The following is a 71,421-nucleotide window of genomic DNA, read 5'->3' as shown; positions in this document are numbered from 1 at the left end:
AGTAGTCGACATGGTCCCCATCTTACAGACTGGCGGGTGAGGCGCGTGTCTCAGGACTTGGGGCGCCTGAAGTGCGCTGTTCATTAGTTTGTTTGCGTTTCGAACGAAACAAAAAAACAAACACGATACGATAAACTGAGCAGAGAGTGTTGTGCTAGTTTGACACACATAGGAGAACGTCTAATCGATACTCCGCCGTTCACATCCGTTCGTTCGTGTTTAGGCGAGCATGAAAACCTCTTATGTTTGTGAATTCTTTTCGGAGACGTTAAAAAAAGATTTGAAGTCACAACAAGGTCAGTAGGATCTCGGACTGTCGACGGTTTTGGAGCACCAATTCTTTTATTATCAATTACACTGAATTATTATCTAAAGGCTAGTTTGTTGATTGACTGCGTTAACTTGTTAACCAAACTTTGTTAAGTGTGGTTTACTTCTTTGAGTGCTTAAACCTTTTTGTATGAATAAACTAGTTTTATTTCGACTAGCGCAGGATGTGGAACACTTTTACTTACGTTACCACTTACCACCAATTTTCATCACGGTTGTTTACAATTGGAAATCGTTTATCGTTCTTACCGTTTCTCTCTAGCTCAAAGTTTTTTCGATGTGATTTAACATTTTTATATTGATTTATCTAAAGCCCAACTTTGCCGATTACCACCGTTTACGCAGGAACTCTACGAGCGAGCGAAACAAAAACACCGACATGACGTTCGTCTTCTACGGCTTACGGCGTAAAGGGCCAGCACAGCGCAAATAAGAATTAAATTTTTAAGTCATTAAAACGGCGACGTAGACGAAGGCACACGGACTCGTGCGGTCTTGTGTTTGCTAAAATCATTACGAAGTTGTTTATGACATCCACAAGTCTCTTGGTCGGCCAGCAACTGCCAGCAGCAATCGACGACGAAATACATCGGAGCATTCCGATAAGGACTACGTAATGAAATGTGCTACGGGTTTAATCACTCTCTGATAGTGTTAGCAACGGTTCGCAGCCACGGAACCAAACTTTGCCCCGACGATAGGTGACACGAAAGGTTCCCTGGTACGATAGCAAAAATGCTATCAGCAGAAGGTATTAACAAGATGCTGTTGCATACCTTTAGGCGCAACCTGGTATCCTGTTACATTTTCAGACTTTTACTTCAAACTTAACTAGGCTTTGACTGTGAAGTTGACAAAATCGGTGATTCCAGCTTAATTTTAGCAGAGTTTGCGAATTAGATATCTGTTCAAAACCCGATTAGCTAGTCCAGCGTCTTTGCAGCGCACCCATTGCACTAAATTGGACGGTCATTGCGCCCGCCTTGGGCACACGAGAACGCACCACCCCGCAGCTAGGGCACACAAATTTGCAAAATGCAATTAATGCTGCCCCGTGCACTTTAATCTCGACGATAAGGGCATAATTAAATTAAAACTTGCTCAACGCCCTTCCCCGAATATCTCGCATCCCGGTCTAATGAGCGCCAAACCTTGGCGTCTCAAACACAGCCACGGAGCCGGAGAACACGGAGCCAGAAATCGAAAGTCCTTGCAATAAACTAGGGGCACCAGACGCGCCATTAGAGGCACGCAGCGAGCGAAAGCGAAAGTGTCGATTGGAAACACGAAGCTAAACCGTCCACCGCGCGCGCACTATCGAATGGCGGGAAATTCCTTCCCCCGAAGGTCCAGGAGACGAAGACGGAGCAATGAAAAAAAAAAACGGCCCGGTGGTTCAACAATAATAACGAGCCGCTTCTTCGCCACTGGGTCGCGACTGGCCTTGAAAAGTCGTTTCTTCGAGAAAAAACTTCCCGGCCCAAGACGGCTCATCCCCCTTGGTGGCGAAGAAAGTCGAAAAAAAAAATGAATCCCGTTTTGCATAGTGGACATTTTATAGCACTTTAGCACCCTGTCCGCAAACGGTGGTGGTCCGAAAACGCGGAGACCAACGTAAAAAAATCGGAGGGCGCGCTGCTGACCGACCGACTGACCGAAACCCGACTTTGCACGGCTCCCGAAGCGCGCGAACATCTCTCGCCCGGACGGAAGGTGGCCGGCCCTGCGACCCTGCGAAGCCGGCCACCAAAAAGAGGGACACCAGACGAAAAAAAACAACGGAAAAACACTCGGAAAATCACTAACCTAACCTAAAGTGCGGCAGACGCGCGCGACGCGCCAGCGTAAAAATGCCAGTCGCGACTTTTATAACGCGCGCGGCGCTCGCGAGGGGCCTGCAACACTGTTCTGTTCTTATTGTTTTTTCTCTCTGTTGCTTCCTCTCCCATTTTCTTTCTCCCGCCCGAGGATTTTCCCGAGGTGAGTCCACTGAGTTTTCGTTTCTTTTTTGGATATCGAAATTGGGAGACTTTTTTCACGGCTAATCTGGACTGACCACGGTTTTTGTTTTTTTTCTGTTGGCTGTCCTTTCGGAGATTGTCCGGGCTGCGAAGGGAGTAGGGTCAGTTTGGGGGAATGGGTCAACGACCTCGGTGTGACGGCCGGTGCGACGGCCAGCTCGATATCAATTAAGTGTATTCGGAAGAATTGTTCCAAACCTCCTTCAGTTCCTCAAAGTACTTAAAATAAACCAGTTGCAGGTCCACCTTTTACGGGAGTCGCTGAAAACTAGGTTGCCTGTATCGGGCGCCTGAATTTGGGCAAACCATCAGAGCGCCCCTAAAGGTATGCAACAGATAGCTTATTTTTCTCCAATTATTTTCGCTACATTTTGGAAGACATGCCAAGCCTTTTTGATGTACCGGTCGTTGAACCAGAACGTGCTATCTTCATTCGCGTTAGATGTGGTACGGACACTTGTCTTGTGGTGTGGTGTAATCATCACTCTCGAATAAAGAACGATCAACTGATCAACAGAAAGGTTTGTAAAATTCCTTACCATCCCATGAGTCGCACACTTATGTTGCTGCTAGCAAACTCAAAATGGCGAATCCCAGACCTAGGGAAAAAACTACGCTTCTACGAACGAAAGTCACCACCGGGCGCTCTGACAAGACACGCAGTACATAAGTGGTGGGAAGCCGAGGCCAATTGTTTGTCCAACCCACTCAACACCTCTATGCATGAAAACTATGCGCCGGGGTGGGAAAATATCCTATCGGGCTGGGAAAATAGAGGATGGTCCCATACACACACACACGCAGCATGTGCACATGAGCACTGCGTACCAAAGCACACACACACTGGAGCGAACGAGACGGAGAGCATAGTCGGAGAGAAACTATGCTCATCCGGACCGCAAACAGATTTTTGGACCGTCCTTAGGGTCCTTGCAATTCCGCTACACATCCTCCTTCATCGTGGGTCAAACGCACCCCGAAGGTGTCCTTTCGACTGGAGGTCCTTTCCCGATCCTGTGCGGTGTCCTTGCTCGCCGGATTCCTTTCTCCTTTCCAAAACCTAATCTGCATTAGAAACATCGCTCGATCTCACTTCCTCCCGCGCCGACCCTGGTGCGTGTGTGTGATTTAATTATGCGCATGTGCTTCGCGAAAGCCTTCCGTGACGTCACACAGCGAATAATGGGGTGCAACATCGCTTCATCGTGGCTGTGTGTGAGTGGTCTATGTACCACTTTTTTTATGCCGTCCGCTCTCTCACACTCAAAATATCCGGTGCTCGCTGGAAAGGGTCGCTCACGAGTGTTGTGAGTGACTGGAAGAAACTGCGAAATCGTCCGTTGGGCGATGTTATGTTTTATGTACAAAGCATACGCCACCCACAGTGGCCGTGGAACGATCGGGTTACGGGCCGCGGCACTCCCGGGTGGCCGCGTATATGGTGTATGATGCGGTGATATGTGTGCACGGCCGCCGGGGCACGGGTTCGGCACGGCGCACGTTGCGCTACAACCTTCAGTCGGTTTTCGGTCAACGAAGAAGGAACTTCAAAAAAAACACGGCGATGTGCGGCGATTCGTTGGCTAGATTCGAAATTTGGTCCCGTTCCGTTCCGAGGCAGCAGTAACGATTAACGTAGCAGCGTAGTAGAGGAAAAAGGCAAAATTCTGCAAACTGCAATTTCGGTGCAATAGAGAAGTTAGCAACAGAAAAGAAATTTAATCAAAACAAACCACAAAACCACGTTTTTAAGAAGCAAAATTTAACAAGCGCGTGCAACACAGCCACCATCTAATCAGTTCATCCGTTCACATCCTCACACATCACCTGGAGCCGCAGTTTTATCCCTTACGTTAGACGTGTAACTCGCCTCGCAGAAGAAAAAGGATATTAGTGAGCCGTGTCGAAGAAGAAGGACACCGGCACCGGGTTTCTCGGCACACGATCACGACCCCTGTGGGCAAGTGGTCCGAATCAAACAGAAAAACCAAGACCCCCCAGGGTTTATGGCACCAGGACATCGACGAGGACGGCGAACCGCGCGACCGGTTTGCGATTGATCGGTTGCTACCGAACCGATAGTGATGGCCCTCCTTGAGTGAGTAAGTGTGTGTGTGCGTTCTAGTAGGGTCCCAGAAAGGATCTCGAGGAACCGGAACCGACCGTTGTGCCAAATTTTCCGCCGTGGAAAGTGCAATTGAGTGTGTGGAAAGTGTGCAAGTGAGTGAGTGAGGAGCCACATCTAGTTGGGAAGATCCTTACGGCACGGATGGAGGATGAGGATGTGGTGGCCTTCGGAGCCGGCTCGTGAAAGGTTCTGCATGAGACCACCACCATGCAGGATTCATGCTGCGAACTGAAGCCGGTGAAGATCCTGACCGTGGATGAGAATGTCCTGACTTGACCGCACCGGAGCAGTAGTTCGGCCGGCCGGCAGCAGCATGCGGCAGTAAAAAGGATAGAGGCAAAGCATGATCCACGGTCCGCGGTGGAGATGATGCAGATGGAGCTGGCGATTCAAGCAGCATCGGGAGCATCATGACTTAAGGGCCGATCGGAACGCCCACAGACCTCGCCCCCGTCACTTGCGGCCCATCACTTTTGGACCCCTTTTGAACCCTTTTCGAGCGCCCCGAGTGCGTATCAAAATTGAACATTTCGGACACAACACAAAATTGTTTTGTTCGTCTCGGGCTGGGCCGCACCCCCCGCTTTCCGTTTGGTTTTCCTGTGTTTTTAAGGGGCCGGCCGATTTCGGACACCGCAACACGTTTTCGGGACTCTTTCGGCAACAACAACCAAAGCAACTGTTAGAAGGTGAAACACTTTTCGATCGTTCGCGTACGCTGTGTTCAGTTATCGGTGTAGAGTGCGCCCAAATGCTGTGAGGTGAAAGAAATTGTGCAATTGTGTGGGTGGCTATGTGGGGGTGATCAAGTGTAATGCCCAGCTAGTGGGAGGCTGTTTTTATCGTACGAAAAATACGGGCAAAAAGTTTCGAAAAGATATGCTATGCTCCTTTTGTTTCGATTCCGGCCGTGAAAGCTAAGCGGATGCGATTTTGGAACAATTTTGGATAACAAGTTGCGGAAAAACCGAGCGCGTGTGTGTGTTTCAAATTTTGGTGAATTATAGTTGCTTAAGTTGCGAAAGGGCTGCGGCTGAATCAAGGGAAGAATCCGTAGCACCCGGGAGCCAGTGGAGGAACCGTTTGTTGAGTTAATTTTTCTGCGCCAAAAACAAACCGAAAAAAGAAAGCCTTCCCATTTTGTGTTTCCCGTTCGAGAGTGTTTCCTTGTTTTGGTTCCGCTCGTGTGTGTTTGTGTGGGTGCGTGTGTGTTTGCCGGATGCGAGAAGAAAATTGTGCTGCTAGTTTTGGGTGTTTTCGTGTTTGTGCTGTCAAAAGAGGTAGGTTCTGTTTTGTGGACTTTCGCACTTGACGGATGTTTGAACGATTTCTGTACCTTCTTTCGAACCGAGAGGCTCTAATTTTTTTAAAGTGTCCGTCTCTCTGCCCGTTGAAGTTTACTGAAGTGTCCTTCTGGACAGGAAAATGAAAATACCCATGATCCACGAAAAATCTCAAGAATTGTACCAATTACTGTGGTGAACAACCAAAAGCTTCCTGTTGACAGAAAAGTTGAGTAGAGCAAACAAAAAATGTTGCGAATGTGGTTGCGAACACCTTCAGTGAATAGGACATGGCCAAAACGCGAGGTGAAGAACGTACCGAACGATCGACAACTGATTAGGAACACGTCAGTAAAATCAACGAATTGGTGTCGGTTGGCAATCATAGACCATAGGAGTCTTTTTGTTCCTGTTGGTCATGTCCTTGCCACCATGATTCGTTTGGCTGAGGAGAGCGCTGCTTGGGCAACGCCTTGAATCGATCGACAGGACATACAATCCGGATCGAAAAATGAAGTTGAATGTTCTTCCAAAAATGGAATTTTCTGCAACCATTCGGGAGTGTTAGGTGATAGGTTTACGACGTCCCCTTTAAAGGGATCTTGTCTGTTTCGGTAGAATAAAACCAACGTTTTGAAGGTTGAATCAATTTTCCGCAATTTTTCCGCAACATAGTACATAGTATGGTTAAGAGCATTAACCATACTCCAGAGCTTGGGGTGAAGCAGCACTAACCGTTCGTGTGTTGAACATTTTGCGATTAGAACATTAGACTCGCGTCTTCCTCGCCGTGAAGTGTCTCCGCGATAAGGAATCAACCACTTTACCACTGCCCGGAATTCCACACTCACCTCAGTGGGCATGCCGAGGCATAAATTATGATAATTAATTCGCCAACATCACCCACCATCGGCGCTGCACCACTAAACGGCCCGAAAGTAAGGGAACTATGTGGCAACAACGCAACAACGACGACGCATTGGTTGGTTCGTACGCAATTCCTTTGGAAAAGAAGTCCCCGGGGCGGGAAAAAACCGAACGATTCCCGGTCGAAGCGAGCAACCCTTCAACAACTTTTGGCAAACAACTTTTGGTCCGGGTGTCACTTCGAGCCTCTCTCTCTCTTGCTCGCTCTCTCTCGTCCACCGTGTTTCGCTCCCTTTCCATCACGGGTCGGTGGGCAGTAAATTTAATGTTGAAACATTCTGCAAAACCATTCATAAATCAAATCATATTTCGACTGCAGTTGAGTCGATACCCACGGCTCGGGGTGGGCCACCGCCAGGACATCGGACTCGTCAGGATTCGTGTCTGCAGGTTATTTAAAAACCATGCCATACCAGCTGCCGGGCGTTGCTGGGATGCCCCGGCCAGCCCTTGATATCCTTGTGCGCGAGTGTGTAATAAAATTAACCTACTTCTTTCGCCCGACCCGGAGCCGGAGTGGTCCTTCGTCCTTTCGGTCGGTACCCTTTCGGCAAAGACAGCCGGCCCGGTCGGGTGGGTTAATCCGGCGTAAGAGCGGGGGCGACGTTGTTGGCCACGTGCCCACCGTGTTTTTTGCCGTGTGGACCCCTCGTCTTGTGGGCCGAAAACCCCGAATTGCGTGTCGGCCGAAATCAACGTCGATAATTATATGTGTAACCACTTGTGATGTGTGCGTGCGTGTGTGGCGGGGAACTCGTAACGAGTGGAATCGGAGCAATTGTTTAATTATGTTTCTCACTCGCCCCCCCATCGCGAGTTATGATTTCGTGACCGAGTCCGGCCAATCCGGCCCGGGGTGAGAAAACGGGCCGACGAAGGCCAACGTGGACATCGGACGCTTGGCTGGGGATCACCACCAGGAAACACCTTCATCGCCATGCCCGTCCCGAGGCCCATGCATATGCTTAATGTTGCGGCCACACACAAGCGAACACCTTGCGCTGGGGCGCCACACGTTGCTTTCGTGATTAATAGGATAAAGAACTGTGTGGCATTTGGAATGCTTGAGGTGCTTACGGCTCCAATGTATGCGGAGCGTGTGATTTACTGTATGCCTGTTCTGCTTCTTTTTTAATTCAAATAAGGATTTGTTGGCCGTTTCTTACGCAGAGATACGCGTAGAACAATTCTATTCATAGCAGAACATGGTTTGGTATTCTCCATTCTGCGAGACATGCGTTGTTAGAAATATCGCTTTGTTGCAGAACAATGACTTTTCAGTCGCATTATAGTTAAAATACTATTTCTCTGCAGTTATTACCTTCTTCATTACATTCGGCCCAGCAAGGATTCCCAAACATCAGTCCTTTTACTCACAGGCTTTTTGTTATTGGAATGTGAAATTGAGAGCGCTTAGATGTGAAATTTTCGGGCTTACGATTTGAAGAAGTTACTTTAGGAAAACGGCAATCGTTTCCGATGCCGTTTTCCGGCTTTCTATGTGTACTTCTAACATAAGATAACTTTTTTATAGTTCTGAAAGATTACAGCGTAATGAAGCGATCAACCATAAGAACTCGGGAAGAATCGAATATCTCGCAATGGTCTACTAATTCCTATTCACAGAGTTTCGATTTGATTTTAATGTCTACAAAATATTATTTATACTTGGCATTATACTTGGGATTTGAATTAAAATTAAAAAAAAAGCAGAATCATTCTTATTACAGGCATACAGTAAATCACACGCTCTGCATACATTGGAGCCGTAAGCACCTTAGTCATTTGACGGGTGCCTATTCGGGCAATAGGCAATGCTTCAACAGGCATTCTGGTGCCCGTGACCATTCCCCGAACGTTTTGTCGTACACCGAACACTTGGTGGTCAGATCTTGCCGAATTCTTGAATTTTATACCCTAATTTTGAATGTCTTAAGCCCGAGTTGTAGCGTTCGTTAATTATACGATCTTATATTGTTGGTGAAAACACAATTCTCTATTTACTGTTCCGTTATGGCGGAGATGATTAATCAGCTTGATCCTTAAGTAATTTCTTCTGCCTTTGTATTTTGCATAAGAGGCAATTCCCTTTCGTTTTGACAATTCTAGCAACACAAATCTTCTTCCGAATGGACATAATTTGGCTCAGCATCTAGGCTAAAAGTTTAACAAGTGCTCAACAAACAACTGATGGTATTAAAGAGAAATGGATAGCATTGTATCAGTCATGTTGAATAGAATTAAAAACGTTAGCCAATATTGTTTACGAATATTGAATGAGCTACCTCGATTTAGGTATCTGAAATGCTACTTAAACGTTTCGATTCAAGTACCTCAATTGACTACTTTACCGTTCAAAAAATTAAAACCACTAATAAATATGGCAAAAGAAATTACCTTCCAATAATTGATACAAATTGTCACAGAACGCTAGCTAAGACCCCATTTAAATGTCCTTTATTAAAGGAATATCCTCAGTTTCCCCAACCATGCGCCGGAGTATTGTCAAATGAAAAACTACCCTCGGATTACCGGTTGACAATGATCGCATGCGAGATGGGTAGCGTAGCTTGTAAAGGCTAGCAGCGCTCGGGAAACTTTCCAACAAATGTCCCCGTGTCCCCGTGTCCCCGTGTTGAACCGGTAACTTGGTGCAGGTACAGGGTGGTCAGAAACGCGTGCACATTTTGAACTACTTATTATTTGATGTTTAAAACGTCAAACTTGATTCTGGAAAATGTAAACATTTAGTAGACACTTCCAAATTTACGAAATGGGTCACTTTACGCTTGAAGAAAGCTGGGAAATATTAAAAACTTACTTCCAAAGGGGTAGGGCTAATCTCAAACGGTACGATATTTGAAAAGAACATTTCATTTAAGCTTATTCCCACCTCGGCGTCTATGTTAACAAGCAGAATTGTCGTTTTTGGGGTTCGGAAAACCCACACGTCGTGCAAGAGAAGCCAATGCACCTCCTACGAGTGACTGTTTGGTGCAGATTTTCGTCTTGCGGCATCATCGGCCGCCGTATGAAAGAATGAAGAAAGAGCCGTCGTAACCGTCGATGACGAACGCCACCGAGAAATGTTGGTTAATTGTTTCTTTGGCGAAATTGAAGCTGAGAACTTAGCCGACATTTGGCTTCAACAGGATGGCGCTACGTGCCCTACAACGACAGCCACTCTCGATTGTTTGCGCCGCATCTTCGAAAGTCGAACATTCAGCGGAAATGGTGATGTGAATTGGCCTCCAAGAAGCTCCGATTTGACGCATTTGGATTGATATCTTTGGGAAGCGCTGAAAGATAAATGTAATGCGAACAAACCAGCAACTATTGACGACCTCAAGACCCAAATTCAAGTTGCTATTGCCGAGATAGGACAACAGACAGTCGAAAATGTGCTCAAAAATGGGGTCGACCGAATAGGGTACTGCGAAGCCAGTCGTGGTGGACATTTGAGCGAAATTGTTTTTCACACATAAATTTGATGATCAACCTTTCAAATAAATGTTTAAGCATCGAAAAATATTCAGCCGTTTTTGTTTTATAACCAAATCAAAATGTGCACGCGTTTTTGACCACCCTGTATTAATCAAATATATTGCTGCTCACTTCACGGCCCAGCCTCGCACCGGACCGCTCTCTGGGTGGCGCTGCTGGTGTGGTAGTAAAATTTTTGACACAAATTAGCACACCCACCAACGAACGGTGGTAGCAATAACCGATATGTCGTCCTGTTTTACGGCATGCAACGTGCAACACTGCAGAACGCAGACCGTTTTGTGCGAAAGCCGTTTCATTTCTCCATTTAACCTCCGGAGAGCGCGACGGTCCCAAGACGTCACCGGGTCCGGGTCGGGCCGGGCCAAGCGGTTGGCTTTTCCGCACCTGTGACGTCCTCGGTGTGCAATAATCGTTGTCGAGCGCCGAAAAGGACGCAACAGCGAGCAACCAGCGAGGAAGGCAGCGCACCGAGACCCACCCGGTGCACGGCACTCGACCCCTTGGGTTCCGGTACCAGGCATAACATATTCCTTATGATGTGTTAATATGTGTCACCCCTCGTTATGCTGCTGGATGTGGCTGCGTTGCCTGTGTCGAGTGCCGGGTCGGGTGCCCTTTCACGGGTTCGCTTCGCTCGCTGGGTTTTCCTTTCAACTGGCTCCTGGCTACCGAGAGCCACGGGAGGAAGCCACTCGTGTGGCACTATGGGCAGTCACAAGGCGGAAAAATTTGCCCACTTGATGGCACAAGTTGTTGGGTCAATGTAAAATCGTATGACAACATAACCTAAAACTTTCTAGTTAATTATTCTCATATGAAGAAGTTGTGTTCTAGACACAACATACCTAAATAGAAAGGAGGTTATCGAAAGGGACTAATTAGCATGTTTCGGGGCATCCATTTTTCCTTCAAGTGGTGTGAACTTTGTCCACACGGCTACACACGGGCAACCCGCTGTGCTCCTTTAGAATGCTGCACCAGTTCGGAGTTGTCGGAGTTAGGCAACGTTCTCCACGGCGTGATGGTTTTATTCCCGGTGCTTTACACGGGTTTTAAACAGAACACAACCTTACGTCGGCCGTCGCACGTCACTTCAATTCACGACCCACGGCACATGGCGGGTGGGTGCGTTCGCAAGAACCACATGGCCACAGAGAGAGAGAGAGTGGTGCCGGAAAATAATTACACCGAGTGTGGTGTCGTTCGTCGTCCTGTGAGACTCGCGGCCACCTTTGGGAGAATCGTCTTGGGTTGGCATTTTTTCTGCCGCCCTTTGGTTTGCTTTGCATTCTTCGCTGCAACCCATCCTTGCCTGGCTTGCCTCGATAAGGATGTGTACAACTTCCGGCGGCCGCTGGGTGATGGCAATGGCAACGAGCGGACACAGTTCTCATGTCTTGGGCGCAACACGACCCTCACCCAACGGTGGTGCAACGGTGTAAACGGTCAGACTAATGTGTGTCGTGGTGCTTAGTTGGTTGTCTTGTATATGTGACGCGGTTTTAAGCGTTTTTTTAAGTCTCTATTGCTTCCGGGGCACACGGTGTTGGTGTTTCGATATTATTAGAAGATCCCCAAGCTTAAGCAACATGCTAAGGGATTTGTCCAGTCGTCGGAAGAACCTGTTTTTTTCTATATGGTTAAGACATTGATTCACTGAATGGATTTAATTCAATGTTCACATATCGGCACCGTAAATGTTTGGCAAAAATGTTCAGATTTGTTCTCAATAGTGTAAAAGAGTGATTAATTAGGTTTGATTAGAAATCGAACAGGTTCGAGCAAAAAGATGCTAAGTTAGTGAAACAGGTTTGTTAAATCACTGTGCCAATTTTGTCACGTGCAACTCAACATTGTTTGATACTCAAAATACATTTGGCATTAACACTGGAGGTGTTTTTAAATTAAATAACGTAAACTGACTACCGTAGCCTTGGCCATTTGGTAGATGAAATCTTTTGAAGAAAACTTTAAAATAAAATGAAGCTTTTAAGAGAGATATACTTCTGTGGACAAAAACTCATACGGGAATTTTCTCAAACTCATAACATCTTGACTTATTGCACTCAATCTACGTCATTTTCCTTTAAAATAATCCCTACTCTATGCAAACGGTGTCCACGGAGTGGTCTCTTGAGTTTAGCGAATAGTCAGATGGTGCTTAGTCAGGCGAATACGTCGTTTGTAGCAATATGATCACTAAAAAAGATCTCGAAAGATCTCAGAAAAAATCTCCACAAATCTGGTTCTCTTCGTTACGCAAAAGACGAAACACTCAACTAGTATTTTTTTTTACAGTATAGCTAACTTAGGACAACAGTTTCCCGTTGGATTTTACCGACAATACCATGGTGTTCAATAAGTTTTGAGTTCCAATAACAGAGGGGGTTTTGGTAGAAAGATGGGATGTTGAATTTTAACGTGGTCGTACAAGACTTAAAAAAGATCCACGTCAAGGACGTCTAAAAACAGTAGCGAAACCAGAAATCGTAGAAAAGGTACGGAATGTGACTGAAATTTAAATTTTTTAGAATCCCTAGACATCTCAATGGGCAGTGTAAGCAACATTTTGACTGAAGTATTCTCACTTGATGGAGGGAATTCATAAATTGAAATCTTGTTGGAACAAGTGGAATAATGTTCAGGGAGACTTAAATGTTCAACTTAAACTAGAGGAAAGTAAACAATTGTAACTTCAACGAATCAAAGTTGGCGAATAGAAACGACACAATAATTGCATTGCAAGTGACCAATAATGCCGGATGGTTATCCCAAGTAACACGGCTCAGGGCCGCAGTAGCAAAATCTATTACGGGAAAGCTTTTAAACTCGCACATAGAACGCCACTGTGGTGAGGGCCAGAAGCCACCATGTCCTCGACTAAAACTTTCAAATTGAAACGAGAGAGCGAAACAACGCGCAGCTTCGATCCGGACGCCCGGGCCGGGTGATAAATTATGGCCATAAGAACTTTCCGCCATTTTCCCAAAAAGAATACCGTTTTTTGTGTTTTTCAAATTGATTAATGATTAATGGAATTCGATTAAGGCGCTAGGTCGGTAGGGTTGAACCCGAGCTGAGACTCGGGCTTGAACTTGAGCGCCGCAGCTGACCTTTCCTGCATCGCACAAATCGTTTTGACGCTCGAGCTTCCCAAGGCTGCATGTAAAGTTGTCGCACGGACACTTAAAAACTTTGTCACTTGCGTCCCGAACGAAGTTGGCGAAGTAAAAGTTTCTTCGCGAGTTGCACACGTTGAGAAGCGGGCGGATTCGCAGCTAGGACCTGGAACCGCCCGGATTCGGGTTCAGGTTCTTCTGCGTTCGGTCCGAACTTCTGAAGAAGGCAAAAAATGGCCACGATTTTTGATTCCTTTTTTTCGGGTCGGTTCGCCCTTCTGGAGTCGCAGACGGCCCCGACTCCGGGCTCCTTTTGCAGCAGACGACCCGTCAACCGCAATCGCAACAAAAGACTTCACCCCGTCCCGCCAACTTGCACCCCTCAAACCCTCAGTCTCTATAGCGTCTCTGTGTTGTCCGTCTACTTCACAGGAAACAGGACCAGGACCCGGACTGGGAGCGGCTGGCGGCTGGTGGCTGGCTGGCCGGTTATGGTCCACACGCCGGACCAGAGGCTGTGACGCACTCGACGGGAGGCCGGAACTAGTCCCGACGAGTAGAGGACTCCCTCGCCAGAAACCAAAACCGGAAGCCCGTGCCCGATTGAATACGAGACGATGAAGGAACCGTTCGAAGCCGCGATGCCGGACCAGGAGCACTACAGCCTGCGGTGGAACAACCACCAGAGCCACATCCTGCGGGCGTTCGACACTCTCCTGCAGACGAAGACGCTGGTGGACGTGACGCTGGTGTGCGCGGAGACCAGCATCCGGGCGCACAAGGTGGTGCTGTCCGCCTGCTCACCCTTTTTCCAGCGCGTGTTCTCCGAGACGCCCTGCAAGCACCCGGTGATCGTGCTGAAGGACTTCCGAGGCTGGGTCGTCCAGGCGATCGTGGATTTTATGTACCGGGGCGAGATCAGCGTGCCACAGGAGCGCCTCTCCGTGCTGATCCAGGCGGGCGAGTCGCTGCAAGTGCGGGGCCTCGTCGACCACCCGGCCCCGGCGGCCCCCAACACTCCTACGCCTGCCCATTCGCCCGAGGACTTCAGTCTGCTGGACGCCTCGCCACCGCTCACATCACCAGCAGGTCCACAAACGCCGGCCAGCGGTCCCGGTGCCACCTCGAAGCTACTACTCCCTCCCCAGGTGTTTGCCGACCCGTCCCTGAGCCTCCCGACGCCGAGTGCGGCCGATCTGTGCACCTCGCCGATGCCCCGCCGGAAGCAAGCACGACCTCGGCGGCGCTCGGGTGAGTGCGCCCCGCAGGACCTGAGCAGTAAACCCTCCACACCGGTACCCGCGCCTCCGTCGGTGTCCACCACCGATGAGGGGCTCAAAGACGAGCGGGGGCCACCGGCGCCGCTACGGGACGATGAACTGGGTGACTTGGACCTGGACCTGGACGACGATGACATCGACGAGCTAGAGGAAGAGGAAGAGGAGGACGAAGACGACGAGCTGGAGCTGGACGAGGACCACCTGAAGCGCATCCTGCGCCGTAGTCAGTCCGTCGACGAGAAACTGGCCAAGGAGCAGGAGCAGGACGAAGAAGCGGTAGGCCTCCCGCAGCTGCGCGTGGAGTCGCGCGGAAGTGGTGACAGTGGCGAGGTCACGCGAAGGTCACGATCGCTGCAGAAGCCACGGAAGGGCGGCGGATCGAAGGTTGGTGACGCCCGCGACGGTCCCCCGCTGACACCCTCGTCCTCGTCCGGGTCGTTCGCGGTGTCCGATGGTCCGGAGAACCTGTGCATGAAGAAGTCCTCGCCGCTCGGTGCAGCCCGGGAAGCGGGCGTTGGAGGGGCGTCGGACGGGCGAGGTAGCCTCGGGGAGAGCCTCGTCTCGCCGGCGACGAAGGACCCCACGGCCAGTGGTGGACTGCTATCGCTCAAGGACATCCGGCATCTGAACCGGGCGGCCCTGAACCGTTCGCTCGGCTCCCTGTCGCCGCCGCCGTCGTTCGCCTCGGCGCTCAACAACAACCTACACCCCGCCCTGAGCCTCATGCACCACCACCACCACCACAGCCACCACCAGCAGCACCATGGCGGTGAGGGGAAGCGCGTCAAGCTGGAGGACCGGGACGAGGTCGAGCGATCGCTGCTGGCCGGGCACGATGATATGGAGCCGCCCCACTTCCTCGACCACATGGACCTGGCCCTCGGCACCCACCAACACCCGCTCGCCCACCACGCGCATTCGGCGCACCTGGCCGCGGCCGCCGCTGCCGCTGCCGCCGCCGCCCATCAGCATCTACACGCGGGGCGGTCATCGCCTCAGCTCCAGGGCGGCGCCGAGGGAAGCGAGAACAACAACAGCACGAGCAAAAAGAACCACAACAACAACAGCGGTGGCGGTGGCAATAATCATGGCAACTTCCTGAACCACCACCACCACCAGCACCAGCAGCAGCACCACCATCCGCAGAACAGTAAACATCCCCACCACCCACCGCATCATCACCAACATCAGCACCACCATCAGCAGCAGCATCACTCGTCCAGTCCCGGAGCCTCCAGCCTACCACCCGGAGCCCCTGGCCCCCCCGGTGGCAACAACAGCAGCAATACCGGAAGCAACACCGGAAGTAGTAACAACAACAACAACAACAGTCTGCACCACCCGCATCAACACCCACACCACGGTCCGAAGTCCGGGTCATCGGCGGGACCGAAGGACTTTCTCCACAGTCCGACGCTCAACTTTCCGCCGTTCTTCAATCACTCCGCGGAGGGACCGGGACCGAGGCCGCCGCACTCGCCGCTGCCCTTCCCGCACCTACCGTCGGTGTCGTCGCTCACCCTCACCCCGCCTCACAGTGAGTAGAACCAAAATTTTGAATGACAGACAGGCAGTTTGACACAAACTTTCAAAGTGACAGTTGACAGCTGTCATCTCGTTCGGTAAACACATGACACATTGGCAGCGGTGTAGGGCAAAAATCTCTGGAATTTGTGCCTGATCGATCGTTGGAGATCGTTCGAATCTCCGGGAGTGTAATGGTTCGCCGCCAGGGGGCGCTGCCACAGAAGTTGATTTCTGGAGGATTTCTTTTGGGAAGTTGTCGTCCGTCATCGTTCACATACCTGTCGTTTTGACCAGAGAATCAAAGAAGGACTGGAGCTTCCTGTATCAAGACAATCGGAGCACTTTAAGACAATCGGCACCTCGATGACACTTCAAGCTCGGTCCTTGAGCTACCAAACAACCAAATCTTGCAAAGCCAACTACGTTACGTAAACAAATATTAGATTGAGGATCGAAGAACAGAATGTGAATTGAATGCACAAACGAGATTCGATTGATAAAATAGTATAGACCAGAGTATAGGGCCAGAGTGCGCTTTGAAATGATTGGTCAAAAAATTGGTTCAAAGCTTGGTTTGTCCTGTCAAAGGTTGTCCTTATACTTCAATGGACGACGCTATAAAAATCTACTCGTCCGTTTCGTCGTTTTTTATCTATCGGTTGACTGAAAGACTGTTTGGAGTTCAATAATGAGCTGCTCGTTAGTAGTGAATTCTTCTTGAATTTTTAATTTTCAACTAACTTAACTTTTCAACGAAAGTTGACACCATTTGCCATGAGGAAGATTGACTGGAGGGCCAGCTCCAGTCTTATTCCGTTCATTCGAAGTCTGCTGGCGGCACTTTGCGGAACTATCAACCTCTAGTAATTCCCAAATCTGGTTTAATAATTAGAAATTCTGATTCTTATATCTTATCGATTGCATACTTTCGATAAGAATACGGTAACGCACGGTAACGCATTAAGAAGGTTAATTAAGAACACGGTAACGCATTTTAAAGCAAAAACTCTTCCTTTTTTGGTTTCTCTGGTTTAATAATTAGAAATTCTGATTCTTATATCTTATCGATTGCATACTTTCGATAAGAATACGGTAACGCACGGTTACACATTAAGAAGGTTAATTAAGAACACGGTAACGCATTTTAAAGCAAAAACTTTTCCTTTTTTTAGTGTCCAAAGACATGTCAAATTGTTGTCCAGGTGTTGATTTTGTATGAACTTAACAATAAAATATGTATAATAATAGGCAAAAGAAGAGCTGCGAAAGGCGAAAGAAGAGTTGCTCTCTTAATAGTTTTGTTAAATCTTTCATCACAGAACTACATCATTTGACCCCGCTCCGATGTGGCTTCAATGGCTTTGTGTTTCGTAGTCGACTATCCTTTGTTGGCATCCATTGATGTCTCTATTGTGTTTTGATAGACACTGTGACCGATGTCCAATACGGCCAAATAGCCCAAAGAGCCTGTTGAATGCAGCCAATTTTCAAACTATAAATAATAATACAGCTGCCACCGTATAAGTAATATCGTCTTGACGAGGAAGGAAACCTTCATTGTTGACAGATTAACGACCCGTTGACGGATAACAATTAAATTTATTCCGAAAGTATCATATTTTGTAAAACTATAACCACTACAAGCAGAGGTCTATAAATTTGAGAGACCAATGACCGAATGAGTGGCCTATAAATATCGGGCTCGGTGTCACCACCTTCTGGTTGACCTAACGGACTGGAGCTTGCCCTTAGTCGTCGAATTATACCAATAACTTCGCAGCGCGTAGTTCAAAACTTGCTTCACTTCTGCCACGCAGCCCCTACGCAACACTTTGGCATCCACATAACGGGTACGGGATCGACTTTCGGAGACCCTGTCGAAGAAACAGACCAAAATGTGGTCCAATTGTTGGCAAACCCCGACAAACAAAAGCAACGATATGGACACCTCCCGGCCAATTTAACGACACTCGCCAGGTATCATTAGACGAGGTCCAGCTCTCCCGCTCGCGACCGGGCACCCTCCCCTCCCCGCGTGCCACTGAGTTGTGGAAGAGGTCAAAGAGAGGGCTTCCGAGCTCTGCCCGAGGTACCAAAAAAGGCACACGCACATCCCACTTATGTGCCATCCATTTCCGGTCCGGTTTCATTGGGATATCACCCACTCCACTCAACTCACCCCCGACACCCCTGACGCGAGGAGAAAATCTTAAGAGCTCCCCCCAAGACCCCAGCCACCGGGTCCGAGGCCGGACCACCAGAAGGGCAATAAACATAAAAATTAAGATATTTCCCCATTGTTGTTTTCCACCGAAAATTTCGCGCACAAGCATCGGTGGGGTCGGTGGGGTCGGCGGGGCCAGAGGTGGACCGCGGAGACCGATCAACAATGACCATATAAAATTACATATTTTACCATACACGACCGGCGGGAGCGCTCCCGCGATGTTCCGAGTTTCGGGAGCGATGCGTCGCTCGTCGGTCAATGATAACATCATCTTCAGACCCCCCCAATACCCTCACCCACTCACCCAGCACCCACTCACCCGCAAGATATGCTCCACTCCCTGCACGTAATTAACGCGCAGTCCGCCGGCTCGAGAAAGTGTCGTTTCTTGAGACCATCTCCTCCTCCGAGGTCCCGTTAGCGCGTTCTCAGACGTGTGGTGCCCGCGGGTTGGCCGCTCGAACATGATTAGGACGGGAAAACGGCCACCGGACCCCGGGAGTGGGTGTTATTATTTTCTTTTGTTTTATTTTTCTTTTTTTGAGGGGGGAGTTGGGAGGCCGAATTTTCCACCCGCAGTTTGGGGGGGCGTTTTGTTTTGGCCGCCACCCGTGTGTGTGTGAGTGTGAGTGTGGGTCACACATATTCGAGACACACGCGCACACACACACACACATATAATGGGCCCTGGTGAGATGGTTCTCACAAGCACCGCGTGCCGGTTTTCGGCGGGTTTATGTTGGAAATCTTTTTGGAAATGTGGTCACCATCCCGTTTTTCGGGGGGTTCGAGGTGGTGCCAGTGGGTGCCATTGGGAGGTGGTGGTGGGTGTTGCGCCCAGGGCCCATTCATTCATTCCATTCCATTCTGGGTCGGGTCGCAGTCGTCGGACTGCGACTGTAATTTTGGCGGATTTCGACCCGCCACTCCACTTTTGGACGGACTCCACGGACACTTTAATGTATGTGAGAAGGTGAATGTGAATGTGTATGGGGGAGAAAAATTAAAAACAAACCATCGGCGGTGGGACCGAGTGTGTCGCCGGCTGACGGCGAGGTCCATTTTTCGGGCCTTCGGGTAGCCCGAATATCGTCTTTTCTTAATTGCGTAGATTTCACGCGTCTCGTGGGAGTCGCATTTTTCCCGGGCGGGGGTCCGTTCAACTGGGCCTATGCTAATAGCATTTTGCGGTGCGTTTTTCCTCCGTAGCTTACATTATACGGCTACGGTCTGGGCGAAACGGTAAACGGAGTATGGCTCTTGAGTGCAGCGTATGAGATCTATTTTTTCCGACTTGAATTGGCTCCTCAAATATTTGAGCAAAAAGCCCTAGTAAATGTAACAGGAGAACACAATAGATCAACGTAACAGATTGCAGAAGATTTTTCTCGACATCAATCATTCTAATAAGCTTTGAGTCATAATGACTGCCGCAGGTCTTCAATTCCTTTGGTTACAGTCAGTCCTAACAGAAAACCATATCCGTCGAATAGAGATCGTGATCGTCGTGATGTGTGTTGTATGGTTTCTATTGCATACTTTTGGAAGTTCTTGGTGAAACCCCAATCTTTTAATTCTAATCCTTGGGCAGAATCCATCGATTGTCTACAACAAGGAGTATTGTTTGAGTCGATGATCAGACTAGAGTTCTTTCGGATCACATTTAGATTAAGCCGTAAGATACTCAATGGAGAATATAACTTATACAATGTATCGAACGAAAGTGATGAAACTGACCTAACACTGAGAATATCAACTGTCTGTCTCTGATCAACACAGTCAATATTCCTCATTTAGTCAATCAAAGTGATTAAGCGATTCTGTTGTGTAAAGCTTCACAGTGGACTGTTCGAGATCTAAACTGTCTGACAACCCTTCGAAGATTTTTTACAAGAGTCCTAAACAAAACGGAAACTCCAATATTCATAGATCTAGTAGATCAGTACAACCTTTCCGATTTATTTTCCGACTGTCATGCAACATTTTGTGTTCAAGCTGAACAACGTTGGACGGAGGACCTAAGGAACCGGACACATCCACACTTCGACGTCGACCTGCTGCATCTAGCTAATGTTACTTCGTTACTTACCTTCTTTGCTTTCCCATTGCAGTGTTCGGCCTGGACTCACCGCTTGGCCTGTTTCCGCCCGGTATGGACCCGGGCAAAATCTACAGCCCCCTGATGGAAATGTCCGACCCGCGGAGCATGCACCACGACGGACCCCCGTTTCTGAAGAAGAAAAGTAAGTGTATGTATTATTCATTTCCGTTTTGCGTAACATCGTGTTGTTGACACAATCGGCCCACACATCACCGTCGATATCGAGCTCCGAGCCGATTGATATTGTGGACCCCGCACCGGCCGCACCTGGTCCGCGGTCCCCGCGCAGTTGTCACAGAGAATCGCCCGACCCGATTTTCCATTTGCAACCCCTCGTGGCTCGAGAAATAGAAAATCTATGGCCGCAGCCGAGGGGGTCGCTGCCGCTGGGTCTAATGAAGCGGGAAAGTGTAAAACATTAGAAAACGAAACATTGCTTAATGTGCATCGCCGCCACCACCGACCGCCGTTACGCGTGGCCGACCCCGTCGACCACCTGACATAAACGCGCCCGGGCCCAGGTTTATGGTGTCCCCGGTCGGGCGAATGTGTTCACGAGTCTCCTTCGTTGTCGCAGAGCGGTGGCGTTTGGTGATCTTGTCATCGGTTACACGCCCCACCGTCGTCGATCGTGTCACGCATGATCCAACACACCTGATCAATCGGGATTGAGTTATTCGAGGGCCAGCCTCGGCGGCTGCTGGTTTGCGGGTAATCGAAAGCCATTAGCAACCGTACCGGTCCAGAATGTTCGCGCCACAGGAAGACATCGATCGTGGAGCATGTGTGTGAAGTTTCACACTTCGCCTCGCGTGCGTTCGCTTCCTCGATCCCACGAGGCCGTCCGGCGCTCCGTGTATCCGCTTCCGGCGATGGCGAATTCTCGCTTCTTTCGCCGTCCATTGAGCGGCCAAAACAGAATCTCTGGTCCGAGAAGGTTGGAACCGTTGTCGGGCGAAAGGAAATGACGCACTCGTTTTATTTCTTGGGCCCTTGGGAATCGTGGGAATCGAGGGAATGAAGCCGGGAACCGTAATAGAGCTATCAGAGGCCCCCGGAGGATCCACAAGTGGCACTGCCATTCTAGAGGTCAGCTGTTTGCCAAAGTCTATCAATAGAATTGGTCTCTGTATGGTTTGAAGTTGAAGAACATTAACAACAATTAATATCTCACATGGCGGAAAAAATACTGGACTGTACAGTCCAGTTCAATCGAAGATATTCTTAAACTATATTTTTAGGATTTCATTTCTTGCCAAAAAGTAAAAATATATACACGATCGTTTTTTTGGAGCTATTGTGTTAAGAACTGACATTCATTTGCTAATTTGCAATCTACGCCATCAGCAATCGACTGAACTATAATCGATGGCAATCTCTTCGAATATTTGTCAGAACTACGGGCTAGTGATTAGTAAGTAGTTCAGTAGAACGAATAGGATTTTTTGAACATTTTTACTTTCATGCAACAAATGGAGTAATAGTTCAAAAATGGAATGGATAGACAGATAGAATAGCAAAATAGATGGATAGACTTTTCCATCTTGCGCTTTGCAATATGGTCATTTTCCGTGCAACAAAAACCACCATAGCTAGATGAACTCGATTCAACAAATCTATAAAATAGATGAAAAAGATTTACTAAGCAAGAATTTATTTAGTAAGAAAAGTTTTTAAAAAGTCAAATGTGTCATAAGTCCTTGGGGCCAATCTGACCGGTTTGAAGTGGTGGTGAACTATTTTCTAGTATTTCGTATTTTTTAGTATTATTAGGGTCGAAGTATTGGATCAGACTATTGAACTTCCTTTCCTATTTTACTGGAACTTTTAAAAAAGGGTGTTTGCATATGGCAAATCGAATGTAATTTCCTAGATGCAGTCGGCAAAGCCACTGTCAGAGCAATTGATTGTCACAAATATTGCCAAAGTTTCAAAGAACCAATATCCCTTTTAAAACTAATAATACTCATAGAAGCAGAAGGAAACTTCAAATTCCGGATTACTTCAACACGGGACACAAACTTTCCTGTAGATTTAAAATTGTGCACTTTATGTGAGATATTCACACATTGGTCCTATTGAATAAACGGAAAGCATATCCGTACTGCCGTAGCGCTCTTATGAATATACTCGGCCAGCATTATCCACCCAGCATAAGCGATAAAAGACGTACAGAGCGAATGCGAGCAAAAAGTAGTAACTTATGCTGCCAACGCTCCAGGAAGAAAGGAGGCAAAAAAAACATCGTCCCCGGTCGAAGACGAAACACCGAAAGCCACACAAAGGCCGGAACCAGCCGTTTCAAAGCGACAGCGAGACTTGAGAAAACTTTCCACCGTGGAGTCGTGTTGCTGCTGTAATGAGTAATGTAACGTATGCGACTCTATGATGCAGCGCGCGCGAATCCCAGAGCCAGAGATTTTCATTTCCTCATTTGCAGCATTCAACTTTGCTCATCTCGAGGCGCAGCGCCGAGACATGTTTGTTGCGCCGCGCGCTGCCATCGTATTTTCATAACCCAAATGACAGACTGCCGCCGTCGCCGCCAGTGTGTGAATAACCAACCGCACGGAACGCCGTCGAAAAAGGATGCGGAATTTCGGGGCGAGCCAAAACCGGCCCCCGAACCGGAAACGGCGTCCCCATTGTCGTCGGTGCCGGAGCTGCCGGGGTTGCCTTATCGAATTCAGAACGCTGAACAGATCCTGAGCACCGCAGGAACCGCGACCCGAAGGAAACGGAGACGGAACGGGGCCCGGACCCCGTGTGTGTGTGTGTGTGTGAAGATGTTAAAGTTTTTCTCCGCGATTTTGGACGATTTTTCTCACCACCCCAAAGTGCACACGAGTTCAAAGCGAGAATTTTCCTTCTCTTCGCGTCGCGGCGAAGCTGGCAAAACAATTATTTTAAGACTTTCGCTGGCACGGGTGCGCTTTGCGGGGCCGGCGAAGGAAAAGATCATTTCTGGTCGCAGGTTTTGATGTCTTCCTCGGTGGTGCATCCCGACGAACCGGGCGGCCCTTTCATGTGGTGTGTACACTACTCCGTTCCCACGTCGAGGTTTCGGGGTCTTCGAATGTCCCTTTTTTGGTGGCTGACGTAGCGCACCATACATTTGGCAGGCTGGCAGGCAGGCAACCCTTCGGTCGGTCGGTGGCATTGTGCCGATTCCCGTTTCGTGAGCTACCATTTTCCACGCTCCCGACAATCGATTTTTAGCAATCGTTCATCATATCGCGGGTAGTGTTGTTTTCGGTTTTTTTGCTTATTTTTTTGGGTCGCCCCATCACCGTACTCACCGGGTTCCATATGCCCCCCGCCGGCCGCACTGCCCACCGACCGTTGATTTGTTATTTTTAAAATTTCGATTAAACAATTTCGCTCCGTCGTCGTTGTCGACATCGTTGTTTCGGTGGGCTTCCGTACGTTTTTCCGCAGGCCGAACCCTTTCAAAGCAGCACCGTCCGGTCCTGTGTGCCGGCAAACCACCCGCACATCCCGTGTGTTGCAGTATTTTTTCCCCTGTTCCTTTTCGTCCGTGTGCATGCGATTCGCTGACAAAACGGCTGACATGCAAGCCCCACGAGAGGGCCACGGCCCAGCAACATAAAAACCGCACACAATAATATGTTGTGCATGTGCAAATCGTACAAAACAAAACTGAATTGCCAAACAAAAAGCCACAGTGTCTGTGTGTTTGTGTGTGTTGTATGTCTTCCAACATTCGGCCGGAGAAAGGAAGACGGTTTCGGTCGCGCGCTCCAGACGCAGGCATGACTTCCGCTCCAGAAATGCATTCGACAGGCGCGCCTGGCTGCACTCGCCCCCAGGTCCAGGTCTTAAGCCACCACCTACACACACACACACACACATGCATACAAATAGATCGGCAGGTGGTGGAAAACGACCACGAGTCGAGCTGCGTTTCCCCCGAGAGCTGGCTGCGCGTTTCTATTTAAGCTACGCATTTTTACTACTACCTTATGGGTTGTGTGTGTGTGTGTGGCCGTCGTGGCTTCCGGTGGGGCCCCAACAGGGGGCCATAAGTTGCCATTGGTTTTGCTTTCTACCCTTTTCCGATACGGTTCCGTTACGGAAGCAGTGGCACACCAAAAGAAACAAAAACTAAATCATTTCACTCGATCTGCCTGCCAAAAAGGTGTGGCGATGTGAAGCAAGAGCACTGAAGAGAGAGAGAGAGAGAGAGCAGGAGATAAAAGCGTCAATCCTGTAACATAAATCGCATAAACACCGCGCGCGGCGGTTTAATGCGGAGCGAGAATGAGGAAATCGGGATGATTGGATTGAGTGTGTGGCTAATTGCGCTAAGCAGGCGGCGGTGGCCTCGGCTGTGACTTGCGCTGTTCAGCGAACACATGAGGAGCCGCGGCCACATAAAACCGAACCGCTCGAACCGCAGCGAAACCAGCAAATGTTGAAATAAATTAAATTATTGACAACCATTAGGTTGGATAATGTGGGGCACATTGTTTTCGGTGATCGGTTTTGCAGTCATTTGAAACAAGCCTTTGCGTTTTTAGTTTATTTTTAGCGAAAGCAAATGTTTATGCAAATGTTTTAAGTTTATGACACGGTGCCTTGAGCATTTTTTTTTCGATAACCATTTAAAGTGAATCGTAGAACACTTTAATTCACCTTTTGGTTTAACACTCTAATTCAGTGCCTAAATAACTCATTTGTTTCATCATATGCCTTGTTTGATATTCTTCTGAAAATCGATGTTCTACATTTCATCTGATCCTGCAAGGTCAGAATGGTACTTTTGAAAGTAATAATCCAGGCTGTTCAATAAGTTTTGAGCTTCAATAACAGAGGGGGCAGGTACTAGCGTACATTTTTGTTTTTTATATTGGTACACTCTTCATATGAACGTATGTTAAGTTACATTTCGATCTATTAATTCACTCTTTGTTCACAAACTTTTTAGTATCGACGTGCTATCGTATTTTTTTACAATGGAGAAAATCAAGTATCGTGCAGTGATTGAATTTTTATTTTTGGAAGATTCAAAAGCAAAGGAAATTTGTTAACAAATGTTGAAAGTATATAAGGACTCTTCGCCTTCAATTGCCTTCGGGCAGTGTAACAGTGCAGTGTAAAGTGTATTTCAAACCATAAGACTGTGAGATTGAGCAACCCAGTCTGATTTGATTGTTTTTATTGATTTCTAACAAAACCTGAGTACCTAGAGACTTGGAGAAGTTCTCCAACTTCTTCCGACATGTCCAAAACCATACCATCTCGCTTTTAATGTAAGCTTAAGGAGACCAATTTTAGTTCACGGAACTGCTTAATTTAGATCATAAAATATGGTTATGCACTTTCCATTCCACTTACCCAAAGGGTCTCCCGAGTGGAGTTTAGTGGAGCGCATTGCGCCTTTCATGCACCTGCACCAAATCGGACGACGACGATCGAGCCTCGCGCACTGACGAGTGGCTGACGCTGGCGAGAACCTCGCAACTGCCGAATACAATTTATGCCCCAGCTTTGGTCTACTTTGGTGGCCCGCTGTGTGTGTCCCGGTTCCCGGGGACCCGGAACCCGGGGTCCGGTCGCTGCATTAGATCATTATTTAAATTCCGTTGCCGTGGCGCAAATGTTTTGTATCAATTTCGCTGTCAAAAAATCATGATTTTATTCTATGCACCTCTCCGTGGGGCCCTGGACCACCGCCGCCCCCGCCCGCCCGCGAGGTGGGGCCATCAACCTTTGACTAATCAGACGAGGCTGCTTTTTGCGAGCGACATGCCTAATTTCGGGGGCTTGCCTGGGGTTTTTGTTTTATTTCGGACCCGCCAACCCGGCTGCCGTGCGCCGTTTTGACAGAAGCCCGGAACGGAACTCCCGGTTTTTGGTTTGTATCGATTTTCTGTCCAGCAGATGGGTTTGGGTTTGGCGTCCCTTCGCGGTTGTTGAAATGAGTAACAGTTGGTGTATTGGGCGCGCGAAATGCCAATTGTCAAACAGCGGCACACATTGCTGGGAGGTATAATTTATTTACCCCCCCCCCCCCGGGGCACCCGGGGCACCCGGGCCACTATTGATTAGAACGCTTAATTATGGGCGAAGAAAAATGACGAGAAAAGTGCAAAGCATCACGTGCCTATTGCACTCAATTCACCTCACGACAGGCGCAGTTTGGAGTGTGCAACCCCAATCGCGCATAGCATCGGGTTTGAAGTATTGAAGTTCTATCTACGAAGCGGTGATTTGGCTTATTTTAATTAGAAAGCCCCAATTGTACTGTTTTAAGCCCTAAAGTGTGCCCGAACCACACAGACAAGCGTCACGGCCTTTGAATGAAGCCAAGGAACGACGTTCAGCTGCAAAAGTTAGACGTTAAGTGTGTTAAAAAAGTATTCGGAATTTGGGTTTTTTTCGAAAAAATATTGTTTTTTTCATGAATATCTATTTTGTCCACTTTAAAATAATCCCCATCAGATATGATACACTTGTGCCAGCGTTTTTTTCTAATCCTTGAAGCACTTCAAAAAGTCATTTTTTGTGGTCTTGTTCAGTTTCTTTTTCGATACCGTCTTTTTCTGCTCAATCGTAGCGTAGCGTCGTCCTTTCATGGACCCCTTCAGTTTCCGAAACAAGAAAAAGTCACTGACTGACTGAGAACATTTTAAACCACCAATAAACGCTTTTGGAATAGACAAAAATCGAAGATGAGTAAAAACACGTCCTAGCAAAACAGATTACTCAAAATGGCCGATCTTTTCAACGTAAGTGAGTGACATGAGTAGGAACATAAATCTAAAATCGAATATACTTAACCTGCAGAAATATTTGATACTTATTTGAAATTTTGAAATTATTGATACTTTTTTAACTGTCCTCGTACATCTTCCGAAACGGTCTCACCACGAGCCCCCGAAGGAGCGTTGGCCTTTGTCTGTGCGTCGTGAAACTAACGAAACAGAGTTCAATTTCCGAATGAGAAACCAACCGAAATAAACCCTTACTCTGTACTGTTCACAAACCACCCCAGAGACCACCTTTAGCCCTGTTGAGGAAGTAATAAGGTAGTTCAGTAGTTCGGTGACCTCAATCAATCATGACAATGCTTTCAAGCTGTCCACGAGCGGCGACGACGCGCACGATAAAAGTGATCAGACGAGGTGGGTGGCGGGACCACACACGATCAGAGAGGGTGGTGCTGTAGGGCGTACACAGGCAGGCGGGTTGTCATTTAGTATGTCTTTAATGTACGTGACACTCGCGGAACCCATGTTCTCGGATCTCCTCCCGGTCCCGGATCCACGACTATCCAGTTTTGGATCTCCTCCAAGCACCGGGGGGGAGATCACCGCCCCAGGATCAAAGTGTTTCCAAAGCACGCAGAGGGGCTCCCTCTCGCGGATCACACGGTCTGGGAAACAGGTTGGCCCAGCGGTGTTGGCCCGAGAGTCAAGTCCGGGAGCGCGCTGTAGAAAGAATGAATAATTGTCCCGTACGTCTTAAGCTCTGGAGATTTCTTCTCACAACTAATTATCGCAAAATCTGTCTCGATAACGATCGGCCAATGTACATCGCGTCTTGTTTTTGTGTGTATCGACTGTGAGGATCACTCGGGGACTCACAAGGTTTTGAACATTACAAACCAAGCTTGACGACAAAAACCTGTGCTACTTGGATCACCCTTGGATCGGGGGGTGACCCAGCCAAGTCATGGTTTCTCCTAACCACAAGAAGGATAACAACAGCACTCACTATCAACGCTAGGCGGGGCACAGCAAGGTTGCAGCAACTTGTTGCGGGTCCGCATCGTCGTTGGCGTACGTCAACCCCGAATGATTCACAACTAAACCTAGCTACAAATGCGCAGGCTCTGGTCATGCCGATCCGGTGCGGTTAGCTGAAGGCTGCTGGGAAACCACACGATCGGCGATCGGCATATGCTTATGCTGGGCGGCGCACCGCACCGCGTTGGGAAAGAAATTTACGCTTTCGAGCATCGAGCATAGTTATGTGTCGCTCGATCGGTGGTGGTTTACTCGGCATCGGCAGCCGACCGTTTGATCGATCGGCCTGCCAGAAGGCCATCGCCGGCGAGAGTCGTGCGGGTCGGTCGTTAATCGCTTGTTTTAAGCCAACTCAACCCCTCAACACGGTCCCGTCGGGCGTAATGGTGTTAACCACCGAAAAACGGTGGCTGTGGAGGTTGGAGGTGTGGTGGCGGAGAACCGACCACAGTTCCGCCAAGATTAACACACACACACACGTGCGTACGACCGTAACAGGTTCCCGCAATACCGCAGGACAGCAGACGGTCGGTTCTGGGAGCATAAAAAAATCCGAATCCGAAACAAAGAAAACAAGCATGATCATTATTAGTCAATTGTCACTGTGTGGCTTCCATAGCATCATCATAACCGGACCATTCGACCGTTTAAAAGACCATAAAGCCGGTCCAATGTGTGTGTGTGAACCTAAACTTGTGACAAAGTTCCGTCAACCACCATCAACGGTTGGCTACGCGCACGATTCAAATTCAATTCGAAACAATAAAAAGGGACGCGACAAAAAAGAAATAGAAGCACCTCGACACTGGGCGAGAGAGGATCTTAAGCTCCGAGGTTCGAAAGGGCCCAGAGGCATCGGGGGGGTACCGCGACACGGGAGCACATCAGCAGCAGCCTGAAGTGATGTGCACCGCGTAGTATCAACAAAACCGGCAATAAATCACATCAGAAAAGAATAAAACGATAATTTATTATCATCCCCGGGCGGCGGCGGGTGGTTGTGTGCGTTTGCAACATCGTCCGTTGTTTGATACTGTTTTGAGAGGCAGCCCCACAGAGAGAGAGAGCGAGAGAGCTAGGAGCGAAGGTGAAGTGGTTTTTAGTGAACAAACAAGCATCCGCTGGGGGTTTCCATTACACCCGACAACCCGAGGGTGATCCTATTTCTCACCCATCTTCCTGTCTGGCCATCTCTAAGGGTGGGTGCTGGTGGTATGTTGGAGCGTTGACGAGCGAGCGGAGTTTGAAATATCCGCGCGCGCGATGTGATGGATCCGATTTCATCGTGCGCGCGCAGCTTTTGTCTATTGGGAATACTCTTTGTGTGTGTGTGTGTGTGTCGGTGGCAATGATTGTGATAAGTTCTGCTCACGAAGCACGAAGATAGTTTAACGAGATTAGCGAGCCCGCTATGGGCTTTCGGGGTCTTGCCTCGGAGATTGAAGATGCTTCAGGAACATTGAAGAAGGAACATTATTGCTTCGTTGTGATTTCTGCAATCGGTTTCTGTTTGCTCGAGTGTCGACGGTTGTTGATGCTGTTTCATTCAATTCAACAATGTATGACAGCGAATGGTGAAGTTTTCTCGATGGAAATTATAAGATAACATACGAGTGAGTGTTGCTGTTTGCATACCTTCTGGCGCGTGTTTGGGACTGATGAGAGAACCTAAACTGTTTCTTAGTTTCTGAAAGACAAGTTGGGATATTTTTCCATTCTGATGAATTGTAATTTTTGCCAGCTTGATAATACATTTTGAAACATGTCTGTCATTGCCAGGCTTCTACAATGTTCTTGGCGAAATTTACTCTAGTTGCGTAATTACCGAACAAAACGAAAGAATTTGGTGCGGAAAAATGAAAACTTCAAGCTTCCATCTTCAACTAAACTTGTTGTGGAGAGGCTTAAATTCATCTATGGCCACAAATGGCCGTACTAATTTACCAGATTTAATATAAATGTTACATCATAATTTCATAATTTTGCTCTGAGAACCTCAAACTTACAATCCACGTCTCAAAAAAGCGAATCCAAAGGAAGGATTCAAATGTTCAGTTGGCTAACGTATTTTCGCTATGCACTATTCAAATTTTAGCTTTGGAATGGCAAAAGGAAGCCGTATTCTTTCTCAAAAAATGCTTCTGCGATATCCCGAACTAGCCTATTTTTGGCTTTCTGTAGACCAAAGTTAGGACTAAAGTCTATGGCAGCATGGACGCTGAAGACAGCAGTGGTTTTATCGTCAGAAGTCAAGGTGATCAAACCGAGCCAAAGCAAATATATCCTTAATTTTTTATAGTGTTAGTTTATGTTTTAAATCATTAAATTGTAACCTTAAACAAGCAATTGAGAAAAATATTCTTTATATGATATTGTTAACCCTACTTGATGGCCCCCCATCGACCAAACATTATTTGCGTATCGAAGAGTTCAATTAGGTAGCGTTCGTGAGGCAGCTGAAATTCCACTTCCTTTATACGAACAGCACACCCTAATAAAAGGAGCGATAAAACGGCTCACCGGTAACGGGCAACGCCACTCACCAGGCCAAGCGGGGACGCAAAAATCGTTGATCTGATAAATGATCTATGCTCGCGCAAAGTCATCATCAATGTTTTAACACTCATTAAACGCAGCCACATTAGCCTTGTTTGCCTCGGGCGCGCGCGTTCGCACTTAATAAATCAACCGGGTAACCGGCAATGTCATCAATTCCCACCTCCCGACTCCCTTTACGCTCTCCTTGCTCTAACTAGGTAGTAGTTAAAAGCTGTCAAAAACTCGTAAACCCCGGCTGAGCGATGTGTTCCACCTACTACTGCTGCCTGCCACACAGCTGCAACTTTCAATCAATTTAGCACCACACTCCGCGCACAGGGCCCCAGTTCGACGTGGCGCGCCACAATTTGTCACACGAACTTTCGCGCACAGCGTACGTCCTTCCTGGTGGGAAAAGGCGCGAAAAATCTCCAAATCTCTTTAATTTTCCACCCGACCGAAGCCACCGCCGGGCCACGCGAGTGATAAAATTATTCATACTCGTGGTTATCTCCATTTCATCACGACGCATACCCCGCCACGCCTTGAGCGGTGGCGTGAGCTTTGCCACCCACACCGAGCATCGGTTAAGCATAAAACATTCAAAAAGAGGATAAAAAATAGGCCACCGCCACCGTTACGGTGTGTGTGGTGCGAGTCGAGTCGAGGTCCCCGTCCTTCCCGGTTATGCGAACCAAGGGGGTGGCCTCCACATGGGCTCCTGCTGTCTGGCACCCATCATCCGGTTAACGCGTCAGAATCTTGCGTTAACGCGCGCGTCAGCCTTTTGACGACGCCCGACAACGTTGAGGAGCATGTGCCGCGACATCGCTGATTAGGTGTGAATTACGATCATAAATGATGCTCGGCACTCGCCATCGGAGGATAATATGGTGAAAGCCTTCCAAAATTGAACAGAAACAGGGAGAGAAAGGGAGAAAAATAGAGAGACCGAGAGTAAAGGAAAAGAAACAAACAAACTTCACTCGCCAGAGGGCGACACTGCGGTTGCTGGAAGTTCTCGCCCCACAAAATGCCTTCTTCGACAGTGGGTGGTTGGGTGGTGTACCTTGCCGCACCACCACCCACACTGTCAAACTTCAAAGAGCAAACGTCAAAGTAAATGGGCGATTGAATTGGACACACGTTTAACGGCAGCCTCGAGCCAGCGATCCGACGACGATGACGACGCCGATATGCTGGCGATGATCACGATGGTGGCGAATGTGAAGTCCCCCACCAACTGGAAGACAAAAAAGTGTAACAGAGAAAGAGAGAGCGGGACAGAGAGAGAGAGAGTTCCAAAGGTATGGTGGAGATGAGATAAATGATTCACGTGAATCGACTTGACAATGTGGGAAATTATTAATCATCATCTCCCGTGGCCACCGATCGCGCGGCGGGTCGATTGAAAGCCCTCATACCTCAGGCCTGCCCTCGCTATCCCTCTCTCCCTCTCTCATTATCGGTAAGATGCCGTCAGGATCATCCATATTCCCTGATTAGGAGTGGTCCGCCTCATCTCGCGGCACCGAAAAGCATTCCAGATCGTTTGTGTGTGTGTGTGTGTGTGGGTGTGTAAGACACGTTGACCACCCTCGCCCGTCCGCCATCCGGGAGCATCGGTATGTTGGGAGATCAAAGCATTCCGGCAGCGGGCACCGGTGCAGCGGTGCCGATTGTTTTGGCGCGATTGTTAAACATTTTTCGGCCAGGGAGTGGACTCCGCGGACCAGCGACCCGAACTGCAGGCAATTCCTGGTTCGTGATCTTCGATTGATTGGGAACGCTCGGAGGTGTGCTTTATGCTGCTCGCCTCGCCAATCTATGATGGGGCGCGGAGGTGGTTCGGTGGGCCTCGAACGGTTTCGCCAAAGAATTGGTGCAATTCTTCGAGCCACAAGCGAATCGATTGTTTATTGTTTGGTTTTTCTATTTTTGGGTGTGCAATACGGGACCACGGCGCTTTGGTTGTGGGATAAAGTGTGTGTTGTGGGCATTAGATCTTATTTCGTTGAATGCACCGACGAATGAACCAGAAATGCTGTCGTTGGCCCAAACCGAAACGGGCACACATGAGGTCTGTTGTAGTCGGAGCGAGCGAGTCAAGTAATCTGCATTGCTTATTTTATTGTTTCCAAAGACTCTACAAGTGAATTTATTTTAATTTCTTGATTTTCAAAATCGTAAGACGTAATAAGGCTAAAATAAGGCTACTCAAGCAATTTCCCCATTTTTCTATGGCGTCAGTTAATAAATATCAGGTCATATTTGAGGATAACTGGCTTTGTTCAGTTGTTCCTCGAAATCGATCTCCCTACTAACACGAACTGATTATATCAGATGAGGGTTCTAATTGAGTTTTATTTTACTCATTGTGAAAAAAATAGGATTAACTTAAATTTGTTGTTTATCTTAGAATTGTGAAAACTATAACTCGGTCATCTTCACTGGAACCCCTTTTATTTAGGGCACCAGTCTTGGGGATGGCTTAAATAGTTGCTCGCTCGGATCTAAAGTGCCGACTCAAAGTCCCGATTGTTCCGGTGAAGTACGTCTAGCACTCAAAAGTGCAGTGCATGATGGCTCTGCAATTTCTCAAACGCTGCCCAGTTATGCTATTAATAAGCAAACACCAGCCCTGAATTCCTGCAACGCGTGGCGCGTGTCTCTGTGAATGTTCCTCGCAGCACGTTTATGCTGGAAAACCAACCAAGAAGCTCGTAGTCCCGTTTCCGAACGCGACTAAACCGAAAAGACAGCAGCGAGAGCTGCACAAAAACGAACAGGACCACCTCTACACTCAGGGCAACAACAGAAAAAAGTACGAACGGGAAGCCACATGGAAACGAAATTTATTTGGCCAAATTTCCGCCGAATTCGCGCTGCGTTTCCCTTCGCCGGGCCGGACCTTTTTGGTCCGCCGTTTGTTTGTTTTCGTTGGTGACGAAGCTAAGGCTGTTGGCGGCAGGAGAAAAAAACACGCTCGGCATCGCAAGGACTCGGCTGGCTCGGAGTCAGCCCCATGCGCGCACTGCCAAGAACCGACGTCTGGCCGAGGAGCATAGGAGCAGTGTGTCCTATATGCCGGTGCCAGACCAGACATTGGCCTTCCTGACATGACACACACACACGCGCGCGCTGGGGTTGGCTTCTGTTTTGACATACTACTAGTCACACGCATAAGTTGAGGAAAATTGTTCCCCGCGTCGACTCGACAGGGGAAGGACTCTCGCGTACGACTCCTGCGTAACGACCGTCCGTACCGATTGGGGATGTAACCAAACAAACAGCCAAACGCCACCGTATAAAAAAAGGACGAAGCGATGTCATATCTTTGATCATATCGGAGACCATGTATGAACCCGCAAGGCTACGCCCCGGTTACTTTCGCCATTCGGAGCGGCCTTTCTGGCGCGGCCAACTTCGCTTGGGCGGCGAACCGAAAATGTGCAGAACCGGGGGCAGGAAACGGGTTGAAAACTTTGTCGTGTTCCGCCAAGTCCTTGCCGAGTCCCGCCATGGGCCGTGGCCGGGGAGTTGCATACCCGCGGGGCCGTAGTTTGTGGTCCCGTTTAAACGCAAGTCAACCACGGGCATGCACCGCTCGGGTCCTAACCTGTGGCCTTCCGTGGAGTTGGACTTCGTCGCTTCTAATGACTTTCAACTTTGCTAGCCCACCACAGAACACATGGCGGCGGGGTTGAGAATGTGACTAAATGAATTGTTACTTTGACGGGCGAAGTCGGCGTCGCGCGCCGTTCTCGCGGCGGGCCGGAGAACAATTTCCGATGCCATCATGATACTTTGATGAAGTTAGTCGTGTTAACGATGCCATCCCACGGCATGGACATGTCGCTAGACGTGGGGTAATCTTTTTTGTTTAATGTATTTCCACTGACTCTTTGAGCGAAGTCAAAGCGAGGCGATATTAGGCGTGTCGGTCGCATATGAAAAGATTATTGTTACGTTGTTAATTAGACGGGGTGAAAATACTGTTTTGGGGGGACGTGAAACTACTATTCTGAGCTTGCGAAAGGAAGGTGCTCTGGTTCCAAAAGAGGCAGATTTTATTGCACCTCACTCACCGAAGAAGTGCATTTTGTTTGAAGAACAGAACCTTTCAATTAGTTTTCAGAAACTGCGTTGGTCAACCAGACCAGTAGGGGTTTTCCTCCAATTCTTCATGTCCACAGTATTCTTTTTCAACTTCCAAACTCGATAGTTGGCCAGTACTTTTTGATTTGGGCAAAGTGGCATGATTGGGTCCCGTTGTAATGGTGTCACTGAAGTGGCATTATTACTGGTGCCTCTGTCCTAGTGTCAGGTCTATAGTGTGGTCAGCGGGGAAAACTTCGCAGAATTTTTTTCTGCTTTTAGGTCTTGAAAGTGTCCTGAAGTTTAGTAGTTCCCAGATCCATCCCAGTTACCTTCATTTAAATACTTTCATAACAGTTTCTGACATTGTAATTCTAACAAAATTATTGACTTTTGTCTGTCGCACTCATATCAGGTGCCAGAACGGAAGTTTCAAGCATAATTTATGATCCAAAAGATTGTTTATGATCTTATGGAACTCATAATGGCTTAGACTAGAAAGCTCGGAAAACTCATTCAACATTCGTTGTCTAAAAGTACACAACCTTCGTACTCGTTTAGAGGTTTGGTGTCCAACTATTTCCGAACGAGTATTTTGCTCTTTCCAATTTTCTCAATCTCCGGTTTACTGGCACCATTTGACGGATGTCCTCCTTACACAGTCACCTTTTCGGTGCTACGATGGTTCGAATTGAACTTTTGACATTCGAAATTGGAGAAATGGAGCATTGTCGAACGGATCATTAAGGTTGTTGTAGTAAAGTAAGCAATAGTCCAATAGAGATTTAGAGGGACTAACCAGCTCTGTCGTATGCTCTTTGCAGGGATTCTAACTCGGTTCGCTGTAGTGTAGGATTTCGAAGTAGCCACGGTTCTATCACTACCGACGAAACAACTCACTGCTCTAATGGACCATTCCAGTGCGCCACGTAAGACATAAAAAAGCGCAATAATAGAAAAACTCGGATATGATGTAACGTGGCCTAAGCACTCACTTAGTGGTTGCATCTTCATCAACGCTGCGTTGGTAGCCTCGGTCCCAACGGGGCACAATGTGCGCAGTGTGCAGTTCCGAACGTGTGCTCTCCAAAGTCGGCCCATTATGCGGCATTAGCTAGGCACGTGGCAGGCAGGTCCACGTTCGGCTCGAGCCTGAAGAGAGTCCCCGGGAACCGGTTGCGCCACGTTCGCCGTCGTCGTCGTCGTCGGGTGTGGGTGGCGCATAGATCGATCGGCGAGAGAAGCTTTATATGCAAATAATGGATTCACTGTCGGTCTTCGCCCGGCGCCAGGCGAAGGAAGAAGAAACCAAACACACACACACAGAAAACGATATGCGCCTCAGGACCTGCCACCCGGCGAGCGTGAGCGGCGGGAGAGGCGCATTGTTTCGGGCAGGCCAGCCCAACATACTGCCAGGAGGCCAGAGCCCTTTTCGGCTGTCTCGCTTCGGCGACCGCCGCCGCCGCCACGGGTCTTCAACGAGCCACTTTCGCGGCACCAGCCCAGGATGTGGCCCGCTGATCGATCGGATTGAAAGGCTTATTTGCCCCGATTGTGGAGGGACTGGTGCACCCACCCTCGCCACCCACCCGGGACTAGGTGCCCACCTTCGCTAGGCCGACCTGGTTCGACCTTTTTTACCACCACGAGCAGCCGCGTTGCGTTGCTCAATTCGCTCCGCTCAATTGCTCTGCGCTGTAAGCAAATAAACAAAAAACCCTGATCCTGTCAGCGCGCCCGCACAATGGCCCATTGGGAAGTGGTGGACGGGTGCGGGGAAATGGCCCTCGGCCACGGGGTGGGGACGGTGGGGAAGCACAAAAACCAAATCCCATAGATAACCGCCATCGCAAACGATCAAGATAAATCATCAATCAGCCTCCGCCGCATCCTGCCGGCCTGCTCTTCGGAACGCCAACGTCACTGGGTGGTCTCTCGGGGTGGGACGGGGGCGGGTTAACAGCAAAGGGCAGCCCTTAGAAAAAAAACAAGGGCCCATAAAGTGCAGTGCAGCATATGCAGAATAAATGTGCTCGAAATGACTATCATTATCTGGGCGATATGTTAGCGGGGACGGTTCGCCAATCGGTGGGGCCGGCTGTGCCCTTTTCGGGTCGCCCCCCTCTAGTCAAGCGAGGATGCCCCCGGGGCGGGTGTTAAGATTCTGTTGCCCCGGCTGACAGGGAAACCTACGGCCACCCCCCGCGCGGTTTAGGATGGGCCCCATTTCGGGCGGGCGAAATTGAGTAATTGAATGATTGTATCGCTGATCTCGACCGATCGACGAGCATCGGTGTGTAATAACTCTATTGAAAGGAAAATGTTTGACCAATCTGGCGCTGGGGCCAACTCCGTCCCGTAGGGGGTGGGCAAACGCGATTGTTTCCGATGCAAAAGGTCGGCCCGAGGTGTTTTTGGATAAAATTCACCATCGCCTTTCGGTGCCTTGGCATGGCATTTGGCGAAAGGTGAAAAAAGCTGTTTGATTGGCAGACGGGCAGGTGCACTAAGTTGCGGGAAACAATCTAAATGAGGTCTGCTAAAATAAGCGGCGACCGGAAACTAGTTAAACAAACGTAAACAAGCGCACACCGAAACAAGTGAAAGAATGTGGAAAATGGCAAAGATTCAAGAAAGATAAATAAAATAATGAAAGAACTGCGGCAAACAAAGAAGTACCTTCCAAAGCTGAAAACATAATTGGAAAAACAAAATGTAAAATTAACCCTGCTAAAGAGTGAGTTGAAAATTGTACCAAGAAATGTAAGACTAGAAAAAAGGAGTAAAAAGTAATGAAACTAGGAAAATAGTTCGAATCACCTACAGACAACAACAACCGTTGACCGCAACGAAGCAAACGAAATTTGCCCATTTAGCAATGACTTAAATGCGCCCGCTGCTCATTACGTCCGATAAACGTCATTTTCCTCTACTCTGTGTGTGGCACTAGGACTTGCCGTGAAGGTCACTTGCCCGTTGCCCCGTTAAGCAGTGCGATTTTCGACGCCATACGGGCGCCGCCCAGGTTCCTGAGCGGCCAGCAGGTTTCGATTGCTTCGGTACTCCTCGGTCCAGTCTTCCAGTGGCCCGGAAACGTTTACCGGTGGCAGTTCCGGCCTGGGCGCTTTCGTCAAAACCTCGAAAACCACAGGATGAGTCTAACTGTACACTGTTGCTGCTGCTGCTGCTGCTGCTACAGGTTCAATCTCCGCCGATATGCCAATCAAGATTTTTCGGAGACTCACTTAGGCCGAACGTTGCCGCCGATTCCCATAGACTACCGAGCGTGTGCGGCTTCCCGCGAGCCGGGAGTCTCCTTTCGGTGGCGCCTCGGGACCACCAGTCCGGGCCGCAGCCCGCAGCTCGGTGGCGCAACGAGTCAACAGCAGGGAGATACGGAGACGCGATAATGATACACCACTCCTTCCTGGCCATTGTCCGGCCGAACAGAACGCTTTAGCATTATTCTCACCTACTTCTTCCGAGGGTCCCCCTCTCTCTCGCAAGACTACCGTTTTTTTGTTGTTGTTTGGTGTTTTATTTTTCTGTTGGCTTTCTTTCTTTCTTCGCATCATTTTCCACCTTTTCTCCCTTGTACCATCGCACGAGTCTCTTTCTCTGACGCTCGGCACTCCAGAGTGATGTCCAGGTCTTCTTCGCTCCCGTTTTCTTCAGCGCTCCTTTTTTTTGCTTCTTGTTTTCTCTCTTCATTTCGTTTCCTTTTCATTCAATCAATTTCTTTTCCTTCAATCAATTCGATTAATTGCATATTTAGACATCACTACCGAATCAATCTGGCCGCGCACGGCCGCCGCGGTGCGCTGTGGTGTGAATGAGGATGACCACACCGTCGATGGGCCGCCGTTTACCGGAGTTACCCTCCACCACCACTCCCTTCCCAACCGTCTGGTGGGCGGCTAGTTTCGGTGGCGAAGCGATTCACGAATTGATTGAGCTGATTTTTTCCACCCTCACTCGGCCCGGCGGATAACACACTTTTCGCTGTGGTCGGCTCGGCCTTTTTGGCAGCCGATTCGACGGCCAAACGTCAGCAGAAGGAAGTAAAAGTTGACCCTTCGCTGGGCCGTGCAACTCGCCAACACTCGCTGAATAGGTTAAAAGTTATAAGATGCGCAAATATCCGGGGCATTCGAGCAATTTCGAGCAGTTCTGAAGGTGACAAACGAATACACATTTTTGCGGATTAATTTTAACACCGAGGTTCTGGACCGCCAAAATTTATTATTCAAGTAAGTTTTACTTAATTTTTTATTTTTTATTTTCTCAGGGCTCAATGCCCAAACCCATGTAATAAATAGGTGGCCAATAATAGTCCCTTGCCTCGCCCTTGCCTCGCCCTCGTCTATTTGTCGTTGTTTGCACTCAGTTTGCAGTCCTTTCTTGTGTTCATTTGCTGATGTGTGAGGACCCACCAGGCAATCAGCAACACTTTTCAAGTTGGGACACTTAATTGTTGGCCAGCTGGAATGTAATTGGCTCCGAACAGAAACCCCTTTCCGAAAGGGTCAACGTTGGTGATTAAATTTTCAAAGCTTCACTGCATCGATCCAATTGGCACTTTGAATGTTCCGAAAACCATTCGCCAACCTCTAAGAGTTCCCCGTCGGAACCGTTTAATTACATACATGAAATGGAGGCTCCCGTGTGCCTGGCACTGGGTGCCTGGTTTTTTCCAATGACCCACTGTACCGTGTTGCACCCCACAATGACCAATGAACAATGACCCACTGCACCGACCGCGAGAGATGATCTCTCGTGTGGTCTGGCTGAGTGCTGGACTGGGGACTGTCACAATCTCAAGGGGACATCTCTTGGCAAAACGCCGACACCGACGCCCTGTAGTTCGCCATCGTGTATGAATGGAAGAGGTACCGATCAATGAGTGGAAAACAAGACATTAAGCCAGCAGCACGGCACCGCCACCTCCAAGGTTGATGTGCCCGAATGAGGAGTCTTGTTCCTCGATTGATAGTCTGCTCGCCTGGGCCAAACGGTCTGAGATTGGAACTGAGTGGCGAAAAACTGCACAACGCTGCTGCTGGGTGAGAAAATGACGATTCAATCAGCGAAAAAAACCGGAGGTGGCCACCGGGAACAAAAAAGGGCAAACCGTATCGAAAGGATGCGCTCTACCACGGCGGCGGCGGCGTCGATGTGGCGAGGTGAAAATTGAAAGTGAAGGACTTTTATCTGGCTCGCCGGCGTCGTCGCCGGGGTTCACACGGACGCGGGTGGCAAAAACTGGCACTAGCGAGAGAGACCCATAGGACCAAAGGCCTGGGCCGTGTGAGCGATTACCGGCCGGCGGAAGACCCTGAATTAAGCACATCGGGACGCGAAAAAAGGGCATTCGCGCAGATAATGCACCGAGATGGATGAAATTACATTTATTACCTCCGCGAAGGTGCCAGAGGTACGACAGAGGACCTCACAGAAGAGATCTGGACCATTTTTTCCATCACACCCACAGATATTGCCGACCTCCGGGACGTTTTCCTGCAACTTTCATTCTTTCGGCAGACTTTTTGAGCATAACTTCTTGACTCCCAATCAGATTCAGGCGGACTGAGACTGGAAGATTCGTACACCGTCCCCAGCTCAGGTCACGATTGCACGTCAAGCAGCATTTCTGTGGAAACCTCGCTACCCCAAGAACTAACGCCAGCGATTGTGATGAAGAATTCGAAGAAAGACCATACGCAATAAAAAGCAGTAGCTCCGCCGTCCCTTGCCACAGCTGAATAACGCGCCGTTCGGGTTTTTTTCGCGCCCCAAACACGCGAAGATTTATGTAGCGCGAAACCCGGCCCGGCCAAGAATGGCCGCCACCGCTAGTGCCTCGCGCTGCACGACCACGGCGCGACCTCCCAAACAAAGAGATAATATTTTTCGCCCCACGTTTTTCACACACATGGGGCACCTCGTAACAAGGCAGTAACAACAACAACTACCCCAAAAGCGGGTCCACCTCCTTCTCCGCGGGTTGTGTGCCAAAAAATGGGTATTTGGGCGGCATCATAGAGGTCGCCGCCGCCGCCGGGAAGCGGATCAAACGTGCTAACAAGATGTGCGCGTCGTTGCGTCACTGTTGGGCTGCTCTCCCATCCCCAAATCATAGGTCCCACCACCGGTGGCAGTGGGGTCGTGGAGAGAGTCGTGAAATGATAGAGCAACTCCTAGTCTCTCGATGGAGCCCTCGATGGCGGGCCAGCAGCAGCAGCGTCATGATGAGTCGACAGAAAGTCGGCCCAAAACGACGCGCACCCTGCCTCAGGAGCCTAGACTAGAGTAGGCCCGGCCCCGATTTGAGACCTCCTCTGATCCTCTGGTAAAGACTTTCTTTCAGCGGGATGCGGGAAAAGGTTATCAGTCAGTGGATGATGTGCGACGATGCGATGCGGGTGCCCGACCCCAGGACCTGGGTGGACCGGCAGGGCCAGCGAGGTATCATCGCGCGGATAATTAATTGATCGGTACCGGAGCTTGTTTCTGTAATTGGACAAATGGACTACCTCCAATGTGTCGGGCTACACCTCCTAATCCCCTTCCCGGAGCGTGGAGCGCTTTCGGCAAACATCTGATGGGCCCGCCTCAGTCACGACTTTTCTCACTACGCCCCCCCCCCCCCGTCCAGGAACCCGCCCGCGGCCAGGGTGATCTTTACCGCGGGGTGATACCGCGATTGGTTCCCACCCTGCTGGACCACAACCACCAACTCGATCGCACTTTCTATTCCCGGGGCTCCGTAACAGGCGGTCAAAATCAGATGCTAACTAGAAACGAGATTACAGTGGTTTAAACGTGGACTTTTGGACTTTAAGTGGAATATAAAAATCATACGCCGCCTGAAGTTATGCAATATCAGTAGCAGAACTACGTCTGTCGTCTTCCTGTTATAATTAGTCATTATTTCCACTTCCTTCCTCTTTTTCTCTCTCAGTGAATCGACCGAAAGGACAGCACTCGGCCCCGCGGGGAGGACCGCCACGGTCGTGGACGAACGCGGAACTGACCGAGGCGCTGCAGCACGTGTGGAACAAGAAGATGACGACGAGCCAGGCTTCGCGGATCTTCGGCATCCCGTACAACTCGCTGCTAATGTACGTGCGGGGCAAGTACGGCAAGAGCCTGAAGTTGGAGCAACTGCGCAAGGACTGCATCAGCGGGCCACCGATCGAGCTGCTGCAGATGGGTGTTGGCAATAGTTCCGGCAAGGACAAGAAGGACAGCAACAAAGATCAAGGAGGCGACCTGCACCATCACGGCGGTGGCCCCGGGCGAGAAGGCAGCAACGGTAGTGGACCGAACGGTGGTGGTGGAGGCGGTGGCGGCGGCGGAGCCAGCGATCTCCGGGGGCCACGGTCGGTCTCGTCGGAACCGGACCTACTGTCCAGCCCAAACCCCCTGTTCAACCCGTTCCCGGGTGGGTTCTATCCGGACTTCCCGGGCGGCTTTCCGGGGCTCCCGCTCAGCATGCTGAACCTGCTGCCCCCGGACCGGCACCCGCCCCACTCGCTCCCGTCGCTGGCCGTGGACGAGGACTGCAAGAGCGATCGCTCGAAGCAATCGCTGGACGATGACTTCCCGCAACCGCTCGCCCTGAACCGGCCGACCGCCGACCAGCTGGCCGACAGCCGGCGCGAGATATACCAACAGAACGGGCAGGACTAATATTTAAGATTCATGCGCCAGCTGCAGCCACCGACGCCGAGTTAGGCGGCTCCGGGAGGGGGTCCCCCCAAATTGTTATCGCAACATTAGCTCAATTCGCACACGCATTCCTACGTTCGTTTACGTTTTGTGATTACTTTGCCCCGGGATCCACGTAGGTCTAGGTGACGACGGTGGCGACAGTAGCCTTTGTTTTCTTTTCCCTGAGTTTAAGACGCGCAGCTTGACGAGTGCGAAACGTTACATAACTTATTTGTTACTACTGATCGGAAGCAGCAGCAGCAGCAGCGGCGAGTTTATACGAGACACGTATAGGCATTACTTTAAGTTCTTCGGGGCAATAATTGTGGCGCACGTGTGGCGCTGGACACACTGGAAGACTGGTCGGTTGTATCGAAGTGCAAACATTCCGCGCAAAACGGTCTTTTGCTTTTTAACTGGTGCAAACTCGTGCAACACGCAAATATGATATTATGGACGGTAAAAGACAAACAAGTTTCTAGTTTAATGTTTCAATGGGCTATTCCTAAGTTGAAGAAAAATGTATGGTGCTTTCTCGAATATTATTTCTTAAGATTATATACGTATTTTTACACACGTTACACAGCCGCAAACCGAACAGAATCCAACACACACACACACACAGTCACACAAACAATAATAGTCTAAGCAACCTCTGCATGTCAACCACGTGTCAAACAATGGTCAAATCAATTACCGAGAACGTAAGCAAACCGAGCGCATTGTGCGAGCTCACAACAAACGAGACAGAAAGAGAGAGAAAGAGAAAGAGAGAGGGAGAAAAATGTGCTTCCTGAAGAAAGTTAGCGATTAGGGTGTTTTTCTTCTCCTGTGTTGTTGTGTGTCAATCAATAGGCCAATACCATGCTCCCTTGCTTCTTGCTGCACAGCTGTCTCTCTCTCTCTCTCGCTTCTATTGGTTCTTCCAATTCGTCAGTTTTGTTTTTGTCATTTTTGGCGCAATTGTTTATTTATTTTTATTACGGCCGTAAAACTCCGCCCGTCTTATAACCTCGTTTATTAGTTGGTAAGCGACTACCGTAGCAGTAAGTGCAATTAATTTTTTGACTTTGCAGATTCTTTATTTTTAACTTACCGCATTCGGTGTACATAGATATATAGATATTATATATAGATACGTATTCGTAGTCTCCAGCTTTCGGCTTCGAAACAGACACAACAAAAAAACAAAAATTGAGGATTTGGTTTGAGCAACTCCTTTTGTGATGCTGATAGATCAACACTTCTTCCGTTCTTGATTTCTATCTCGATTCCTATTTACTTTAGTTTTACGCTTGGCCTTGTTTAGTTAATTCGGTTCTCGTTTTGTAACTCGTAGTACTTAGAGGGGGAGAGGGGGAAAGGGAGGCCGCAATCAAGAACCATGGTGGGGAGACACAAACACTTCAAAGAAGAGCCGACGCCGACACACCAGCTGAAATATACAGTATTAATAAATCAGATATTCTCGCAATACCCTTACATCATCCATTACGTTCGTTTGTTATTGTTTTGTTCTTCTGTTTGTATTGTTCGATATTATTTCTTTCCATGTTTCATTTCATTTTCATTTTGTTTTACACATTTTCCTGTTCCTGTTTTACCGTTTCAGTATAGGATACACCCAACACACCCACAACTAGCAGGACGCAGCTCGCGGAAGGTCGAATCGAAATGATTCGTTCGAAATAAGACTGAGACCCACTGAGATCTTACACCTATCCCGTTGGAGTAGGGCGTTAGGCGATAGGAGAAGCTCTCAAATAGCTCACATGCCTCTCATCATGTTATTCACTCTTCGTTAACTTGTTTCATTTTACTATGTTTTGTCCTCATTTGTGGTTTTGTTTCACTTCTGTTCAAGAGCCCGCTCGCTTCAAAGCGTTTTGTTGGTTGTTACATTACTGTTTGAGTTTGCAAACAAGCACACACACAGACACGAACCCGATTTAACCCCACTTAACTAACGACCGTCTGATGCACCGTACGTTCACGCCTCCAAACACAGAGCAATAGTGTTTTTGTTAATGCAAACTGTTGTAGGTAAATACCGAAACTCGGGGCACACCACATTGCACTTTTGTGCAGTGCCAACCGAACCACTCGCATCAAAGTGCGCGCGAGTGTGACAAAGTTACTAATGCTAGCCCAAAAATAGTCACAGGAAAACTCTACTCACAACACGCAACGCAACCAACGCAAGCAAGCAAACTAAACTCTCTGACTATAGCAAGTTAAATATGAAGCCAGCAGCAAACAAGCAGATGATGATGATGATGAAAGGTCATACAACATACAAGCAACCACAACCAATAGTTCCTCAATCAATATACATATACAATAATACTTACAACAGTTATTTGTTGATCAAGATTAAGAAATAAGCCAACCGACAACAGCAACCATACACACACAAACACACGCGGCGTATCTCGCGACCCACACAGTGTTGGAAACCCCCAGCCGGGAAGGTGTTAAGGAGCAATAGGGGACGGATACACACACACACACGCGCACCCACGGGAAGAGTTTGACTGTGTTATGCCTATGGCAACAACTGAGACGGTTGTTGGGTGTTTGTGGGTCCTGTGTGATGTGGTCCTGGCCGATCCTGGGCTCCATTCCCTACAGGGTGGGTCCTTCGGGTGGGGCTGCTCCCTACTGCCGCCCCACCTACCACTACTACTACTGCTGCTGGGTCGCCGATACGCCCCGCGTGTGTCTCTTATTTACAAGATAGCACCAGAAACTGTTCAAAACAGTTCCAAGCACCGAATCCATAGCTGAGTTAAGTGGAATGGTTTTTTACACAACACGGAACCGGTTTACATTACCAGAGACGATCGACGGCGATCGGAACCGGAACCGGGGCCGATCCGGGGCCGAGATCGGAGCGCAACTACACATATAAAGGCCGGGCCGGGAAACTGTTTTTTACATATATTTTTATACAACGCAATACGCAATAGGCAGGTAATAGAGGCAGGATCGGACGAGAGAATATTGAAGAATGGGGAAACCAAGGATTTAAAGCACTGGACTGTCAACTCTCGGTAGCTCGGAGGAGTGGTCGGAGCCGGGAAATCATTTTCACGCGGGAAGCGCACTAACGGAATGGACGAGGCCCGGTTCCGGTGAGCGTACCGGAACGGCGAGGGGGGAGCCTCGAATCCGGAGAGGGACAAACAACACACACACACACACATAAAGACACACGTACTGGCTGGTAGCAGATTTTATACACAACCTCAAACAGGGAAAGGGATTGCTAATGCAACAATGTTATGTACAGAGAATCAAACCAAAAAACACAGCATACAGCATAAACAAGCGAGCAATGGCATATATTAATCGACGTTGCTTTGCGATCAGAAGCCCTCTTTCGTTTCGTTCGTTTCGGCACAAAGCGTGAAAAGTAATACTTCTGAACATTCTGTTTCCGGTTCCGGCGCGAAGGGGAAGTAAATCGATCTCAATCGATCCGAACCACGCATTTCGGAGTAAACCGGGCAATTGTACAAAACTTAACTGGCAAAACTAAACTACAATTTGAGCAACCCACAAAAAGAGTTGAACAACAAACTCGTGTAGATCCGCAACAAACTGATTTGAAAATGTCCGAAATGATAGTTTTTGGTTTGTTAAACACGGTCACGGCCATTCTGAAAGAGACTAGAGTATACGAAAGAATGGCGTTAGTGAACCGAAAACCCATTGGGGCTCCGTGTTCTTGGTAACATTTACGTTTAAGGGGGGAAGAACTGTAAAAAGGAAGCGCAAGTAAAGTAATAGAGAGAGAGACAAGGCGAAACAACAAACAAACATAAACAGGATTACTGAATAAGGTGAACCATATGTACAAAGCTGGAACCCGAACCTAGCAACATTATTAGCGCAACGTGCAATTAAGGTGTGTGTGTGTGCGCGCCCGTGTATTTCATTGTTGTTTTTGTTCCGAATAGGTAATTCTGCCACAACCCAGTGCCACAACGAACAAGATGCGTATTATTTAAGAACTTTACACACACACACATACAACAGTTACTACTCAGCCCCAAGTTTGAGTCCGCATCAGGCGAATATCGAGCACAATTCAAAGCAATAGACAATCTTGAAACCGAATTTCGTTGAACAACGTTTTACGTTTTGCTGTCGGCCTTCACACCCCGTCGAAGGCCGTTTCTCCTCGTTTCCCCGTTTGCCTTTTTGTGAAACAAACTTACGACAGTATCGAAGCCAAAGTACCGAAATGGACTCACTCACACTTAGCACACTTGAAACAATAGCAACCACAACAGGAGCGATAAAAGAGGAAAACAAGGCGAGAACAAACAACAAACTCCTGCACTGCGCCGGCAGCATTAAATAAACAAGTGAATAAAAACAGGGTAACATAATGAATTTCATATACATAAACAAATCTTTAACCGTAAACCTTTAACGAAACTGGCCGCGCGCGCGAAACGGCTAAAAATAGTGAATAATAGTCTGGCGAGCTGGTGTGATCGTGATGAAACAATAGACACGACACACTCGAAGGGCCGCCACTCAAACCACACACACGCACTCCACTCAAACGACAACTACAGGTGACTCAAATCCTCTATTTTTACGAACCGAAATCGGAAAACAAACAGTAAACGCGTAAAGGTAAACGTGTAAAGTAAAGGTAGCAAATGTAATAACTGAACATGGCGAGAAAAGGAGAAACGAGACCGCTACTGCAGACTACTACGCCGCCTCCCCCCCCGGCCCAGTACGGCTCAATGTGGCGTCCAATTGGCGCGGGGGCGGTCGATTCTTGTTACTTTTTCAAGGATGTGCAATGTGATAATGTACGAGACGCATGCGGCCGAGTGTGTTTCTTCGGTTTTGCATTCGTGTACTTCGTGCGTTTCAATGTGACTTTTGTTTTGTGGGGATCAATGAAAATGGGGGGAAAATCTGTAAATATTTCGCTAAAGAACCGACGGAGAGGAAAAGGGTTTTCAGAATTTGTTCATCAGGTTGCGTTTCTTTGCTGGGTAGACAAAAAAGGCGTTGGACAGTCCCTTTGCAGCACAGTGTCGACGGAGGGATAGTAATGCAACAAAGAGTAAAAAACAACCTAGAAAAACTAACTTAAAATTAACTGTTAATTATTTAGGCAAAAATTGTGGACGCGAGATCTTGGAAAACTGGAAAAGAAAGGGCGAGAGGTAACGGCGCTCGAACTCTAGGCAAGAAACACGGTAGCGGTAACGAAGAATGTTTAGAACAAGCAAAAGGAACACACCCAAACATAAGTAAAACGGCTATTTTAAGTACTCTATTTGATAATATTTGTAATATAACACTACTCTGTACCAACCAAGTCTAACAGCTCCTTCTCTGTAGCACTCTCTAACGACGTGTGTGCGTGTAAAAAACGAACGATAAATTCGAATTCGAAACATGCGACGGCCAGTGGTCGCCGAAAACTATTATAAAACAAGATTTTAAATAATAATTGGAACATCGCCCGGAACATCGATTCCTCGCAGGGCGGAGGTCGCTGGCGCAGGTTGGTTGGCCATCTACCAGAGGCGTGGGGGAGCAGGGCGTGTGTAAAAAGCGTCAATCCAACCGACGGGCGGGTGTCTCTTAGCCAGACGAACTACGAAAACTACGGTCAAAGTGTGCACCCTAAAGACGCCAGTGTCCGGGTGGTACTTAAAGCAAGCAAATCTAAACACCGTTTTGAGTTTGGGCCTTCTGAATTAGCGTACTCTGTTTGAATGGTTGTTTCTAGTCTGTACGATGAATGGATTTATACGTAGCGGGGCGCGGGGCGAGCACTAACTAACAGCAACACAACGATCGGCGGATCCATCGGCGGATGGATCGGTCCGCCATGGTCTACCATAAACTACATAGCGTCAGGCTCCGCGCAGAAATACGGCACAGAAGTACGGTGGACGAAATAGAAACGCGCCGAAATGGACGGCGCATCCAAAACACACAAAATTCTGCCCCCACAAAATTGTGAAAAAGTGTAATGACAAACTATTTGGCACTCATTGATATTTACTGTTATATAACAATTATGGAACAGAAATAAAACAAAATTGAATAACAAAATGGAACCGTTAGTTGGCGTCGCGTTTGCTTGCGGTGCTTTCAGTTATATTTCCTCAAAATAGGTGACCAATCAGAGTATTTGGCCGTCTCTTTTAAGCCAACTTTTACTTACTAATACAATGATTTAAATTTATTATATCGAAATGGTGATTTATTGAACGACAAATTCAGTTTGGAAGATATGATTGAATTGTTAACCTGTTTAAAATTCTGTCCGTTTGTGTGATACAAATTCTCCATAGTGTCCGCAGAAAGCTTCCGCAGCGAAAGCTCTCTGACGGACAAACTTGAGGACCACGAGAGAAAGTTCAAATTAAATGTTAAATTTGGAGGAAAAATGCAAGATATTTCACTTATTTTATTTTTGGTTCGCTTTATTCAATTATTTCAGTTACAGTGTACTGTTTATGTTGTTTATTTTTTCAACGGAACAATGAATGCATTCAAACGGCCGATTTGAATGCCTTTTATAAACTGACAGTTGTTTGACTGTCAGAAAAACATCAAAATGACTCGGATTTGTTCGGGATTTTCAAATTCATTCTTACCCAGTGAACATAATTGAGTGCTCGGGCACTATGGGTAAATGGCTGACATAAAGCAACTTTAACAAGTAACTATTTTTGTAAAAGATTTCTTTATCATGGAGGAAAACATTAACGACGATATCGCGATTGATCATGTATTTAATCAAGTAGATAATATCGCTTTAAGCTTGGATGAAAAAAGGCTAATAAGTATTCTATCAAACGATGCAATAATAGTTCAAGGGTAATAATCTAGATGGTAAAAATTACTTGTTTAAAAATTCCCACAAACGCATCGATCATTTCATATCCTTGTTTGAATTGATAAGGCATTAGATTAAAACATTTTAATATGTGCACCTTTCCGATATAAATTCCCCACAGTGCGTTAGGAAAAAAATTGAGTGCCGGATGAATTGTGAGTTACCTTCGGGATTTTCGTAGGTTGACTCGGGTGTCAGGTTCGTCGTCAAAGTTAGTTTCGCAGTGTCAAAGTTAGGTTCCAAAATCGGTCGGTTCATAAAAACAACATTCAATTTTATTGTTGTTGTTATTTTCGGACCGCCGCCAGCTAGCCACTCGGAAGCCAGTCCGTCCGTTGTGCAAAAAACGAAATCGGTTAATATGTAAGTTCCTGCTGGGAAAATAGCCCCAATGTGCCCTGTGACTGGTGTGAGCAAAATCGGTATCCGCTCGGTTCCGCCGTCTTCTGCGTCGGAGAGCAACGGCCGTAACACACAGAATCCGCACTGCAGACAAAACCCGCCGCGACCCGCGCGCAACGAACGAAACGGATGGTCGTGAAGTGAAGTGAAGTGAATTGCCCGGCACACCGCAGGAAAACTCGCCATCGTCGGTCGGGAAAATTCTACTTCGAGGCTCGGGAGCCTTTTTCGGAAGCTGAGCCGCGCTGAGTGTGTGTGTGTTTCACACAGCAGCAGCTGCAGGTCGACGGATTGGACGTTCAAGGGTACACGCGAGTGTGTGTGTGTGTGTGTGGTAGTATTTTCCCAGCAGCGGGGTCAGTGTTTGATGTTTATTTTCGGTTCCGTGGGCGAGTTCCGTGGATTTTCCAAGAGCTGCTGCATCGGGAATAGGTAGCCTTGCTGCACCCGCGCGTGTGGGTGTGTGTGTGCGGAGACTCCGAAAAACGAAAACTGACCGAGAAGAGAAACACGGCGGAAAAAGAAGAGCATCCTTGGGCCCGCAGAGTTTTCCCCCCGGCAGAGAGTTCGGCCTGCTGCTGCTGCTGTGCGGAAAATCGCGAAGAGAGCGTGAGCGTGAGTCCGTGTGAGACGCGGTGAGAGAGGTAAGCGAGCGCGCGTGAGAAGACAAAGCAATCTGTTTTTATTCCACACGCTTGTCACCCTTGGTTGTGTGTGTGCATCGGCAATAATGTCAAAAAACGGAGCAAAACACAACGACTCCCCTGCGACCGAACGAGTTTCGCGTTGCAGCGTTTGCATGATTCATTCCGGCTGTTGGCGGCCGCAGTGAGCTAAAAATACATCCGTCCCGTTGGTTGGAACCGTTTAATGCGGTGACGCCGTCACGAGCGCTGCCTAACCCGGAAGACACATCTCGCAGCAAACCAGCTGGCCTCGATCGGCTCGGGTTCTGACTGAGCGGGCAAATAACGTACCACACACGGCCATTTACATAATTCTTAACCCCTTTCCGATCGGCTGCCCGCGACGACCGTAAACACAAACATTGGCACGTCGACGTCATATGTCAAAAGGACCGAGCTTCCTTTCGCTGACGTGCTGTGTGTGTGTGTGCGTATGCGGTATTTCCTGTTTGGTCCCCTGGAGTGTGTTTTGCCCCTGGGAAACAACGCGGGGATCGAATCCGAGGCTGGGAAATGCCCCAGAAATCGAAATGAATGACAGCGAATGACAGCATCGAACAAAATGAACGTCGGATGGGGATGTTGCCAAAACCAGGCCGGGTTCATCCGGGTGTTTGTTTTGGTTGCGTTGCACACACACACACGGGTATGCTGGTCCAGGGAAAAAAGGGCCTCAAAGTGGGTCAATCAGGAAACCGTTGAGCGATCGCGTGCGTGTGTGTGTTCGTGTTTATGTTTGCAAACAACCTTCGCCCTCCGCGGGTTCCGGGCGCTTTACGTCATCATGGCGGACCCACCAAATGTCCCATTCTCTTCCCCCGCGCCCGAGAAGGTGTGAGATATTTCCCAGCGGTTCTGTGGCCGCCGTCCGTTTCTGCTTTTTCTGGCCAGCCCAGCCGTTCCGGTTTTGCTGTTGCGCTTCGAACAAAGTGTGGCCGCAGCATACGCGGGTGGGGGGGCATTGTGTAACACGCTGGAAAGCGGACGTGTGTTGGGTACTTTGCATCTCTCTGCGTTCCATTGTGAATTGTGGGCAGAGCAAACACACAGATATGGCAGCCATTCATTTCACCGTGTCTTTTTCCAGAATCCCCCACAGCAATGGACACAGCACCAAGGGGTGGGGGGAACGTGACGCAACGGAGAGCACTCAACGTGCCCGTGGTTTTGGGCGTCAGATAATCGCGGCGATCAAGCCCGGAGGCCGGAACATTCACTAATTAGATCGACTGTAAGATTATCATTGTAGCGACCACAGGGCTATCGTGTACCGTGTGTGTGCGAGGATAATCCCATTTGTGGGCCCCCCAAAAAACGGGAGCCACCCTGCAGCAGCCCAGCACCACCGTCAAGTGGACGCTGCGCAAAATTCCTTCGGCACGTGTGGTTTCCGTTCCAACCGCAGTCTTACATTCCCGAACACACACTCCGGTGTGGCCGGACCGGACACCGGGTGTGCACGTGTTGGGCTAGGACAACGTGAAAGGCACGAGCCGCACGCTGGGCCCCGGGTCCGGGGAAACGTGTTTCAGGTGCACACAGCCATGTCCTTAATCCTAAAGCTCCATCCGGAACATGTGCTCAGCGGTCAGCAGGCACCATCCACCGGTAGATTGGCCGCTGACAGCCGCGCAAGGGAATGCGATGATGATGAGCCGTGGCTGATCCCGTGGTGTGCGCCCCTCCTCCGGAATGCTTTGCTGTGCTGGTCACGTGAGCCCGAAACAAGGCGGTGTGGCCGATGGAATGGAATTTTAAAAATGTTTTAAAATAAAACATACGACCCGGTCTCGGGCCGCGCTGCAGCTTTCGGTAGGTTGGCTTTGTCTTGCTGCGGAACGGAACCCTTCCGTCCCAGGCCGCGTACTGGTAATTGAGTATTGACATTCCCGTAGCGTCGTCGTCGTCGTGGCGTGGTGCACGTTTCCATATTGATCCGTGTTCCCCGGTCCGCGCCCAAAGTTCAAGGATGTTTGCGCGACGCGCGCCACGGGAACCGTTCTTTGCCCCTCGCGAAATGCTTCCGTTTTCGCGGGTGGACAACCGTAAAGGGAATTTACTCCAAACAAGCCAATCGCGGTTCGCTCCCCGAGGATGTTTCTAACGGTGTACCGGACGGATGGTGGCGCATTTTCCGGAAAATTGCGACCAACCGAAAAGGGAAACAAACTGCGGTAAAGGTAAACAAGGTGTACCTGTGTCTTTGCACAGGTACCAAGAAGCGTGTCCTGTTTTTTGGCCACGTGCTGCGGTGGTCCTAATTTCATTTAAATTGTCCACGAACTGCTCTAATTCGATTTAGCCAGCGTGGAAGCTCACTGAAAATGTATCGGATTTCGTTGACCTGTGGCGCCGTTGGCCGCTTCCTTTGCCCAAGTCAACCTTATCGTAGCGAAACAGACATATGATAATGTGATACGACAATGCCGCTGCAATGTACTGCACCGGGGGACGATACCGAAGAAGCGCATCGGGTGGGGGTCGTTAGCGGATTTCGCTCGTTTCAGGGCCCTGCTGCATCAATCACTGTCACCGGGCCAACATGTGAAACCATTTCAAGAGTTCAACAGCAGCCGGGCCAGAGTCAGCCAAAGGGCCGCCAGCCCGCCACGTTCGTTCGGACCACAGGCGGAGATCCGTCCGGTAAAATGGGAACGCACGTTAGGTGCATGGGCAGATAGGTTCCGGCATCTCCGGCGGTCCAAGAGACACGCTTGAACTCAATATAAGTTCGTACTAAAGAGTGTGCGCGGTTTTTGTCACTAAACGGAGGCACCACAGAAGAAGATCCAAGAAGAACAGCTTTAACATATCCACATAAGTGAAACGATCCTGAAACGCAACGAAACCCAGCCCTTTTTCAAAGCGATTAATCACGGACGATGGATGAGTAAACGGATTCAACATGAGAATATTCAACGCAAGTGACCCTCCAAAAGCGACTTCTATGTCTGGAGTGTGGAGTGTTTGGTGGGATTGGAAGGGAGTTGTCCATCAAGCACTGTTATAGCTTGGCGGAACGAGGCATTCGGGGATATTTAGATATTGGATAACTCCGCCGTTTTTCAGTCGATTTTGGCAAATGGACAAGATTTATTTAGGGTATAGATGCCGTTTATTGATAATTCACTCAGAGTACAATATGGTTCAAATGACCGCCTCCATTAAACACACAAAAAGCGGGCATTTTTCATTGTATTTGACAACATTTCGGGCAGCAATTTCCGCTGTGATATTAGCTTCCAGTTCTTCAATGGTCTTCGGTTGGCTGGCATAAGCCTTTGCTCTTCAAATAGCCCCACAGAAAAAAGTAATAAGAAATTCGGCAGCAATAAGCACGAACAGTTTTCACAGTTTAAACAGATGAACGATTATTTTCAACGTAAAGCGCCATAATTTCAGCCCGCTTTTTGCCGTAAATTGATCCATAACTAAAACGGCATAGACTGACGTTTCCGAATCTGGCTGATATGTCAGAATCGACTGACCGGTGGCGGAGTTATCTAACATTTAAATACCCCCTGTCGTGAATGCGCACTCTGAAGAAGTTCCAAACCGATGACATTCCAAGGCCACCCGTGTAAAATGGCCTAAGGAATTGGATTTCCAATACAAACATATTTTAGATTTCCAGTACAAAAAACTTTTATTACGACCCTAAAACTGGACCGCCGCCGACCCAACCCAATGCTTCGTAATCCCCACTTGGCCACACTGTTACCTCAATTGCGTACCGTGCCGCAGCGTACTTCCGTTTGTACGGCGCGGCGGCCAGAGGCTCATCCGTCATAACTTCGGGCCACCGCCCCCCGAGATTACCCCCGGGGTGGCGCGTGGCCCGGCCAGCTGACTCGTGGCGCGAGGCTGTGGCGTGACTTTGTGGATCAATAGAAAGCGTGCGCCGGAGAGAAGGACGCAGGGGGCGAGGGCTAGTACACTCCGTGATTGCGGGGTCACTCGAGAGAGATACATCGGGCGGGCGCTCTCCGTGGCGGATGCGGGGGGAGGGGCGCTAATTGGCACGAAAGGAGTACGCGCGCGCCGCTTCATTGTAATGAGCGGATAATTATTCAAATAAAATTAGTGCGTTTCTAGTGCGGCCGGCCGGCGGTGTTCGGGGAGGGCGCCTTCACGTGGCGCGGCACTACCGGGGGCACCACCGGTGGGGGGGCTTAGTGGGCCAACCGAGGCGGAGAGGCGGACGCGGCCGCAGCGCAAATAGTGCCGGCGGAAATCGGACTTGTTTTCGCCGCGTATATTTGGGACTTTGGCGGGGCCCGCTGCGTGTGCGTGCGTGCCCTCGTCTTCCTTTGCGCGTTTTATTTTTGAAATAATGTTTTTATTTTCGAGAAACCACCGAAAAACATCGCGCCGTGAGAGCGCCGACGATACGGTTCGGGGGGTTCAGTTCGCAATCCGTACTGTCATCGGTTGGTTAGCAGATTGGCCGTTGTTTCCGGTGCTCGCCGTGGAAAGGGTTTTTTGGTGTGATTGATAAGAAAATATTGAAGATACGATAAACGTCACAAACGGAGGGATCGGTGGAACCGATTAGTGGGGTTCGGATTTGAAGTGTTTGGTGTTTGCGCAGCGAAGCGACGTGATCGAGAGCTAAGGAGCGCTCCTGGTCGCCGATAATACGCAGGTACTACACCACGGAGACGACCGTTGATGGCGCCTGAACGCCGATATTACGTTCTAGAGTTACTCTTGGCATACACGACACACGACACCCAGCCATCCATTGCGTCTCGGAGGCGCAAACAAAGAAAGACGCCATCCAAACCGGTGCTCAGGGCACCACAACTTCACATCGGGCGCACCACCGGAGGGCTGAATAATTCATCAGCTGAGCTGTAATGGGCCGCCCGCTAGCGCCAGCGATCATCATCGGCGGCGACGGCCCGTCATCCGCCGATGCAGAATAATAAATCGCACTATGCAAATGGCTGCTGCCGTCGTCATCAAGCCGATCGGCGGCGGCCACCGAGGGCCTTTTTGCCAACCGGAAGCGCATCCCTCCGTTGGGAAGCGAGAGCATGCCTAAACTACTGATCGGTCTGGGGCCATTGATGGGCCAGCAGCTGCTGCTGCTAGCCCTGCGCTGATGCCGGTCACGTACGCGACACCCGAAGGTCTCTCCGGCCCGAGAACCCGCCTGTCGCAGCGTCCGATGGGAGTCGACTAATCGAATCCCGTCGAAGTTTGGCGCATCGGATTGGCCCACCCGAACATTCAACACTGTTTCTTCGTTTTAGTGTACGACCTCGGACTGGCGGGTGATGAATCGATGTGACGGGACGGAATATTACCCCCCACCGACGATGATAGCAGCAAAACAAAGATAACGGAGTCCTTGCGCAGCCACCAGCAACTTCTTGGCTCATTACCCCCTTGGCTGCTGCTGCGTACTAAGAACCGTCTTCTTGGTCGACCCGGCGCCCGACGCTACCTACTATTTACATTGCTCGCGACGCGAACAACAAAGCTCTCTCGCGGCACCACAAACAACGTGGTCACTGCGTCGCCATCCCCATGTTGTTGTGGCGTGGCGTGGCGCTGCTGCTTCGAACCTCGGGGTGCTCTCGACCGAAAACAAAAATATAAACTCATGCGCGGCGCGAGCGCTTAGGTTAACCTTCGCGCATTCAACGACCTACCTTGCCTCGGATCTCGGAAGTGAGCGGGCGAGTCGGAACAGCGGTGAGATCGTGATGTCGAGCGACACACGCGCAAAGCACACACTGCAGTCCGTGGGAGACCGGTCCGGGTCGCGGGGGCCCCAGAACCGGTTGTGTAGGCCGATGTGTCGGGACCACGCGGAGACAGGTGGGTTGCGGTTCGGATTAGGTGCGCGCTGCGCCGCGCAGGTACAGTTATGCGTGTGAAATGGTGGATCGTGAGTTCGATCTCGAATGCGCCTCGGCAACGGCAACGGAGCCTTGCGAAATGGGCATAAATCAGTGCGAAGCGAAGGAGGTTTGGGCACCTCGAAGGTCCTCAAGTGCACGGCAGATTGAACCCGAGAAGCGATGCTTTAGCACGCTTTTGGCACGCCAAAAGGACATCATGCTAAATGGTTATGGTGGATTGCGCGAAGTGCAATAGATGACTGCGGAACTCGCAGATCCATGAAGTCGCGCGCGTCTATTGACGCTCTGTCGAAGGCCAGTTTGCTTATGTAACAAACGACGGCAGACGGGTAGTGCCCGCTCTGAGCCAATCGCACTTGTCTGCGACCTCGGATCGTGTATCTCGGAGTGAACCTTCATATGCCGGATCATGACATGTAGGTGATAAAATTCTATAATTATTACACGCGGCACTCGACCCACTGCGGAGCAGAAAAGGAAGTCGTTTGTGTTCTCTTGAATTACCTCTTTGTAGCTTTGAGGCCGCTGAATTGATTGAAGAAGTTTCAGTTCGTTACTTCTTTTGGAGTTTCACATTACATTCACTACATTGACGGACTAAACCAAGTGACGATTGGAACGATGCATCGTCGGAATCGAGTGCCGGAAGCGATGAAGGTCTTTAAGCTGTCCGCCGTGAGTTTCAGACAAATTTTCTCAAATCACAGCTGTCAATTGGAACTACGTAACAGGTCTAAAACTATGAAATGAGACTTCACAGAAATCACATGTTTATTGCATGAAACGAAAAATTCTATTTTATTCAAACTATGCGCCATCGCTAGATATACATTTCTCCCATCTCTTTGCTAAATCGTGGATTCCACGTCGAAAGAATTCTTCGTCTTTTGGAACTTTCCTCGTAGCAACCGAAGGTCCGCTCAGCCAATACGTGCCCCATCGATGAAAATGAATGATAATCGGAAGGGACCAAGTCTGGTGAATACAGCGGGTGGGAAAGCAGTTCTCAACCAAGTGCTTTGATTGTATCCTGAACCAGTTCTTACTTTGTGTCCAGGCGCATTTTTACGGAGTCAAGTTGCCGCGCCGTGTCTGCTGGATCAATTCTAATCGTTTTTCGATCAATGCATGTTTTAAATTGATCATTTGTTGTTAATAGCGATCTGAATTCGCGGTTTCAACAGGTTTTAAGAGCTTGTAATACACCACACCTTTCTGTTCTATCAGAAAGTTTTCCGACATCTAGAGCCATCTGTTTATAAGTCTCCTCTCATAGTTTTAGACCTGGTATATAAATACCTCGCCCAGAGAGCTCCAGTGGCCAAGGGATTCAAGATCGGGTATTACTCGAATGTACAGTTCTCAAGACTCATTTGTGAGGTAAACTGACTGTAAGGGGTCCAACCTACCGGTGTGTTCTACCTTCACGTGTCCCTCTTGGAAGACGGAATCATTAGAGCAGACCCAGGCCAAGGCATCTCCGACATCAAGCCACACTTTTGCGCTGTTTCGGTCTCTCTGTCTGAGTGTGTACGCTCGTATTTCACCGTTGTTGCTATTACGCGGAAGGTCAATATCATTGCCAGGGCCGCACACGGTGGTGCTGATGGCAACAACACGAGAACACGGCGGCTCAGAACCTGCACCAAACCCGGCCCGGGTCGGGCGCCCCGATAAACGCAACGGCTCGGGGGCCGGGGGGGCCCGCAGCCCCAGTGAGGCAGGTCGATGTCATCCCCGGTTTGAGGCGGGGGCAGTGCCACCAGTTTGTTGGCCACGGCGCAACAACAGGATCACATACCCCGTGGGGCGCGTTTGGAACTAGTTCGCCGCCGCCGCCTGATCAAGAGAGGAACAGGTTTTTTGTGCGCTTCGTTCACCAAGGTGCTGGTCGTTAACATCCAGTGCCCGGCGACGCTGAGGCGCTGAGAGGCGCATGACGATGCACACTGCTCCGGAGCTGCTCCGTAGCTGGCCTCTACAAAGGCGGCGCAAGCTTGCGCTGAATAAATAGATAAATACCGATTACATCGCTCGAGCCGGGGCCGGATTTATTTTCCTCTCGACCTCTCTGGCATCAGCTTGAGAAATGAGCACCCGAACCGGAAGTGACGTGCCGACTAGAATGAATATTAAATTGCGTATCTTGGCCATCTTGGGTTGCTGTTTTTTTTTTGTTTTCGGTGTGGATGTCCTTGAGGATTGCGCAATTCGTTGCCGGCGGCAATCCGTGCGATCGATCGGCCCGGCCCAATACTGCGTTCGTGCTCCCCCCCACCACCAGTACGTCCAGGTCCGTGGGTAGTGCCCTATCTTATCGGGGCCCTCTACTCTATCAGCAAAGATTGCTGATTCCGGAGGCTCCTACGCCTCGAGAGTTCGCTGCGCGGCGTCGGCAAAGTTTCTACTTGCGGGCCGCGCTTCTTCGAAGGGCACCGGAAGGCACGAAGAAGAAGCACCTAAGGCATGCCTTTTGGGGCCAATGGTATCGGCATGAGCCGTGAAATTCGTGGGGCCGCCGCCGTCGCTGCCGCCGTAAATATTCAACTGGAACGACCTTCCCCCCGCGGGCCGGCAGCGTGCAACGAAATGTAGAGCCGGTTTACGGCCATCGCGGTGAGTCACCCTGACAGGGAGAGAGAGACAGAGAGAGATTTCGCGGACCTTTTGTAACGCTACAACGCAAGCGATAAGGTTCAACTACACCGCGAACTCAGCGCGTTTTCAGCGGGCAATTAGGTATGGACCAGATGGGGTGGCTGTTGGGGTGTTATCGCTTCTGTACAATATTTTTGCGACCGACCTGAGCTGAGCGATAAGCGACCCCCGAGGCTATTGTCGAGGCTCCCGGCAAGATGATGGACGCATTGCGTGGTGTTTGTGTGACATTTAGACGCTTTTTGTCCGACGTTGTCCAGCTTGTGTTGCATCAAGTCCCCGCAGGACATCACGCGCGCCAGTATGGTTTCCCGGGGGCCTCCACCCCGAAGAGTGTCACAAAGTGGCACTAATATGTCCCGCCACAAGTGTGTCCTGACGCATTGCGTCAGGCGGTCTAAAATCTCGGTCTAATGGAATTACCGGACTGTCCAGAGCGCCGCCACATGCGCTGACAACAACGCGGAACGTAATTCACATTCCCTTCTGTTCTGCATTCTATTTTTCAGGTTCAGCCGAAGGTTACGCAACCCGTAAACGGGCGTAAGCACTAGCCCTTCGCTAGCTAGCCGTCAAAGGAAGCCGAAGTAACGCCCCAGCCCGCGGTCGATTGACAGTCTCCAGCCCCGGGAGAGGGCCAGCCGCCGTCAGTCTAGGGCCGGCCACGATCGCAGCCAGATCGCACTCGTAGAGTTCAACCGGAGCGTTCCGGGGGGTGTTCGGGTAGCACCGAGTGGAACTGACGGGGTCTGTGTATCTGCTGCTGCTGCTGTTGCTGGAGAGTTCCTGCCGGTGAATTCCAAAGTTCCAAAGTTCCGGAAATCCGTTCAAGTACAGTGATTTCGAGTGAGACCTTGTCGGGTGTGTGCGAATGGGCTCCGTTGGCCCCTCGGATACGTGAGACATCCTGCGAGAGTGTGTGTGCGTGTGTGTTTTAAATAGTGTGCGTGAAATCAGACAGGCATGATGTCGGCGCTAAGCCATCAGGTCAATATGAACAACTTCCTGTCGCTGCTGGTCGGTGCCTCGCTGGTGACGGCCAACTCGTCACCGAACCACGACATCAGCTCGCTTTCCCAGCCGACCGAGTTCAGCAACGGCGTGTCCTCGTTCGCACTGCCGGCCGAGGATCGCATGCCGATCGAGAGCTTTACGCTGGCGTTCCTCAACTACAGCTACGTGGACGCCGCCGGTCAGCTGCGGGAGCTCGGCGGCAACGAGAGTGCCAAGTACGGGGAGGGACGTGTCCTTAACCGCACCGGGTTGCTGGTGCACGTCACCAACAGTGCGAACCGTTCCGATCACTCCGGTTGCTCCCGGTACTGGCTCGGTACGCGGGGCGATCCGCTTCCGGCGGACCACGAAGGCACGGCCTGGATCGCGCTCATCCGGCGCGGTGGCTGCAACTTCGAGGACAAGGTGAAGCACGCGGCCGAACACGGGGCTGCGGCCGCCATTATCTACAACGATAAGGGCGACGCGAAGCTGGATAAAATGAAGATCAACGATAAGGAACGTAAGTGTCCCGCGTGGGGTTAAAGGGGGGCGGGAAAAGGTCCATCGATTCGGTTCTTTGTTTGTAGAACACCAGGAGGCGCTACCACCAGTGTGATCGAGTGATGATCGATTCGGGTCCGGGCCGTCTGCCAACCAGCGGACTACTCTTCGATTGTAGTTCCCGCTTATTTTAGTACACCTTGTTTGTGGACTTGACCGTCCGACATATGGTCCGTCGTCCTCCCCGTTCCCGACTCAATGAGTTGCGGATTCACGCGTATCACCGCGGTACGTGGCTCGAAACCCCCCGATCGTCGGTTTCAGGTCCGTTCAAAACACAAAACACCACACTTCCTGATGGCAGGCACGGGTGGGTGTAAGTGATATAACTGCCCGCCACCCCCATCGGCCCCACTCGAGAGCGTGGCGAGGAGGTGTAGGTGTGTGCTTCGTCGAGTAAGAAGAAATGTCAACAGTCGTCACATTATTGCGATTCTCGAACGAGCGCCCGCGCCCGAGCTCTCGACGACGACGACGACGACAAAGAATCTATTGGGGGGGCTGTAAACAGGCGTCAGCGGAGGGTGGCGAAGCTGCTGTTGATAAGCTGGCAGGTGGCGCAGTGGCAGGCAGGCAGGAAGATAACCGCGGGCGGAGGCCCCGACTTCGCGTCCACAGACGGTTCGTCGGAGGCGAAGATACCGAAAGATTGACGTCTTGATTTTTGTACGTCGCGCGAACTCTCGCGAGAAGGTGTTGGCTTTGTGTGTTTTTTTTGGCGGGGGCCACAATGGAATGTCCTCCAAAAGCCCTCGCTCGCTCGCTCGCTCGTGGCTTGTTGATTGTCGCGCGCTGAATTGAAGTTGAAGAATTGAAGACTCTGGCCAGACTTTGTCGCGTTCAGGGGGTGTGCCTTAATTCTAAGCGCTGCCTTTGTAATTACACCGTTCTGGGAGACCATCCAGATACCTGAGATGTGGCCTCTATGTAGGGGGAACCCAGTAATCAGTCACCAGGAGAGTGATCTTGATATCCCAACTGCTCCCCGCGATATTGCACGTACTTTACGATCCCCGGTATATTTAGCTCGTTTTGAAGTGGCCCCGTTGGAGGGCCCCCGTTGGGTGGCCTATAAAACGGGGGTCCTTTGGTTTGTTTTAATGTACATGCCGCGCCCCAGCACACGATGAATCTCTAGCCCTGTAACAGATCGTCAGCTGCTGCAGCGGCGGCGGCGTGAGTTCAACCACCGAAAGCGAAAATATCAACCCAGCCGATGATATTTACAATCCGCGGCCTTTTTTCAACGTCTCTGTAGTGTCAATAGTCGTCGCCGTCCCCTGCCGTAGTAGAGTGAAGATAAAAATACGACACCCCACCCTGAGCCGCCGGTTCACTTCTTGGTGGTCCCGTTGGCCCCATTCGGCCCACTGTGTGCCGAACAGAGAGTGAGCGAGCGAGAGGTGATTAATGTCTAACGGCCTCTCTAGGATGGATGCAGCGAATTATGACTCCACCAACCGATACGTGGTGGTGTCTCCTGCCAAGAGAAACTACCCGCGACGCCGCCACGGTCACGTCCGCGACATTGTAAGATAGTGGCCGATAGCTGGCCCGACATGTGCCTTGCACCACAGCACCATATATCCCGCGCATTAATCGCGGAGGGACGCCATAATCGGTAGGGGCCGCGGTACTTTCACTCTCACGCCGAGACGGAGACGGCCGTCGACGACCTCCTGCTTTGGCGGGCGCGTTACGTCGTGACTCTCCGTCGGCGACGACCATCGCGACGCTCGGCGTCCCTGGTCGCGGGTGACGAACCGACTGCGGTTGTGTGTTCAGCGTCCCGAGATCTGATTCTCAGAAGTAATTAATTTATTGCCTGCGCAGCTTCGCTTTCCAGCGACTCGGCGGCAACTTCCTACATTCTGGGCCCCGAGAGTGCGCCCGGGTACAAACAGTTAGTTAATTAGCCCGGGAGATGCATACACAACGCATCCTTGTGATGTACTAGGAATAGGCCGTTACTCCTACAGTAAACAGACGAAGGCAGACGTATAGTAGACGACGTAGTTTGACGGCCACGAATGACCCGGAAAGAAGTGGTGTTCGCGCAGGTTCAATTGGACATCCTCACAGGCTATCAGGGTGTTTGAAATATGTACTTGGACAACAACAACCACAATGGAACACGGAACGGACAGACTGTCAGCTTTCGACCCAACGGAACCGGTTTGCCTGGGGAACCATCAGCCAGCATCAGGTGCCGTGGCTGGGCTGGTGATTGATTGGCGTGTCCCCTAACGCCGGCGGTGGACTGCGATCTGGAGGGGGGGTTCACGGCAAACATTGATAATGTTTGTGACAACCAGCACTCTAGCGAGGTGTCGATAGTTTGGTCCGGAGACGCCTCCAGCAGTCAACGACTGAATGATGATAGTGTGGCGCGTTATGCAGTGGACTCAAGTGGACTCACTGTTTTCTGCTGTTCTGGCTGGCGACTCCTCGAAATTGGGTTCTGTTTGTTGTTGATTTTATTATGGGGATTCCAGTGTTCCAGGGTTCCAGGGTGAGAAAAAATGTCTGTCCGAAAGTAAACAACATTTGACAGTTGGAGAACCGTTCGCTAGGCAACCCTTTGACGATTGCAATTGAAGTAGGCTTTGGATAAGAAATGAGACTCTCCAAGGGATTTACGATGCTTTAGACTTTAGACCACGTATCTCCCGCAGGTGCTGTGGTTCCGAAATGGCCACACTGCGCGATAAGTGTTCGAAATCTGTCAAGTAACAGCAATCAGTTGTGATAACGAGCAGCCATCCCCGAGTTTCTCGGTTCGAGTAGAGCCGAGTACTTCGCACTTCAAGGAGAGTCCACCACCATATCGGGTGGCAGGTTATTACGGCATTAGACTAGTCCGTGAAATATTAAGTAGTGGACACTCCGACCGATTAGCGATTAAAAGGTGTTATGACCGATTGCCAACCCCAATTCGCCGTTCGATACGCGCGAGCAGCAGCTGTTTCAAGGCGGGCGTTGAGGGTGAAGTTTGCCAAAATATTATTTGGGCTCGGAACCTCAACTCGAAATAATGGAACGCAATGTTGCTGCGGCAACTGCGGGCAGCCAGCACTGCAGAAAATCGATGACGCCAGTCTGTCCTCGCCACCCGGGGTGGGTGTTTCCTGGGAATCCTCTGTGCCCAGTCGCCCAGTCGCTCGCACACACACACGGCCATCCCACGGCGCTATGCATCCCAAAACGTGGTGGCTGCACTTGCCAAAGCCCGCTGGCCCCAAGTGACCGACCAGCTGCGGCCCCAAGTGGCCAAGTCGTCAAGTCCAGTCTTCTCGACTGGTGTCCTGCCAATGGACGGTGACACACACAAGCAAACACCAGCGCGTACACGTGTCGCTAGGGTTTCCTTCGTCGTCGTGCTCGCGGAACCACACCAAAGGAGAAGGACACTCTTCGGCTTTCCGGCAGGCTGATGTTCGTGATTGGTGTGTATTTAAGCAGCGTTCGGTGGTTATGCGTGTCGAAGGTTAATTGAATGATGAAGGACATTCTTATGGCCCGGTGGCCCGGAGCGCCACTTCGAGCGCCGGCAGCTCATTACGGTCGCGTGGCCGCGAAACGCACGAAATTGGTTCACACCACCATCACCTCTGCCAATGTGTTTCTAGCGTGTGGAGCGTGTGGAGCGTTTTATGCATTTTTAAACAGCGGCCCCCACCCCGTCCGCTATCGTATTGATTGATAATTAATGACGCTTCCGAGAGTGTGTACGAAATGCGCGCAAACCGCGTAATTATTCTCGGCAATATCCGCCTCCGCCAGTTCCGGAGCAGGGGTTTGGGGCCCCAAAAATGGAACGCTTAATTTTAGCAAATGAATACAAAGAAGTAGAAAATCAATAACAGGAACATAACCGGGCCAATGATGAAGAAATGAAACAACGACAAGCGAACAGCGAGTCAGAACAGAAGTTGGTACAATGGGGTAAAGGGTCGAGAAGCGAACCTGCCCATTGTGGTTCTTCGCGTTAATAACTCACCTCAAGGCGCTGGTAAGGCACGCTTTTTCTCACAAGTTCTCTCCCACAAGCACACCCCCCCTCGGGATCGGTTTGTTTGCCGCGTCGGCCAAGGTTGGCCCCGGCCGCGTGGAGGCCTCTTTGTGTTCAGCGCACCACAAACGCATGTCTCTTTATTCCCGCGTTTCCGCACAACATAAAAGCACAATAAAGCGCAAACAGTGACTCATGGAGAGCCGCTGAAGCCACGCGTGGTGCAGGTCCTCGTGGTGCGGGCCTATATTTTTTCTGTTTTGCACCTGCCGACGGTGTATTAACATACGAATTAACATACGGCGGCTCTCTGATGCGACTCGATTTCTAACGCCACCCCCAGACGCGGTTCATGGACATCGCCAGTTCCGGTCGCGCTTACCGGGTGTGTTCGACAAGAACCAGCTGTTGTGCCGTGCTCAAGATGGAGACAAGAATTGAATCCCTCGATTCAATCGACCCCGAGGGTGGCCCAGTTTTCCACGCGCCCCATTGTTGCAGGGCGCGTTGCGCGTTTTCGTGGCCGCTAATTTGATAATGTGGCAAACGTGACGCTACTAATTGGCCTGCAATTTTTAGCCACCACACGTGGCATTGTGTGGCAACGACGACCGGTGTTGCGTTAAATTCGTACGTCGATTGTTAACACTCTACGTTGCGTCTCTACCACACACACACAGGAAACATTACCGCGGTCTTCACGACGAAGGCGTTGGGCCACGAGCTGATCGAGCTGCTGGAGAGCCATGAAGTGTTGATGCACATCATCGAAGGTTCCCGCCAGTTCCGCCCGATAGGCAACATCAATCGGTAAGTGGTCAACCGGCCCGATGTTCCGCCCCAAAGACCGCACTAACCACACGGCCCGTCTCGTCTCGTCTCGTCTCTTTGCAGCACGTCGGTCCTGTTCGTGTCGATCTCGTTTATCGTGCTGATGATCATCTCGCTCGTCTGGCTGGTGTTTTACTACGTGCAGCGGTTCCGGTACCTGCAAACGAAAGACAAACAATCGGTGAGGATGCTCGGTCGCCAGTGGCTCTCTCTCTCTCTCTGTAGTAGCCGCTCGTTAAATTAAGTTAAATTCAGATCCTGCTTTCCCGAGCGCGACCGAGGTTCAATTGAGTTCAATTGCACCGAGACCGAGGCACCGTCTTACGAAACTCCCATCTCTGTTATCCAACCACATAAATGCTAACGGTTTCGTGTCGAACATCGCGCGGCAAGGCATTAATTTTCGTTTCGCTCACCTCTCTTCTTGCAGAAACGGCTGTGCAGCGTCGCGAAGCGAATCATTGCCAAAATTCCAACGAAAAGTATTAAATCAGATGACAAGGTAAGTAGTGGAGGGCGCGGTGGCCACCCGAGTGTGAGCTTATTTATGACCATCGTCATCATTTTTTTCTTCTCTCCCGACGCGGTTCAGGAAATCGATAACGATTGCTGCGCCATCTGCATCGAGCCGTACAAAGTGACCGATGTGATACGCGTGCTACCGTGCAAGTAAGTTCTACCAGCGACGATGATGGCCACCCACCGACCTAATGCACTCCCCCTTTCCTTCCTTCCAGACACGAGTTCCACAAGGCGTGCATCGATCCGTGGCTGCTAGAGCATCGCACGTGCCCGATGTGTAAAATGGACATCCTCCGGCACTACGGCTTTGTGGTGGGTTGCTCGTCCGCGCAGACCAACGCGGCCATTGCGGAGTACTTAAATGTGGCGCCACCGCCTCCACCCTCCGACACGTCCACGATGACGACGGCGTCGATAGCGTCGAGCGAGTCGTCGCGAAGAGCTTCCTGGTCAGGGACCGGCGCCGGCGGCGGGCGCCCAGTGACGTCGCCGGTGACGTCACCGGCCCGCCCGTCGGCCGATGGTGGTGGTTACGGTGGCCGCGCCACCGGCACCGGCACAGCGGTCGCCACCGCCGGTGGTCAGCTGACCGACATCGTAACCATCATTATCAACATTGACGATGGCGAAGCGAGTGGTGGCAGTGGAGGAGGCGGTAGCGGCACCAGAAGCGCGCTCTGTGACCGATTCACGGCCGACGGCTGTAGTAGCGCCGCTAGCATGGGCGGTGGTAACCCTAGGGACAGTAATAGTAGTAATAGTAGTAGCGATCATCACCGTCGTATCATCACCGACGGTGGCAGTGAAAGTAACAGCCACAGCCAGCTTATCAGCAAACCGACCGACCGGTGCCTGAGTTCGATAGAGTAATGGGAGTAATAGGATTTAACGAAAGCATCCCCGACTTACGACGATGCAACGGCGGCTCTCGATCGCACGGTGTGCGTTTGATGGGTGGGAAGCGCTAGTGTTTAAGGAAGCGAAGCGGCCGGGGGGGAGTTGTGCTGTAAATAGCCCCTCTGCCCTCTCGTACACGTGCCATGCGACACACATTTTGGTCGCAACATTACGCCGCGGCTTTGGTTGCACTTTGAATTAGGGAAACGCACGGACGGACGGACCACAGACACACGGATTCGCGTATTGGTTATACCAAGCAAGGCGGCGGGGTGGTGTTTTATTGGTGGTTTTCGGTTTTCCGGTGCGCGCACGGTGTGCTTTCCAGGGGGAAACTCTCCAGCACACGACGTCGATACTTAAGAAACGTATGTCACACTTATGTAAGATTCTGTGATACAAGCTCGAGACATTACTATTATCTTACTCTACACGTATACAAAACCTGGCACCGGGAGCGCGAGCTCCGCTGCTGCGGCTGTTGCTTTCACTAGCTGTAAGTTGCGATCGAGAACCGTGATCGAGAACCGTGATCGATCGCCCGTACTGTCGCTAGCGTAATACACCGATTGAACGGTCGTTTTAGAGATCATTGATTCGCTTGATTTTAGTGCGTTGTTTTGGAACTGTTTCAGTTGCTCCTTTAGTTTCGCTACTCGCTATTTCTATGTACTTGTGTGTCCGGTAGTTGTATGAGATGCGAGAGAGACCACCTGACCACCACCGTTATTCCCTCCGGCTTAACGGGAAACGACTTAGCTTTCGCGTGTAATGGTTTTTGCGATAGTGTATTGATTTAGAACTGAAACTGACTAGTAACCGACAGCGGAACGGTGGAACAAGGCGAACACGTATTGACGCTTGCATCCTGGAGAAAGCGATGTTTGAAGAACAGAATAACGATTTCACAATGGTGTCGGAACCACCAGAAACACGGTAACGCGCGGTTCGCGCTCCGGGGTCTTTCGGGCAGACAACTCCGGTGGTTTGTCTTGTCGCGAGAGGCTCCGATTCCGATATTTAAGGCACTTTACCGATCAATGTACATAAAAATAAACTTTTCCATTTGTGTTTTATCCTAGTTTTGTTAGTTTTTCTTTACCCTATTATGACCCTTCTGTTCCAATTTGGTACCCTTCCTTGTATACTTTGCGCGCCCGCTCCCTTTGATGCTACTTAAAGGTTGTTTTGTAATGATTTTGGGCAGTCCGACCCCTTTGCTTTATTCTGCTTCGTGGTAATCTCCAGTTTGAAGTTCGAAAGAAAGGTTGACTATTCGAACGCTAACGCTTGAGCAAAACGCTATAAAACGTAGAGAAAGTAGACTGATTGGACGACTGTTGGGAGTTTAAGTGGCCCTTTAACGCTGCCTTTAAACGGATGTGTGTTTTGCTGTTTATACACGCCTAGTTTACCGGAAGTCAGGAGAGTATACTGCAGCTGGACATGGACATGGAAGAGGGAGACCTTATCGATGACCGCAGCAGCACCGACGGAGGGGGCTACCAGCGGCGCAACAGCGTCAGCCCGTTGCCCCAGATACGGGCTTCCAGTGAGAATCGGGTAACTATAGGCAGCCGGACTGTGCGCGAGTGAGGGACCAAAATGTACGTTCCTTTCCCCTGTGGTTGTAGATGTCACGCAGTTCGTCCGAGTCGGAATCGGACCAGGAGCAGATGGATCATATGAATTCACACTCGTCCGGGCGCGCTGCGGCCCACCAGCGGCGCCAACCGGAACAACCGGATGACAGCGATATCTGTGTCGGGTGCCTGGCCGCTGCGTTGAACAAGAAACAGCGCAATCCGGAGAATAGCCAGGTTACCCAGGATGACCCCGACAGTGATGTAAGTTTGTGTGTGTAAGTGTCCAATCCAAGAGTGGTTCTAATGGAGACTTTGTCCCCCTCCGCAGTCCTGTGCCGGCGAAATGCATGGATCCAAGAGCCTGCCGGCAACGTTAAAGAAATACAAAGGCAACCATTCCACCGGCTCGTGCCGCGGTATGAACCCGCCGGACCACTACCATCCCTATCCGCACGATGGGCCCCACCGGGCCGACGGCGAACCGGCGGGCGCCCAGCAGCAGCACCAACAGCAACAGCAGTCGAAGCTTCCGTTCAAGTTTTACAAAACCGATCGCGGTCAGGTACGCAAAGTACGCACGCCACTGAAAAACGTACTCCCGCAGTCCATTTCCGCCCCCTGTGATAATGATAGCTCCCTGAACGTGTGCATTCACGACCAGATCGCCGACGACGCGAAGAGACGCTGCTCGTTGTCCCGCAAATCGATCACGGATGTGGTCACGTGCGAGGACCTCAAGATTGCGATCGATTACTCAAACGACGACGAAGTGTCGGACGAAACGGAACCGAACAGTGACAACGATCTGATCGTCCGCCGATCGGAGCGGGATGGGGGCGAGAAGGAGGGCCAGAAAAAGTGATCGGATCTCGGGTGGCTTCGCCTCCGAGCGTCCAGCATGCCGTGGAGCGACGGTAGATAATGAACGCTGTGCTACTACCATCGACCATTATCAGATGCCGGCGACCGGCATGTGATAGAGTGAGACATTAGAAACACACACACACACACACGGGCTTAGAGAAAATGTTTAGGAAATGTTCTGTTCCGATTGTTTCCATTGATGGTTTGGTTTCTATTTCAAAAACGCCAATTCTCTCGCCAGTCAAGCGGCTGCAGCCAACGGTTTCTGCAGCGTAGTTTTTTGGTAGACTAACAAACTAACCGGGAACGGGAAACGTTTACCGACTTAGAGTGAGGAGTAGTTCCACACAACACACGCAGCTCTCTAACCCAAGTAATGCAAGCTCGTAGAGAAACTGAAAGAAACAACAATCCGTAGTCCCGTGCCGCGAACACCGTGTTTTAACTCGTTCATAGATAAAGAAAGCTACCGTACTATCGAAACCCTTTCACCCTTTTTGCCCACTAATAGTTGATGCAAAATCGCGCCGAAGGTACTTAGCAAAATGTAGTAGGAAGTTAGATTTTTCAACACGGTTAAAAATGTAGCCCTCGAGAGGCCACTGGAGGAATATGTGCGAAAGCACCCCCGACACACCCGTCTTCTTACTCTGAACTTAGCCGTTTCCGGTGTGCTCGAACGCCTGGACACCTTATTAGTAACTAATCGATCGTTTCGTAGATAGGCCGATAACAGTTAGTGATTCACCAGCACCAACCAGCAAGGTTCCTTTTCCGGCGATCGGCTTAGAGCGTTGGGCGGTTGCAGTAAGGTTTTTAGATGGGAAGTACACCCTGACACCCTGAGGCGTAGGTCGGTAAATTAATTTTTAAAACAAAAGCCTGCAGTTTGTTACTTAAAGAAAGGCGATGGCGATCTCATGTTTGCTCGGAACACAGTATAATTAAACCGATATGTGATAAGGCTTAAAGGACTGGATCGCACGGACCCCGTCCAACTTGTGTGTGCAGGTACTAAAACCCAAGAAAAACAAAAAACAAACAGATGCTGGCAAAAAGGCGTTGGTTTGCTTTTCCGTTGGTTTTGTGCCTCGAATTTCGCAATTTCCGGAATGACAACAGTTTCTGTCCGAAACTGTTATACTGGCGTACAGACCTAATCTTGCAAGCAAGCTACCGAACAAGTTGTAGGCATCACAAAAGGTTCTACGTACGCAACCTAACGGCTGCGTGCTGTGAGCCGTTGATGATTTTAAAATGATAGAAAAGAACGTAAACAAAAACCGCCTGACGGGGGGGGGGGGGCAACCCCTTCGAATCTAATTCCTTAGCTCCAAAATTACGGGTTTCGGGTATTAAATTACACTCAGTTTCATTGATCTTAGCTCTGAACAAACCTGTCCGAATGCCGCGCCAGAGATCGATCACCTAGCGGACCTAGCGACACTTCCTAGCAGCAGCAGAATGCGGCGTTTAAATAGAAGGTTCAGCATCATTGCGCCAAACACTCGCGTGACGTTGTATTTATTGTGTTACTAAACTGAAGACTGAAAATTGCTGACAAGGATGTGGTGTGGTGCGGAAAGCGGAGCAGGGAACCTGATGTCCCGCCCCGATTGGCGTAGTGTATGATAGAGGTCGAGAGGAACGTGTAAAAAATAAAACAGTCAAAAACCAAACCTAATGCTTGATAGAGCGAAAGCGGCGGATGAACGATATTAACACTAACAGGTCACCCAGGAGCCAAACAAACATTCTTAACAGCATGCAGATAATGGAGTAGATTAGTGAAGCGAAACTACTTTCGATATTTGCAATAAAGTTCTAAACGAAATTCTAAACCTTACACACAACCGCTGTCTGGTCTCGGTTCTTTCGTTCGGCCTACATTCCTGCGCATCCCGACATCCCGGGCTCTCGCGTCACACCATTCATAATGGGCCGAGGGGCTCCAAGTAATGGTTCATTGAGCACAAATAAGAAAGAAAAACTGCATAGCTGTGCCTGGTGTGGTTGCGCTGTGAATGAAGCTTCCAAGTCCTGGTCCAAGATGACAGAGGCTCGGGCACC

At 49.8% G+C, this 71,421-nt stretch overlaps 2 protein-coding genes across 4 annotated transcripts; both read left to right on the top strand.

The window, feature by feature from the left end:
* The first annotated feature begins 13,932 nt into the window (after window positions 1-13,932).
* Window positions 13,933-42,553, top strand: LOC128278664 (protein jim lovell). The gene is made up of 4 exons (XM_053017396.1): window positions 13,933-15,745; window positions 15,848-16,132; window positions 20,461-20,592; window positions 41,823-42,553. The coding sequence occupies exons 1-4, from the start codon at window positions 13,933-13,935 to the stop codon at window positions 42,551-42,553; spliced, it is 2,961 nt and encodes a 986-aa protein (XP_052873356.1).
* A 7,233-nt stretch (window positions 42,554-49,786) lies between these two features.
* Window positions 49,787-71,197, top strand: LOC128268711 (E3 ubiquitin-protein ligase goliath). Of its 3 annotated transcripts, XM_053005906.1 has the most exons (11): window positions 49,787-50,509; window positions 59,592-60,598; window positions 65,332-65,461; window positions 65,546-65,663; window positions 65,913-65,984; window positions 66,075-66,151; window positions 66,220-66,316; window positions 68,312-68,464; window positions 68,536-68,748; window positions 68,816-69,049; window positions 69,149-71,197. In XM_053005906.1, exons 2-11 carry the CDS (start codon window positions 60,046-60,048, stop codon window positions 69,347-69,349), a joined length of 1,848 nt encoding a protein of 615 aa, XP_052861866.1. In that variant the 5' UTR covers window positions 49,787-50,509; window positions 59,592-60,045; the 3' UTR covers window positions 69,350-71,197. The 3 variants fall into 3 exon arrangements, with proteins under 3 accessions (XP_052861866.1, XP_052861864.1, XP_052861865.1); XM_053005904.1 differs by having other exon boundaries at window positions 68,816-71,197; XM_053005905.1 differs by lacking the exon at window positions 49,787-50,509 and adding an exon at window positions 56,306-56,380 and having other exon boundaries at window positions 68,816-71,197.
* Window positions 71,198-71,421: the final 224 nt, after the last annotated feature.

Source organism: Anopheles cruzii, chromosome 2, assembly GCF_943734635.1.
Source record: "Anopheles cruzii chromosome 2, idAnoCruzAS_RS32_06, whole genome shotgun sequence".
NCBI classification, from domain to species: Eukaryota; Metazoa; Arthropoda; class Insecta; order Diptera; family Culicidae; genus Anopheles; species Anopheles cruzii.
Note: the sequence above shows the minus strand (reverse complement) of the source record. Positions and strands in the feature narration are given on the sequence as shown.

Excerpts from the sequence above, each read along its gene's own strand:
- LOC128278664 (XM_053017396.1), top strand. The coding sequence starts at position 13,933 with ATGAAGGAACCGTTCGAAGCCGCGATGCCGGACCAGGAGCACTACAGC. Across the intron at positions 16,133-20,460 it reads CACCCTCACCCCGCCTCACA|TGTTCGGCCTGGACTCACCG; the intron begins GTGAGTAGAACC and ends TTCCCATTGCAG. Across the intron at positions 20,593-41,822 it reads CCCGTTTCTGAAGAAGAAAA|TGAATCGACCGAAAGGACAG; the intron begins GTAAGTGTATGT and ends TTTCTCTCTCAG.
- LOC128268711 (XM_053005904.1), top strand. The coding sequence starts at position 60,046 with ATGATGTCGGCGCTAAGCCATCAGGTCAATATGAACAACTTCCTGTCG. Across the intron at positions 60,599-65,331 it reads GAAGATCAACGATAAGGAAC|GAAACATTACCGCGGTCTTC; the intron begins GTAAGTGTCCCG and ends ACACACACACAG. Across the intron at positions 65,462-65,545 it reads CCGATAGGCAACATCAATCG|CACGTCGGTCCTGTTCGTGT; the intron begins GTAAGTGGTCAA and ends GTCTCTTTGCAG.